At 31.5% G+C, this 56,617-nt stretch overlaps 1 protein-coding gene across 18 annotated transcripts; it reads left to right on the forward strand.

The window, feature by feature from the left end:
• Positions 1-3,799: 3,799 nt before the first annotated feature.
• Positions 3,800-50,831, forward strand: cac (calcium voltage-gated channel subunit cacophony). 18 transcript variants are annotated; one of them, XM_088034710.1, is made up of 38 exons: positions 3,800-3,816; positions 3,866-4,039; positions 4,114-4,219; positions 4,271-4,410; positions 8,496-8,596; positions 9,225-9,380; positions 9,434-9,657; positions 9,811-9,914; positions 12,443-12,558; positions 12,617-12,778; positions 12,998-13,030; positions 15,984-16,196; positions 16,244-16,671; positions 16,721-16,991; positions 20,055-20,208; positions 20,258-20,560; positions 20,618-20,878; positions 20,938-21,081; positions 21,135-21,336; positions 23,985-24,149; positions 28,274-28,384; positions 28,729-28,839; positions 35,379-35,462; positions 35,625-35,654; positions 35,847-35,903; positions 36,164-36,346; positions 36,395-36,486; positions 36,537-36,687; positions 36,741-36,868; positions 36,919-37,121; positions 37,169-37,380; positions 40,684-40,716; positions 41,316-41,497; positions 41,552-41,561; positions 42,032-42,147; positions 45,383-45,543; positions 45,587-46,023; positions 49,167-50,831. In XM_088034710.1, exons 2-38 carry the CDS (start codon positions 3,936-3,938, stop codon positions 49,443-49,445), a joined length of 5,967 nt encoding a protein of 1,988 aa, XP_087890836.1. In that variant the 5' UTR covers positions 3,800-3,816; positions 3,866-3,935; the 3' UTR covers positions 49,446-50,831. The 18 variants fall into 18 exon arrangements, 17 of the variants coding, with proteins under 17 accessions (XP_087890836.1, XP_087890827.1, XP_087890821.1 ...); XR_015770047.1 differs by lacking the exons at positions 3,800-3,816; positions 3,866-4,039; positions 4,114-4,219; positions 28,729-28,839 and having other exon boundaries at positions 4,290-4,410; positions 49,167-49,498; positions 49,555-50,831; XM_088034701.1 differs by lacking the exons at positions 3,800-3,816; positions 3,866-4,039; positions 4,114-4,219; positions 28,729-28,839 and having other exon boundaries at positions 4,290-4,410; positions 45,587-45,778; positions 45,833-46,023.
• Positions 50,832-56,617: the final 5,786 nt, after the last annotated feature.

The raw sequence follows: 56,617 nt of genomic DNA on the forward strand, positions 1-56,617 counted from the left end.
AAACCTGTTGGCAGCCCTGTGTGACGTCACTCAATGATGTTAAGTCAGGGACCTGTCAAACGGCCGCGCCAAATTTAAATATTTAATAATTTTGAATTAATTAACGCAGCAACGAACACAATCAGTCTTAGATTCCACGTCATCGCCAAGCATCGACTTACGTTGACGCCAGGCCGAGCTTTCTCGACTCAAGAATTTAATTAAATCTTGAACTAGCTGGGAGTATTTTTTAATTGGAATCATGAAATTGTGCGATTTATTCAAAACGATCTGATATGAACCCAATTAGCTCATCACGATATCCCGGTACTGCAGTTAGTTATCGATCTTAGGCGGCTGACGTCACGTGTTATCATGGCGGTGGTGACGTCACTTTGCAGCTTTCTGCTTCATCTGAGACACGTGTTTTTACGATTCGTTTGGGAATGTGCACCTGTGGAAATGTACAGTGTGTTCGAAAAAAGGGGATGCTAAGGGAGGATGAGTGATTGGATTTGAGGGAGATGAATGAGAGTTAAATATTGATTTTACATGGGGAGAAGGAGATTCGTGGATATTGGCGGAATTGGAAAGGAATTCGGGGAATATGGCGGGTTTGATGAGCTTTTCATAGGTGGAAATGTCAAAAAAAAGTAATTTAATTTTGTAATTTCGTGGAGTTGAGTTGCGACTCCTAACTTTATTGCTATTGTATTGAATTTATGTTGTGATTTTTTTGGAAATTTTGGTTAAATATAAAATTTTAATTTTTGGTTTTTGAGTTTTTTTAAATTTTATTTTTTGCGGAATTTTTTTGTATTCATGTATAGTCAATAAGGCAATCCAAAAAATGGTATTTTTAATTTTCGGAAATTTTAATTCCTATTTTTTTTAAATTTGGAGTGTCATAAAAAATAAAAAATTTGACTTTTTGTCGTACATTTTGGAAGAAGTGGTCAAGTTCGATTGTATTTTTATTAAAACAATAAACAGTTTGAGGTTTTATTGAAAAATTTTGAAGTTTTGTTTCGAAAATAAAGTGAAAATTAAAAAAAAAAATTCCAAAATGGTAACATTTAAAAATTTTGTTTAAATTAGCAGAATTACAATTTGTCTTTTTTTTAATTTTGGTTTTTTATAAAAATCCAAAATGTGTTTCATATGCTCTAAAATTGTTAAATCGTAATTAAAAATGTCAAGTTAGTTTGTAATTTTGCTAAAAGAACTAGAAATGGAGATTTGGAGTTCTTACTAAAATTTTTTCGAAATTTTGGATTATGATTAAGGCGATATTCGATTGCAATTCTGTTAAAATTACCAAAATTATACGTTCTGTTTTTTAGAAAATTTTGATGTCATAAAATATGTTCTGAATTTTAGTTTTTTTCTTCGAAAATTTAATTCTTTTATAAATGAATCTAAAATTTAGTTTTTTTTTTAATTTATAAGATAAGTAAAATTGTATGTTCGTTAAAATGATCTGATTTTGAGGTCTTATTACAGAATTTTGGAAATTTTTGATCGGAAAAAAATGAAAGTTCTAAAAATTTGTATTTTTTGTGTAATAATTTTGTAATTTAGTACAGCCAATAAGCAAGTCTACAGTATTATTTCAAAATTTTCTTACAATGCGGTCAAAATTACTATTTCAATTTATTTTTTAGAAATCTTTGTGAACTATAAAAAACTGAAATTTCATTCATAGGCTCTAAATCGAAAATTTTGAAATAAATAATCAAGTTTCATTGTAATTTTGTTAAAACAATCAAATTTGTAAATCTTATTAAAAAATTCTGGTGCCAAAATGTTGAAAATTGACTAAAATTCACTTTATTTTCTTTTTTCAAAAATTTTGGTTTTTATAAAAATTATTTATATTTATATTATTTTAATATTATTTTGTTTTTTAACCAAAATTTGACTTTTGCTCAAAATTGCTTAAAATATTATGAATATAGTCAAATTTAACCGTAATTTTGTTAAAACTATAAAAGTTTAAAAATTTTGGAAAAAAAACAAGCATTTTTTCAACAATTTTAATTTTTTGACTTAATAATTTTGTTATTATGTTCAGTCAGTCGGAGAGTCAAAGATGGTAATATCTCAAACCTTCATTGTAGTTTCGTTTAAATTAACAGAAATTACTATTTTTGTTATTTTTTTGAATTTTGGTTTTTCATAAAAAATCTAAAATGTGTTTCATATGCATTAAAATTGTAAAATTTGACGAAGAAATGTTAAGTTTAATTTAAATTTTAGTGTTTTATTAAAGCGATCAGATTTAGAGATCTTATTGCAAAAAATTTAAAATTTTGAATTCTGACAAAAATTTCGAATATTTGTATTTTTTTCGCAAAATTTTATAATTTACTACAGTCAGTAAGACCGCCCAGAATATTAATCCAAAATTTGTAATAAAATTCAGTTAAAATTATTTATTATAAAAAATCCAAAATTTGCCAACATTGATTGTAATTTTGTTAATACTATCACATTCAATTTTATTGGGAAATTTCTTAAAAAATAAAAATTTGAATTTTTTGCGCTATAAGTCAAAATTTAAGAAAATGACAGAATTTTAGTTTCCAAAATTCCAAAATTTGACTCTTTTGCTCAAAATTTTTAAAATTTGATGTGGAAAGTCAAGTTATTTAGCAATTTTTTAAAACGACAAAATTTCGACGTCGTCCAAAAACTGAAAATTTTGAAGATTTGTATTATCTGTCCAATTATTTTGTTTTGTATGGTCAGTCAATAAAGCACTTCAAGATATGGTAAAATTCAAAATCCAAATTTTTGATTCAATTTCTGTTTTTTTTTGAAAATTTGGTTTATCATAAAATTCCAAAATTTTATTTTCATGTTTTAAAAACGTAATTTTTATGAGTAGTCAAGTTTGATTGTATGGAAACAACCAGATTTAGCGGCCTAATTGAGAAAAAAATTGCAATTTTGAATAATCTAAAAACCAAAAATAATTTTAAAAATGTGTGTTTTTTTATAATTCAACACATCTAATAAGCAAATTTAAAATAAGAATCTCTCCAAATTTAATTGCGTTAAAATAAAAAAAAGTTGGAAAATTTAGGAGATCCAAGTATTCGAAAATTTGGAATTTTTAAAGATTATACTGAGAATACGTGGGATTTTAATTTTCTTTTAACGCACTTTTCTTTCTTTATTGATTTTCTTTCATGCCTCATTGCCCACAAGTTTTATATTTTCCTGTTTCTTATAGCGCCACGCCATGCGCCATTGCGCTAATAAAACAAAAATGAAAACAAACAACAAACTTTGTCTTTCTGATAAAATTGATTCCAATTTTATTAGTTATCGAAATTACCAAATTTTAATCCTTCATAATAAAACTCAGTTTGGTGGAGGCGCCGGTCCACTCTAATCCCACACTAATACAAACCCCAAAATGACAATTTTTTTAAATGTTATGACTCGCAGAAAAATTCCAAACTACCTCAATAAAAAAACTCACTTTTACTCACAAATTACTCGTAATAACTTAATTAATTAACAAATTAGCACCCAACCAATCGTAAAAACACGCGTAAAACCCCAATCACAACTTGATAGGCTCGTCTTGCAATTATCGATGTCAAGCAGCGGCCGCTTCGGTAACCCATATCCAGTCGGCGGCTCCGCGTTGGCGGCGACGTCTAAATAAACGGCGGGCGCCGTCTGGATCCTGATGATGATGCCAGTTTCACGTACTAGCCTAGCTATGGGCAGTCGAACCGGGATTTCCGAGCTGTGACAAATGTAAAACTCCAGATTTGTGCAACCGGAATTGTCCAATGAAACGATGCTGGCGGAGTCTCTTAGGTAAAGTTTTGGTATTTTTCAGTTTAGTACAGTTAGTTTTTGTTCGCAGGTTGGCTGCAGCGCAGGAGGCGGCGGCACAGGCGGTGCAGCAGCAGACGGGGGCGGGCGCAGCTGATACCATGGGAGGCGCCAGCGCGGCAGGAGGGCAGGGGCCCAGCTCTTTGTTCCTGTTCTCCGAGGAGAACATTATTCGTAGACACACGCGCTTCATCATCGAGTGGCCATATCCTTTTATTTTGGAAAATTTTGACTTTTTTTTCGAAAATTTCTGTTTTGTTTTCCTTAACCGCAGCTCACTCCGTTTGAATACGCCGTGCTTTTGACAATCATAGCCAACTGTGTGGTGCTGGCACTGGAGGAGCACCTGCCCAATCACGACAAGACTTTGTTAGCACAAAAACTAGTAAGTGGTTTTGAGTGGTTTTGTCCCCAAATTGCGGAATTTCTGTTTTAGGAGGCAACCGAAGTTTACTTTCTAGGAATCTTTTGTGTTGAGGCTTCGTTAAAGATTTTAGCGTTAGGTTTCGTTCTCCATAGAGGCTCGTACCTTAGGAACATCTGGAACATCATGGATTTTTTTGTGGTGCTTACGGGGTAAGTGGTTTAGTCTTCCCTTTTATAACGTAATTTCAGGCAACTCACTGTTATCGATGTGTTTTTATGTACTGTATGTGTAATCTTGTCAGGTCTATGACAGTTTTTGCCGAAGCGAACGTTGACGTTGATCTGCGGATGTTACGGTCATTCCGCGTGTTGCGACCACTCAAGTTGGTGTCCAGGATCCCAAGTAAGGGCCGAAACGTCATTAACCACCACTCTAACTGTCTAGTTCAGGCCCGCTTTAGACCAAACTAGACTAATTAGACGGTTTTAGATTATAGCAATTAGAGATACACCACCAATACACTACCTTATACTTTTACAGTTATTATTACGGTAGGATAGGAGTTTTGGGTACTGTCGATGTCTTCGTTTTTCAGCCATTACTCTACTGATTGCGCCGCGGTGTGCATGTCTGTATAACGTTTGTAGGTAGACAGTGCTCGATGCATATCAGTATCTATTTCAGTTTTATTATTTGTAGATATTTTTATAGCTAGTGGTATCACTGGATGCTTCATTTGAAAGAATGTCTTTAATGCGTCTGAAACGGGCGGGTTTAGGAGATGCACTGAGCGCCGCGTTTCGTGCTTCGTTTATATACCGGTTTTATCCCCACTCCGCGGCGGTGGGGGTAGAACAGCGCGCGGTGCTTTTAACGGGCTCGTTTAGAAGCAAACGTTTGGAAGACAAAAAAGAAATTTTAGGGAAACTGCTGCATCTTCAGACACTATTTTTTTAATTTTTAAATTGTTTAGATGCTGTGGATTTGTGAGATTCTATTAAAATCTTTGGGCTCTAGGAATCTTCAAAGTCCTTAGAAAGACTCTCTTTAAAAAAAATCCGGACTATCAAGATTTGTTCTAGATTTTTCTGTATTTTTCGGTTCTCTTTCAGACTGTCTAAATGTTTCTAATTTTCCAAATTCCATTAAATTTCTACAATTTTTTCGCCAAAGATTCGTTAATTTATCTAGATTTTTAAATTTATAATATTTTTTTTGAATTTCCTAGACTTTTTGGATTTGCCAGCTTTTTCAAATTTTTACGATTCTATGGATTTTGGTCTTAGCTAACTTTTTTAGGCCTATTAAGGTTTTTGTGTTTTTGGTATATTACTTGTCATCAAATCAAAAGTTTTTACATAATTTAGATCTCACAATTTTTTAGATGATCTAAGTGGTTTTAATTTTCCAAATGTCCTCCATTTTATACAAAGGTTTTAGAATTTTAGATATTTTACCTTAGATTTCTTCCATTTTGTTGATTCTCTAAGGTTAGAACTTTCAGATTTTTCACATGTTTCTAATTCATAAAATCGTTAAGATTCTTGAGATTTTTGCTATCTTTCAAATTCTTCAGATTCTTGAAATACTTGATATCTTTAAAATCCCCGAGATCTTTGAGATTTTTGAAATATGTACTTGAATCCTTTGAGATCCTTGAGATTTATGAGATCCTTGAAAATGTTGAAATCCGGTGGATTCTACAAATGCTCGGGACTCTCTGGATTTGTGTGATTTTAGTACTTTTTTTCTCCTTGAAATCTTTTGAAATTTTTACATTTTTTTGACATTTTAGATCTTTTTTTACATATTTTAAGTTCTGAAAAATTTATAGATTGTCTAAATGCTTTTAATTTTCTATTTTTTTTTGTTATACAGATTTTTTTAAATTATTACATTTTTTCTTCAAATTTTCTTTTCTTTTTTTTAACAATCTGTTTTAAACATTTAGGGGCCGGTGTACAGAAGCTATGTTCAATCTTAAATTTTAATTAAATACTTAACATCATGTTAAAGTGACATGTGATCGGTTTTCCGCAAATCTAAGGTCATTAATCGTCAAATTAGTTGCGAAATTAACTTAATTTTAATTAAATTATTGTATAAACCGGCCTTAAGTCTTTTAAATCCTTCAAATTCATAAAATTGTTAAGATTCTTGAAAGTTTTGGATACTTCGAGGTCCTTAAGATCCTCGCAATCCTTGATATCCTTGATGTCTTTGGTATCTTTGAAATCCCTGAAATCCTTGAGATCTATGAGATTCTTGAAACGATGTATTGAGATTCTTGAAATTTATGAGTTTCTTGAGATTTTTGAAATTTTTGAGATTCTTTAAATCTTTGATATTTTTAATATCATTGAGATCCTTGAAATTCATCGGATTTTTCAGATCCTTGAGATTTTTGAAATTCTTGATATTCTTAATATCTTTGCGATTTTTGAAATTCTTGAGATTCAGGAGATTCGATTTTTGAAAATTTTGAGATTCTTGATATCTTTGAGATCATTGAGATCTCTTATATCTTTAAAATTCTTGATATTCTTGAGATCTTTGAAAACCTTGAAATCAGCAAAATCTTTAAATGCCTCAGATTTTCTTTAGTTTTAGTATTTTTTATTCTTGAAATCTTTTAAAATATTTACATGATTTAGATCTTTTAGATATATTTTTTACATATTTTAAGTTCTCAAAAACTTCCAGATGCTTCTAGATTTTGACTTGAGATGTTCTTCATTTTGTTAATTCTTCAAATTTAAAACTTTCAGATCTTTCAAATTTTTCAAATTTATAAAATTCTAGAGACTCTTAAGAGCTTTAAAATCTTTGGGATGCTTGAAATTCTTGAGATCCTTAAGATACCTAAAAATACTTGAAATTTTTATGATCTTTAAGATTCTTGAGATTTTTGAGATCCTTGAGATCCTTGAGAACCTTGAAATGGGTGGATTTTTCAAATGTCTTTGATTCTCGGGAATTTTTGAAATGTTCCTTATTTTGTTGAATCTTTAAATTTAGAACTTTCAAATTATTTAAATCCTTGAGATTGTTGAGAGTCTTATGATTCGTGAGATTTTTGGGATTTATGAAATCTTTCCATATCTTCAGAATTTTCAGGTCTTTAAGATTTTAGAATTCTTTGATGTCCTTGAGATCTTTGAAATATTTGAGATACATGAAGTCTTTTGCGTTCCTTCACAATTTTCAGGTTCTTGAGATTATTAAAATTTATGATGTCTTTGAGATCTTTGAAATCCTTGAGATACTTGAAATTTTTGCGTTTCTTCACAATTCAGGTTCTTGATATTTTTCAAATTTTTGTTGTCTTTAAGATCTTTGTGACATTTGAGATCTTTAAGATTCTTGAGATCCGTGAGATACTTGAAATCCTTGCCTTTGTACACATATTTCTGGTCCTTGAGATTATTGAAGTCTTTGATGTATTTGAGATGTTTGTGATATTTGATATCCTCGAGTTCTTTGACATCCTAGATACTTAAAATTCTTGACATTTTTGAGATAATTTAGATCTTTCAGACCCTTCAGACTTTTGGGTAATTTTTAGGGTTTTCTACAATGTCCATATTCTTTGGGTTTTTCCGATAAACAGACAATATAGAGCGACTACAAGAAGAAAAGAAGCAGTGGTAGTAAAAAATTTCCGCAAAGACCGAAGAAGTGATAACAAATCGTGCATTAATAAATGTCAGCAGGTGTTATGAAAAAACCAACATGAAAATCATGCATTAAGGACAGTGTAGTAATGGAAAAACGCGTAAAATGCGACTAAACGAGCCCGTTAAATTAGTCCCCATATCATTATCTCCCGGCTTTCAAGTCCATCGTCATTGTTTTCGTCCCGTATTCAGCTGTCGTGTTGAAGTTCCGCTTATCACACATATCGATTTATCGGCCGTCTATAATAGCCCCGACCTTGAAGATCTGAAGAGTTCAATTCTTGCAAATGAAGTACACTATCGAAATTTCTACTATGAATGTTACTTAAATGTCTGTCCTACCTTTGGATGTTTAGTTTCGAGCATTGTTTATCGTTTGTAGCGGACTGGATTTTGATTACACACATCAGTACAATTACAAAAGTTCCACAACTACTAAAGCGGCCAGAGACGATGGTCAGTTATTATATATTTTTTTCTTTTGCTGTGTGTTGTTTTTATTTCAGGTCGCATCAGTTTTAGTACGTTTACATTTAGTGTATTCGTATTTAACACATAGTTATATAGCATAGTTGTATTTTGAAGTAGATGAATGGCTAGAGGCTAGTGTTTTGCAGGTGTCTGACGTTGTTCCTTCAGGATTTCGTAACAGTGGATCTGCGCACGTTGCGGGCTATTCGAGTGCTAAGACCTCTCAAGCTAGTCTCTGGCATCCCTAGTAAGTAGATGAAAAGTAGATGTCTTCGAGCTGACTCTTCTCGTCACGATGCTGCGGAAATCTTGCTTTTGTTGCACTCACGGGCGGTTTTGCGCTACGTATACCATGACGTACCGAACTTCATTGCGGGATGGATTTCGCTGTTCCGTTGGTCTTCTCTTTTTGTAAGGCTTCCATTTATCTCTCTTACGCGGAGTTGACCAACGGCATCCACAGACAGAGATCACGTGGTAAAATTAACCAATTAGATTGTTTCGTTGGGATAAACATCACACGTTTGATATCCACCTAGTGTGGTTTTTCGCCACGTTTACCATGACGTGTCTAAAATTATCAAGGGATGGAAAGTAAAATTCCTCGTGTGTGCGGCCAAAGCAAGACGCCTTCACCCTGAAACCGCAGCGAAACTCACCCTTTCGTTGTCGTTTCTTGAGCATCCGGTAGTAGACTGTCGCATTTAGGTCATGCAAAGTAGTCCTACGTATAGTCTAGAGCTTAAACTCTGGTGCTTTTTCTCTCTTCTTCCCTCTTTGTGTTGACACGACGACTTTCTGGTCGAACAAAAGACACTCTCAACACATCCAACCTTAGATTCCAAACAAGACACTGTTAATTTGTGGTAATCCAGGTCTGCAGGTTGTACTCAAGTCCATCATCAAGGCTATGGCACCTTTGCTTCAGATCGGTTTGTTGGTGTTGTTTGCGATCGTCATTTTCGCGATTATTGGACTGGAGTTTTACTCGGGGGCCCTTCACAGGACTTGCTACAGTCTCTACGATATAGGTAAGTCAAATTTTGACTTTTTTTTGGAAATTTTTGGATTTTGATGTTTTTAGATGAGATAGCCAAAGAAGGGGACTTGGAAGTACCGTGCAATACTGATAATGAGACGCAGGCCCGGGCTCAGGGGAGCAATTGGTGTCGAGACGGAAATTCCGTTTGTTTGGAACGGTGGCAAGGCCCCAATAATGGCATTACATCCTTTGATAATATAGGATTTGCTATGCTCACGGTATTCCAATGTATTACCATGGAGGGATGGACGTCGATTTTGTACTGGGTAAGACTTTTTTATTGAGTTGGCAACACTTTTACTCTCGCGTTGGTACACCTGACTAACATCTCAGCTTTACCACTGACAGTAAGTGTCACGTGACACTTCCAAAACGTCAAAACCAGTCAGCAGTGGTACCAACTAACTTTTTTTTTGCAGATGAATGATGCAGTAGGCAGCACGTTTAACTGGATGTATTTCGTTCCACTTATAGTCTTGGGTTCGTTTTTCATGTTGAATCTGGTTCTCGGTGTACTCAGCGGGTAAGTTTTTTTTATTTTTTTTTTAAATTTTAGTACATTTTCAAAATCCAGTGAATTTTCAAACGAGAGATTGCGCGTCGAGCGCAGAGCTCAATTTCACCGAACGAGGTCTAAAAACATGTTTGTTGAAAGTTTCGGTCGATATCTTCAATGGATAACTGATGCAGGTTTAAATTGTTGATGGCTAGTTGCGTTTAGCACAGGGGCGGATTTAGCTCGGTTGGGGAACAAGGCGTATATGTTTTCTATATTCTTTTCATTTTGTTTTGGATTTTTTTTAAGTTTTCTTTTGTATATTGTTTTAACTTTTAGATTCGATGTAAATTTTCCAATTGATAAAGAAAAATGAAAATGAAAAGAGACAGAATAAAGTAAGAAATGTGATAAGATTATAAATAAATGAAACTAAAATACAAATTTGGAGACAGAAAAGACTAGGAAGGAACAATTGATGAATAAAAACACAACGAAAAATATACAGAAAAAAAAACAAAAATTTTAACAGAAAGAGGAGAAATAAAAAAATGAGAAAGAATAAAATTCTAGAAATAGAAGTAGACAGAGGTAAAAAGAACAGAAAATGGAGATGGAGAAAATTAATCAAAGAAGATGAAAATCAACGGATAATATTTGAATGAAAAAGATCGAAAGATAGAAAAAGAAAACAAACTAAAATAACTGGAATAAATAGGAATATTTGAGGGATAAGGAAGAATGAGAATAAGAAAAAACAAAGTAAAAAAGGCAAAAAACACAAAATTAAATTTGGAGTCCAAAAAGGATTACCAAGTACAATATAGATAATTAAAATTGAAGAAGGCAAAGGCAGACTAAAATATAAAGATTCAAGGAGAAAAGGTTATAGAAGAATACAAAGAATAAAATGCTAGAAACAGAAGCAGAAAGAGGTAAAAAGAAGAAAATGTGAAGAAGGCAGAAGGACAGGAAACCAACAGAAAAACATCATAACGGCTACAGAAAAATACATAATTAATGAGAAAAAGGAAAAAGAACGAAACTAGAACATAGAATATAGAAAGAATATAAATGAAAAGAAGACGAATAAGTAGGTAATCAGAAGGTGAAAAATATTGGTAACAAAATTAATCGAACAAGAAGGAGGAAATTAAAATTAAATTTGTATGAAAAATACCGTAAATGAGAGAAGGAAATAAATTAAAATAAGTAGAAGAATTAGAAATATTTGAGGAAGACAAGATAACATAAAAAATGTGATACCATTGGAAAGAAGAGAAATTGAAAATAAAATTTGGAGCTCTAAAAAGACTAAGAAGAAAAGGTGATAGAAGTGTACAGATTGTACGAAAGAACAAAATGAGATCAGAAAAAAAATAACAATTTTGAATGTGGAGCTCTAAAAAGAAAGAAAAATGTAAAAGAAACTGCTATAATATAAATAAAACCAGGGAACAATGAAAATAGAAGTAAAAAGAGTTAAATGGAACAGAATGTGAAGAACGCAGAAGACAGGAGATCAACAGAAAGACACAAAAAAATACTACAGAAGAATAAATTAGAAAAAAAAATGAACGAAGAATATAAATTAAAAGAAAAAGAGTAAGTAGGTAATTAGAGGGTGGAAAATATTAATAAATATATACAAAAAGGGACAAGAAAATTAACCGGAGAAAAAAATAAAAGTAAAATGCTCAGAAACAGAAGTAGAATGAGCTAAAAACAAAAAGTGAAGATAACAGAAGATCAACAGAAAGACACAAAAAAGACCACAGAAAAATACAAAACGAATAAAAAAAAATGAAAGTAGAACATAAAAAATGAAAAATGAATATAAATTAAAAGAAGAAGAATAGCAAATGATTAGAGAGTCGAAAAAATCGTTGAAGATAATGAAGAAATTATGAAAAAGAGGGAAATTAACAGATACAATTTTTATGAAAAAGTGAACGGAATAAATAGGAATATTTGTGGGGTTAGAATGAGAATAAAAAAACACCAAATAAAATAAAGAATGTGATAAGATTAGAAAGAAGAGTAACTAAAAATTACAGTTGGAACCTAAAGTGACTACGAAGTAGGTAACAGTTAAAAAATAAAAATTGACAGACAAAAAGACAAAAATAAACAGAAAAAGAAAAAGCGATCGAATAACACAAAGAAGGTATGTAATAGATAGAATAAAAAATTGCAATAATCACATATAAATAAAATGAGAGAAAAAAAATGAGAAAGACAAAAGAATAAAATTAAAAATAAAACAGTGAACAAAATGGAATACATCATAAAAAATAGAGAAAATGAAAAGAGTTGTAAAGAACAGGAACAAAAGACAAGACAACATTTTAGAATCTGTTCCGTTTTTGTCTTTTCTCTCTCAAAATTGTCAAAATTTTGTTTTTTTTTATTAAATTTAAGCGCCCGATCCCTTTCGCGAAATCCGCCTCTGATTCAGAGTAAAATCGATTTAATGGTATTGACCGCTAGTGGCTATTTTAATCCCAAATAATAACTTATTTAAGCTAGAAATTAATGCTTGCTTTTTGGTGTAGTGAATTTGCCAAAGAACGAGAAAAAGTAGAAAATAGACAAGAATTTTTAAAGTTGCGGAGACAGGCGCAATTAGAAAGAGAACTCAACGGCTATGTACAGTGGATATGTAAAGCAGGTTAGTCGCTCGATTTTTGTTCTTCCCGAAGAAAAACTAACAAATTTTACTTTTCCAGAGGAAGTTATTCTAGCTGAAGAAAGAACGACGGAAGAAGAAAAGTTGCACATTATGGAGGCGCGGCGACGCGCCGCCAAGAAAAAGAAATTGAAGAAGATGGGGAAAAGCAAAAGTACCGACACGGAAGAAGAGGAACAGGAAGAAGAAGTGGGCGATGATGGTAAGAAACATTTAATTATTTATTATAATAGCTCAAATATAGTCACTCTATTTTTATACAGTTCAGATATAGAAAAATTCGATACTGGTAGGGGAGACTATTAGATCTTTTATTAGAGAATTACGTGCATGATTTTGAGGACGAGTTTTACCATTTGTTCATCCATTTTCATCAAATTTTTCTATTTACTTGTAACTGATATTCTGTTTTAATCCACAGTATTTCTTACAGAGTCTAAGAAAAACAGCAAAGGTATGCCAAACTGATGGAAAATATTCTGTAAAATACGATCGTTAGAATTGATTTGTTTAGCTGATACTAAATTCTCTGTAGTGCTTATACTGCGGGTTCTTTCTGATTTTCTGAAGGGTAAACATAAAAAAAATTGGAGCTTATCTACAAGATTAGTTGTATTTTCTTCGTAGTGTTTCTTTTGTTCTATTTGTGTCTTTTTGTTTTTTTTTTGCTTAATCATCGTTAGTTTTTTTATTATTATTAATTAATATGAGCTATTAAGTGGACCGTGGAACTAAAGTCAAAATGATTAAAATTGTATTCCTTTCTGATCGGCTCTTCTTCGAATTTCTCATTTCTGATTGTTCAATTTCTATTTCGATCAGTTTCTTCTTTGTTGCATACTTTTTTTCGTATGTAAGTATTATCGCTTTCTGATCAGAAGTAGGTTTACAACGTGTGAGTTTTCTTCTTCTGCTCACATGTGATCATGTTTCAGGTTGTGCTCGTTACATTCTGATTCTGATTTTCAACAAATCTATCGCCTTTACAACGAATTTTCTGATTTTTGATAATTCAATTTCTATTCTGATTACTATATCCATTGCTTTTTCGTTGTTGCAAACGTATTTTCAAATGTATGATTACTTTATGATCAGGTTGGTTAAAAAAGTCAATTCAATTTTGATCATTGTTCAGGTAGTGCTCGTTCTGATTTCTGATTCTGTTTTTTGATAATTTTTTTACTAGTGTTGTCTACTTTTTGATGAATAACTTTTTCGTCTATCTTATTCTTTTCTATCTAAGCATTTTGATCGCTATAACTGTTTTGATCAGAAGTTGGTTTCCAAATTGTGAAATTTTTCATGTTTCGGGTTGTTTGCGTTACATTTAAATTCTGATTTTGCAACAAATTTATCTATTTTCAATCAAATTTTCTGATTTCTGATAATTCTGTTTTTATTTTGATTACTATCTTCTTTGTTTCTTTGTTCTAGCTAACTTATTTTTGAATGCATGATCGTTTTCTGATCAGAAGTTGATTGACAAAGTGTGACTTTTTTTCTGATCTGATGCTAAAAATGCTAAAAAATTAAATAAGAAGAAGAAAAAAATGAAAATACGAAGACACAAGGTAATTTAAAACAATTTTCTAAGATTTGAAATAGGGAAACTTGAAATAAAAAATTAAAGCCTGTGCGAAGTAAAAATCTAAGAATAGATAGACAAAAAGGAATAAAGAAACTGCGAAAATAAAAAACTGAAAATGAAAAATACGAAATAATAACATTTTTACATGAAATGGAAGTTACAAGAAGAACAAAGAACATAAAAATAAAAAGACAAGATTGCAGACGAACACAAAAAGAATAAACCAAAAAAAAGAACAAATGGCGAATATTAACAACGAAGAAAGAAAATAAATTAAAAGAAAAAGAATAAGTAGATAAGCAATGGTCAAGAAAGTATACAAATAGAGACATGCAATTTAAATAAAAAAGAAGAGTAAAAGAAACTGACAAAGTTTATATAAAAAAGTTATAAAAACGAAAGATGGAAGAAAAAAATTAATCTGAACTGGTGTAATAGTGAGAAAATCGTTGTAAGATAAAAAATAAGCAGGAAGACAACAAAAAATTGCAACAGCACACAGAGAGAATAAAACTGAAAAAAACAAAAATAAAAATGAACAATGACAAAAATATAGAAATAAAAAGATGGAGAATAAGAAGATAAATTAAAGTGAGTGAAAAAAGTTGGACAAAGAAGAAAGGAAAAAGCAATAGATTAAGTTTATTTGAAAAAATATATAAAATATAGAAAATATAGAAAAGAAAAACAGGAAACTGACGACAAACGCTGAAATTTGGAAAATAAATAGAATTGAATAAAATAAGAAAATAGGAGAAAGTCGAAAATGCAAAAATGAAAGAAGATTGCGTATAAGAAAAAGAAAATTGTAAAAAATGAAAAGAATAAAGGAACAGGAAAATAAAAGATAAAACAACAAAAATCAAAACAAGTGATAAATAGAAAAACCTAAATCCAAAAGGTTGAAACAAAGAATTAACGAAAAAAAAACAAAGAACGCGCAAAACAGGAGTATAAAAAAAATAGAAAAAAAAAATAAAATACAAAGAAAGACAAAATAAAAACGAGAAAAGTTAGAAAAAAAGGAGGAAGAGAGAAAGAAGGTAATTGTAAAATCACAAAATAGAAAGGGCAACAAAGAGCGGGAAGATGACTGATAAAAGTACTAAAAAGAAAAGAAAAGAAAAGAAAATGAAATGGCTACAACATACAACAATGGGTAAAAACATCAAAAACAAAAATGGTCTAAAAATAGAAGAATACAAAAAGAAAAAAAATAGAAAACAAGTAAAAAAGAATTTTTTCGTAATGTGCTGAGTCATCGTCATGCAAAAATGCAGCGCTATAAAATCGTTGTTTTTGTTCAAATTTAGACATAGAGGCTGATCTTAAGTTGGCGACGCAAATTGCCGCAAGCCAACTTGAAATCAGCGCATTAGACTAAGAAAAATCTGTGAAATGTTTACCCTTCGTTAAAACTATTTCAGACCTGTGTTGCTTCTTCTTTACTCTAATCATTTGATTTCATTTCAATCATTTCATAATTATTCGTACTTTATCGTTCTAGGGTTACATGATCGATGCGTTACTTCTGCAATTTTGCCCGAGTAATTTTCTAATATTACAATCCCCAATTGTACGCCATTTTAGAAAATTGCTTTTTTCCAACAAGGAAAGCTTCACAGGTCAGCTTTTGGCTGAAGCTCCATTGTGCCAGAATTAGAAGACTTCAAACCTCGTTTGTAGTAAAGTTAGTTAGAATCGTGCTAAAAGCAGTAGCTAGAGTAGGAGTTTTGTCATGTGGTAGCATCCCAACAAAGGCTAATTTCACGACAATTTCCGCGAAATTTTCACATGTTGAAGTTAGTATTTTTAACAGGATTCGGTCGGACTTCGTATATGAAAACCCGCGCCCAAGGTCCAGGAGGTTGCGCCAGCTTCTGGAGAGCCGAGAAGCGTTTTCGTTTCGCCATCCGCCACATGGTCAAGACCCAATGGTTCTACTGGTCGGTCATCGTGTTGGTTTTTTTTAACACTCTTTGCGTCGCCGTCGAGTACCACGGACAACCACCGTGGCTGACGGACTTTTTATGTGAGTCTAAGAGGTGTTGGAGCCGAAGAACTTACCATTTTTTGCAGATATTGCCGAATATGTATTTTTGGGCCTTTTCATGTCTGAGATGTTCATCAAGATGTACGCATTGGGTCCCAGGATCTACTTCGAGTCGGCTTTTAACCGTTTCGACTGCGTGGTCATTACAGGCTCCATCTTTGAGGTCATCTGGTCGGAAGTTAAAGGAGGCTCCTTTGGGTTGTCCGTGCTTCGGGCCCTGAGACTCTTGCGTATTTTCAAAGTAACCAAATACTGGTCCTCACTAAGAAACCTCGTTATTTCTCTGCTCAATTCAATGAGGTCCATCATTTCCTTACTATTCCTCCTCTTCTTGTTCATTCTTATTTTCGCGCTGCTCGGCATGCAGCTCTTCGGTGGACAGTTCAACTTCGAGAATGAAACACCGCCGACTAATTTCAACACGTTTCCGATCGCACTCTTAACAGTATTTCAAGTACGTTCTTTTAGGTTCTTCTTCGGGAATTTAACATTTTTTCTTGTAGATATTAACCGGTGAAGACTGGAATGAAGTGATGTATTATGGAATTGTAGCCACTGGAGGTCATGATGATGGAGGGATGGTATACTCTTTGTATTTTATTATACTTATGCTCTTCGGAAATTACACTTTGCTCAACGTGTTCTTGGCTATCGCCGTAGATAACTTAGCTAATGCCCAAGAACTGACAGCTGCTGAGGAGGAACAAGCGGAGGAAAATAAGGAGAAACAAGCGCTGGAGTTGGAAAAGGAAATGGAGGCGCTGCAGATGGAAGGTTAGTGGTTTGTTTAAGTAACTGCTCAGGAGTGCCAACTTATAAAAAAAATATGAATATTTCTAACTCTTTTTATGTTCGTTTTTAGTAATTTTTTTTAATTCTATTTTTTGCTCTAAGGTTTTGTAATTTAGTAGACTTAATGGGCGTACTAGCCGTAAAAATGTCTCAAAGTTTAGCGTTAAAAATAATGAAGTTTAGCAATTTACTAAAACCAGTTTGAAATTTTTGGATTCCTCAAAAAATAAAAAATTTCAAAACTTTGTTCTAAAATTTTGTAATTTGGCGTACTTAATAATCGTTCTGAAAGTAATCATCGGTTCAAAAATTAACTATCATAGTGTCAAAATTAACAAATATAAAGTTACAAATTTTGGTTTCCCTGCAAACAAAAAAATTCCAAAAAGTCTATTTTTTGTTCTGAAATTTTGTAATTTGACATACTTAATAGGTGTTTTGAAAATAAACATATCTTAAAGATTCGCTATTGTGGCGCCAAAATTAACGAATTTATGCTACTTAATAAAAAAAGTTGGAAATTTTTGGTTTCTCTTTAAATAAAAAAATTCAAAAAATGTATTTTTTGTTTCAAAATATTGTAACTCGCTAGACTTAATAAATGTATTGTCTGTAAAAATTTCTCAAAGTCTCATTGATTTAGTGCTAAAAATAACAAAGTTAAGCGATTTACTAAAATCAGTTGGAACTTTTTGGTTTCTTCAAAAAAAATTCAAAAAAATCTATTCTTTCTTAAAAAAAAATGTATTATGGCGTACTTAACAACCATACTGAAAGTAATCATAGCACAAAAATCTACTATCATAGTGTCAAATTAACAAAAATATGAGACCTAACAAGAAAAAGTTGCAAATTTTTGGCTCCCAGGAAAATAAAAAATTCGGAAAAGTTTATTTTGTAACTTGGTAGACTTAATGTGCGTACTAGCTGTAATTACAATTCCAAGTCTCATTAAGTAATAACAAAGTTGTGCAATTTAATAAAAGTAGTAGGAAATTTTAGGTTTCCTCAATAAAAAAATCCAAAAATTTTACTGTTTGTTCTAAAATTTTGTATTTGACATACTTAATGACGTTTTAAAAGTAATAGCTTAAAGATCCATGCACTACCATAGCGTCTAAATTAACCAATTTATTCGACTTAATACGAGAAGATAGGAAATTTTTGATTTCTCCGTAAATGAAAGATCCAAAAAGTCAATTTCGTTTTTAAAAATTTAGTAACTTGGTGCATTTAATAAACAGACTGGCTGTAATAAACACTCCCAGTCTCATTGATTTAGTGTGAAAAATAATAAAGTTATGCGATTTAATAAAATCAGTTGGAAGTTTTTGGATCTCCCAAAAAATAAAAATTTACAAAAATTCTATGCCTTGTTCCAAAATTTTGTAATTTGACCTACTTAATAAGTATACTAAAAGTAATTCTGTCTCAAAGACCAACTACAATAGTGTCAAAAGTGACATACTTATGCGAGTAGATAATAAAAAGTTGAAACTTTTGATTGCTCCAAAAATAAAAAATTCGAAAACGTTTATTCCGTTTTCAAAAATTTTGAAACTTGCTAGAATTCATGGGCGTACTGGCTGTAATAACGCCTCCAAATGTCATTAATTAAGTGTTAAAAATAAAAAAGTTACGCGAGTTAATAAAACCAGCTGGACATTTTTGATTTCATCAAAAATAAAAATTTCCAAAAAATTTACTTCTTGATCTAAAATTTTTTAATTTGACCTACTTAATACTAGTACTAAAAGTATCGTAAGTCAAAATTCTACTATAATAGTGTCAAAAATTGACATATTTATGCGAGTTCATAAAAAAGTTGAAAATTTTTGGTCCCTCAAAAAATTAAAAATTTTAAAAAGTCTTTTTTTTTTTGAAAATTTTGTAACTTCGTGGATTTAATGTACGTTTTGGCTACAGCCAAAGTAAACACCCAAAGTCTCATTGGTTTCGAATTAAAATTGACAAAGTTATGCAATTTAATAAAACCAGTTGGAAATTTGACTTTCAAAAAAGAAAAATTTTCAAAAATTTTACTTCTTGTTCCAAAATTTTGTAATTTGACCTACTTAATAAGTATACTAAAAGTAATCAATTAATCATAATTGAAAGAGCCACTATAATAGTGCCAAAATTGAAAATTGTTGGTTTTTCAAAGACAAAAAATTCCAAAAAGTCTATTCCGTGTTTGAAAATTTTGTAAATTGGAGGATTTATTGAACGTATTGGCTGTAATAAACAATCAAAATTTCATTGGTTTAACGTTAAAACTAACAAAGTTATGCGATTTAATTAAACCAGTTGGAAATTTTTGACTTTCTTCTAAAAACAAGAATTTCCAAAAATTTCATTTCTTGTTCCAAACTTTTGTAATTTGACAAACTTAATAGGCGTACTGAAAGTAATTGTACCTGTAAGATCCACTATTATAGAGTGGATCACTATTAACAAATTTATGCGAGTTATTAAAAAGTTGAAAATTTTTGCTGTACCTGTAAATAAAAAATTCCAAAAAGTCTATTTTGTGTTAAAAAATTTGGTTACTTGGTAGACCTATTGGACCTACTGGTTGTAATAACGGCCAAAATATTTATTGATTTAGCGTTAAAAATTAAAAAGTTACACAACTTTATAAAAAGAGTTTTCCCAAAAATTAAAAAAATTAAAAATTAAATCCAAAATTTTGTAATTTGATATAAATATTTACTTAATTAGGCGTTTGGAAAATACTCAGCTTCAGGCTCAATTTTTATAGCGTTGAAATTAACAAATGTATACGATTTAATAAAAAAATGTAAATTTTTGGTTTTCTCGTTTTTAGAGAAACTTTTTAAAAATTTTTATAGATTCTTTAAAAACTAAGTTATAAAATCTTCGGACATACTAAAAGCTTCAAAACTGAGAAACAATTTATAGATCGAGAAGTTTTTTAAATAAAAAAAAGTGACGAGAAAGTTGTCAGGTTGTGCATTCCAAGCAGAAAAAATTCCTAAAAAAATTTCCCAAATCTTAGCACAGTTAGTATGTAATCCTCTTCAGCAGGTTCAAATCCAAGAGTAGAAGTGTGTCCGCCCAGTCCCGTCAAAAGCCGAAAAAAGAAAGAAGAGAAACCTCCCGATGAAGAGGAAGAAATCACCGGTCCCAAGCCTATGCTGCCATATTCTAGCATGTTTATATTATCTCCCACTAATCCGTAAGTCCTCCTCATCTCCAACTTCTTAATCTCACCTCCTTCTTTCCAGAGTAAGAAGATTTGCGCACGGAGTCGTAAATTTAAAATATTTTGATGTTTTTATAATGGTTGTAATCTGCCTCAGTTCGATGGCGTTAGCCGCCGAAGATCCAGTAAACGAAGACTCCAGCTGGAACTTAATCTTAGATAGATTAGATTACGCCTTCACTGGCGTCTTCGCCATCGAAATGCTACTTAAAATAGTCGACCTGGGGATCATTCTACATCCAGGGTCGTACTTAAGGGAGTTCTGGAACATCATGGATGCAGCTGTCGTGATCTGCGCCTTGGTGTCCATGGGCTTTGACTTCGCGTAAGTACAATCCTGCCTCCTCCACCACTTAACTCCAAGACGATTTTCTTCTTGCAGGCAGAACAAAGCGGGAGCTAATTTATCGACCATCAAGTCGTTGCGAGTTCTTCGAGTGTTAAGACCATTAAAAACAATTAAACGAGTGCCCAAATTAAAAGCAGTGTTCGACTGTTTAGTGAACTCGTTAAAAAATGTGATAAACATTCTTATAGTGTATATATTATTCCAGTTTATATTTGCTGTGATCGCCGTTCAGTTATTCAACGGAAAATTTCGGCATTGTACTGATGCGAGTAAATTTACAGAAGCCACGTGCCAGTACGTACCATGACTTCCAGACCCGGCTTTTGAAATTTTTACTCCCGATTTTTTTCCAGGGGTCAGTATTTTATTTTCGATGAAGACAGCGATGTGCCTCGAGTAGAAAAACGCGAATGGAAACTCCAAAGTTTCCATTATGATGATGTTATGATGGCTATGTTAACATTGTTTGCTGTACAAACTGGTGAAGGGTGGCCACAGTAAGTTTCTTTGTTTTTGGAATTTAGGGGTGTTTTAATGGTTTGGTTTTAAGGGTCCTTCAACATTCGATGTCTGCCACTTATGAAGATCAAGGCCCTATACAAAATTTTCGAATAGAAATGTCCATTTTCTACATTGTATATTTTGTAGTGTTTCCATTCTTCTTTGTAAATATATTCGTAGCCTTGATCATCATCACGTTTCAAGAACAGGGTGAAGCGGAGCTGCAAAGTGGTGAAATTGACAAAAATCAAGTAAGGAGTGATGCGGTTTTAGCAGTGCTCAGAAAAGCGAATTGCGGATTTAAATTTTAGTTTCTCAAATCTTAACAAATTCTCGGAGTTTTTTATTTCCTCGAAGTTTCAAATTAAAGACAATTTTGACTTTGAAGTTTTCGATTTTAACAGTATTTTTTTATTTTTTAGATTTCGACGTTTTAGAGTTGTGAGATTTAAAATCTTCAGGACCAATTTTTTGTTTAATTGAACATTCATTTATTTAGAGCGTTTTCAGTTATATTTAAATTCTTTCTTTTTTATGAATTGTAGTCTCAGAATGGAAAAATCTCAAAATTTAAGAATATAATTTTAGAACGTATCAGAGCCTAACAATTTTTTGAGAATTCTAGAAAGTTTTTAGAAATCCTTTATATTTTATACAGATTGTTTTTAAGAGATTTTTTGAAGATTCTTTAAAGATCTTTAATGGATGGTTTAGAAGATGATTCTTTGAAGATTGTTTTAGCGATTTTTTGGGCATGTTATAGCGATTTTTTGAAAATGTTTAGAGATTTTTGACAGAATTAAGGAGATTGTTTTTTAGATTATTTAAAGATTCCTTATGGTCGTTTTAAAAAAAGGTTGTACATGAAGAGTTTTTAGCGTTTTCTTGATGAATCTTTGAAGATTCTTTGAGGATTCTTTGGAAATTATTTAAAGATCTTTCATGGACAGTTTAGAAAACGATTTTTAGAGATTTTGTATACACTTCCAGCGATTCTATGGAGATTTTTTAGAGATTTTTTAAACATTCTTTAGATATTCTTCAAAGATTGATTTTTAGATGGAATTTTTTAAGACTTCTTAGGGACGCTTTAGGGAGTTTTTTCATAGAGAATTCCTGGCGGTTTCTTGGCAAATTTTAGAAGATTTTTTGACAATTTCTTGGAAATTCTGTAATGATCCTTTAAGGATGGTTTAGAAAAAGATTTTTAAAATATTTTTCATAGATTTTTTGGCAATGCTAAGGATTTTTTTTAGTGATTTTTGAAAGATTCCGAAGATATTATTTTATGATTGATTTTTAGATCATTTAAAGACGACTCTTTGGAGATTTTCCAATTTTTTTTAAAGATTCTTTATGGACGCTTTAGAGAAAGATTCTGATCAAGATTCCATATGAGATTTTTTAGCAGTTTCACGGCGAATTTTTTGGTATTCCTTTGACGACTCTTCAAATTTTTTTTAAAGGTCTTTTATAGACGTTTTACAGAAAGACTTTTTAACGATTTCTCGGTGAATTTTAGGAGCTTCTTTCATAATTTTTTGAAACTTCTTTAAAGATCTATGATTAAAAAAAATCCGATGCCTAAGAGAGTATTGGAAGATTTTTAGTTATCATCGGAAATTTTTGATATTTTTTTTGGGAATTTTGAGAGATTTTTTACAGAGCGTTTCTTAAGCAGATTTGCTAGATTTTTTAGAGATACATTAGATATTCTTCAAAGATTGTATTAGACATTATTTTAGGACCATGTGTTTGGAAATTCTTTAAAAGTTCTTTTTGGGCGCTTTAAAAAAAGATTTTCAGATAGATTCTACATGAAAATTACTTAACGGTTTCTCAGCAAATTTTTGAACAATCTTTCACGATTCATTAGAAATTTTTTAAAGATGCTTAATGGATGCTTCAGCGAAAAATTCTTCCAAGTTTCCTTAGCATTTTATCGGAAATTTTGGCAATGTTTTGGATATTTTAAGAGATTTTTTAAAACTATTTTAGAGAGCTTTTACAAAACAATTTGGACTTTCTGGAAATTTTTTGAAGAATCATTATAGACGCTCTACAGTAATATTGTATATAGAAATTTCTTAGCAGTTTGTCGGGGAATTTATAAAAAAATACTTTGACGATTCCTTAAAAATGCTTTTAAAATTCCTTATTGATGGTTAGGTAAGAGAAAAATTCTTGGAAGATTCTTTATCGATTTTTTGGAAATTTTTAGCGATTTTTTAGGAATTTTTAGAAATTTTTAAAGATTCTAAACAGAACGATTTTGAAGCAGACTTGTCTGAATTATCTAGGGATTCTTTAGATATTCTTTAAAGATTTATTTCTAGATTATTTATTGAGTTTTCAGAGATTCCTAGAAGATATATTGAACATTCTTTATGGACGCTTCAAAAATAGAATTTCCGAAAAATGCCACCCTAGCGGTTTCTCCTCAAATTTTTGGAATTTTTTGACGATTCTCTATAGATCTGTTTTACGGATGCTTTAAGGAAAGATTTTTTAAAGATTCCTTAGTTATTTTTCGAAGATTTTTAGCGATTCTTTGAGATTTTTTAATTTTTTTTAATGATTTTTTTTTTAAAACGATTCTTTAGCAGATTTGTTCGATTTAAAAAAAAAATTTAGATATTTTTAATTTGAAAATTCTTTAGATCTTTTATGAAAAATTGTTTTAAGATTTTTTGGAAAATTTTATCAATTTGTGGTGGTTTTTTTGAACGTTTTAAATGTTTTTTAAACGTTTGTTAAGATTTAGAACTTAAAATGACTAAAAAGCAGAAATTTCGAAAATCTTGAAGTGAAAATTGTGAAACTACCGCGTAATTTTTGCGCCAAAATTTGCGCTTCTGGTCACTGTACCCCCGAGCCTCTTCTAATCCTCTTCTTCCAGAAATCTTGCATAGATTTCACGATACAAGCTCGCCCATTGGAGCGCTACATGCCAAACAAGAGGAACAGCTTCAAATACAAGATCTGGAGGGTCGTGGTATCCACTCCTTTCGAGTATTTTATAATGATGTTGATTGTTTTTAACACATTATTATTGATGATGAAGGTACGTACATTTTTGTTTTGTAAAAAAAAAGAATCAAAAACTACACAATGGAAATGAAATTTTCGGCGCGATGACTTGAAAATTATGGAACTGAATGACCATAATTTTCCAGTGCTGCCATTTCAAACAAAAGTCGGCAGTGTAGGTTTAGAAAAAGAACCAACAACACACGAATCTCGCAATTTGCACACATTCAATGCATATGGATGGGCAAAAGCATTTTGTTTCGTAAGAACTCCGCAAAAGTCGAAATTAGAACAAAATTAGAACAAAAACTAGTGATAGTTTGGTGTCTCTTCCGAACATTGGCTAGCGTAAAAATCTCTTTTAGTGTCGTGCTAACGTAGCATGTTCTGTGTTACTTTTGCTTCAAGTGGGAAAAGAGGAGTTTTTACAAACTTGCTTAAAGTTGGTAATACTGCTAGTAACTTTCTGCAAGTTGTGTTCGTCATAATCATCTGAAGTTCTTCAAAAAACATTGCATAACACTTGAGCATGATTTGTGTGTAAATGTTGAAACCTGAGTTACAAAGATTCGGATGGCACTATTGTGAATGTATTTGGAATCTCGGCTGTATTCATCCTAGAATTATAACGAATTCAAAGATTGTCTTGCATTGCTCTGGCTGCAGTGCACAACACGATTCCTTGTAGTTCTTTCTAGAGTAACATCCACAATTTTACCTTTTCCCGTCACTCGATGTGTTGTTTAGTTGTTCTAAACCAAAAGTCAAAAAGTGAACTTTTGACGATCCATTTTCCATATTCAGTGTTTTTGTATATATTTGATGTTGTTTGATGTTTCACATGTACAGGAAATTTTATCGTGTTCGAAACCAGCAAGTCAAGCAATTGGGACGAAATTACTAAATTGTGGTCAGGTGATGGCTTGAGTGTATAAAGTTTTGAGTTTTCGTCGAAGAATATTACAATAAAAATAAACTAAAACGTAATCGTGTTTAAGAAAAATGTTAATTTTATGGTAACTAAAAGCGTAAAGTTATTGACCGAATTTATTTTTTCAGTGGCTTGAATGTGAGCATTGCGATGCTAAACATTTGGGCAAATTTTCTTATTAAAATATCAAAATAAATTTAGAAGAGACAAATACAAGATTAAACTACAAGTTTTTTTAAATGATTTCTTATTTTTTGGGTTATTTTATTTACATTCTCTAGATTTTTGAGGAAGCTCAGAATTACTGGTATATTGACAACCTACAAATAACAAAATCTAAAATTCTTAATTTTTGTTCAAAAATTTAGAAATTTAGTTTGCTTAATAAATACTTCAAAAGTAACAAATTTACCAAATTTGGTTGCTTCAGTGTTAAAAACGACGGATATACAATGTTAATTGAAAATTTTGAGTTGTGTTTGTTCTGGAAAGTAATAACAGGTCTAAAATTGTTATTTTTGGTCCAAAAATTTTGAAATTTAGCTTACTATTTAAACACTTGCAAAGTAATAAATTTACCAAATTTGATTGATTTACTGTTACGAATAAACTTACAAAGATTTATAAAAAAAATTAAGTTTTGGACTCGTCAAGCAAATGAAAAAATTCTAAAATTATTAATTTTTGTTTTAAAATTTTGAAATTTAGTACATTTAATGAACAGTTTTAAGGAATTAAATCTACAAAATTTAGTTATTTTAATGTTAAAACTGACTGCCTGACTAACTTACAAGGTTTAACAGAAAATTTTGAGTTTACAGCTTGTCTTGTCAATTAATAAAAATTCTAAATTTATTAATTTATGTTCTAAAATTTTGAAATTAAGCATAGTTAGTTAATAAACGAATCTAAAGTGAAAAATTGATCAAATTTGGTTTAATTACTGTTAAAACTAACAGCCTTCTAAAGAATAATAGAAATCTTTAAGTTTTAATTAAACTCGTCTTGCAAATAAACAAAATTTAAAATTATTTATTTTTGTTCTAAAGTTTTGAATTTTAGTACGTTTAATGAACAATTTTAAGGTAATGCATCTACAAAATTTGATTGCTTTAATGTTAAAACTGACAAACTAACAAAGGTTAACAAAAAATTTTAAGTTTAGAGCTCTCGTGTCAATTATTAAGAATTCTAAAATTATTAATTTTTGTTGTAAAATTTTGAAATTTTGCATAATTGATAAACGCTTCTTAAGTAAAAAAATCATCAAATTTGGGTGATTCACTGGTAAAACTAACGGGCTTCCTACGAATAATAGACAACTTTAAGTTTTAAACTCGTCTTGCAAATAAAAAAAAAATAAAATTATTAATTTTTGTTCTGAAATTTTTAAATTTAGTACATTTATTGAGCAATTTTAAGTTAATAAATCTACAAAATTTGGTTGCTGTAATGTTAAAACTGGCAGACTTACAAGATTCAACAGAAAATTTTGAGATTAGAGCTTGTTTTGTCAATTCAAAAAAATTCTAAAATTGTAAATTTTTGTTCTAAAATTTAAACCCTTAGTATAATTAATAAACATTTCTAAAATAAAAATTTATCAAATTTGTTTTTCTGCTGTTAAAGCTGAGGTAGTTGCTGACTTAAACAGGAAATTTCGAGTTTTAAACTCGTTCTAAAAAATAAACGATTCTAAAATTCTATAACTTTATTCTGAATTTTTGAAATTTAGTACACATTTTTAACACTTTTAAAGTAATAAATTAACTAAATTTGATTGCTTTGCTGTTAAAACCAAAGAAATTATATAGATACTATAATTTTATAGAAACTTAAATTTCGGGCCCGTTCTGTAAATAAAAAACTATAAAATTCTAATTTTTTGTTCTAAAATTTTGTAATTAAGCACAACTAATAAATATTTCTAAAGTAATAAATTCACCCAATTTGTTTTTTTTTAAGTTAAAATTGACGGATTTACAGACTTTAATAGAAAATTTTCAGTTTTGAACTCGCTCTAAAAAATAAACGATTCTAAAATTCTTAAATTCTATTTTAAATTTTTTGAATTACATAAGTAGACGTATTAAACTCACCGATTTAGTTTGCTGTGAAAACCAACAAACTTTCACAATTTAGAGTTAGAAAATTTTGAGTTTCGCGTCCTTTCTGCAAATAAAAAATTCTTAATTTGAATTCTAAAATATTGAAATTCAGTGCCTTTAATAAATATTAAGTAACAAATGCAACAAATTTCATCGCTTTACTGTTAAAACTTACGGATTTACAATGTTTAAAAAAACAGAGTTATGTATTCGTCCTGCATGTTAATAAAAATTATAAAATTCTAAATTTTTGTTCTAAAATTTTTAAATTTAATACACTTAAGAAACACTTCTAAAGTAATAAATCCACCAATTTTGGTTGGTTTGCAGTTAAAACCGACAGACTTTCAGTGTTTAATAGAAAATTTTGAGTTTTAAAGCTCTTCCTGCAAATGAAAAAAATCTGAAATTTCTGATTCTTGTTATAATATTTTGAAATTTAGTGCTCTTAATAAACATTTCTAAAGTAATAAATTCACCAAATTTGGATTCTTGACTGTTTAAACTGACGAAATTACAATCTATAGTAGAAAATTTTGACTTTCAAGCGCGTCCTAGAAAAAAAAATTCTTAAAATTTAAATTTAAAAATACACTTAATAGACTCTTATAAAGTAATACATGCTCCAAATTTGGATGTTTTGCTGTTAAAACCGACAAACTCACAATGTCTAATAGAAAATTTTGAGTTTTGGCGACGTTCTGCAAATGAAAAAAATCCGAAATTATTTGAGATTCTCTGGATAGATTTTCATCCAGTTGCGTTTTTTTGGGTAAAATTTTGTTTGTTTCCACAGAAAATGATAAGTTAAGCCGAATTGAATAATCAGTGGCTTCAAGGTGATCACCGCGTCCATAATTTAGAAAATGAAAATCGCTTGACTTGCCGCACCATCGTGGAATGATTTGATGTTATTCGTTGTTAAAATCATACTTTTAGCGCTTTAGATCAAATATACGACAACTAGATGTATGTGATTGGATCAATACAAACCCAATTAGAAAGTTTTACTGTAAGAAAGTCAGTAAAACTTTGTAATTTAGTTAAAATTAGATAATACCAGTAGCTGTAGCGTACTATTCTAAAAAGTCTGGCCACGTGTTGTGTGTGTTTCAACAGTTTGACAAGCAAACCGATATCTACACCAAAACGCTTAAGTACCTCAACTGGGGCTTTACGGGCATGTTCACGGTGGAGTGCATCCTCAAGATCCTTGCCTTCGGCGTTAGGGTAAGACCATGTAGAACTTCTTCAGCCGTCTTTGAATTTCCGACGGCTTTTTCTATCTCTCTACTAAACAACGCGAAAAAACGAACCAAATCCTTTCCTCCTGTCCTCTTCCACAGCTGCTGTCACTGTTCTCGTGCTTGCGTTTCGTCTGCATGTTAGTTGCAAAAGCATGTTGGTCACACTGACACTTAAACACCACAAGAGCGAAGATTGGAGCGGCGATTATCATGTTTAAATGTACTTTTTCTTATAGAAGATAAAAATTGCTCTGCCGACTTTTAACGTGTGAAAGAGGTAGGCGTTTCGCTTGTAGAGTAGTTGCTACATTTTGTAAGTTGTTGTAGTACCACGAGTCACCGCCCTTGTTGTCCGACATCCTGGCAGCAATGAATATTCTATTTACCTTCCTCTTCCTTTGTGAGACTGTTCTCAAGCTCATCGCTTTCGGCATTAAGGTAAATTTATTCACGGGGTTTTATCATCACACTTTTAGGGACTTTACCTGAGTACTTCCCTGGTAGCACGTAGTAGTAGAAATTACCAAGATTTGTGCACTTTTATTTCGTAGTTTTGAGGCAAAAGTAGTTAGACTTGTAGAGATTTGACACTGTTTCCCATAGACGAGAAATCAGCTATTTCTGCTTCGAACAGACGCATGGTCCTTTCCTTGGTCCTTCACTAACTCAACTTCAGTTTTTCACGAATATAGCAAGGATAGATTAGATATTTGCACTAGATTGGATTTATAAGTAAAGCAGCTTTCACTCTTCCAGAAGCAGAAGGTGGGGTAAATGAGAGAACATTTTGGACAAACTAAAATGAATTTTTAACTTTCATTCTTTGTCTTTTAATTATTATTTATTCCATTCTTGGGACATTTTGTTTTTTGAACAAGATTATTTGGAGCTTTTGTGTTCGAAAAATTAAATTTTTAAGTTTATTTATCAAATTTTTTCAATTTTCTAAAGTTTTTAGAATTACTTTTTCTAGAATTTTCTAGGACCCTAAAACCGTTGTTTCAAAATTTCTATCAATATTTTAAGTTTCCTGAATGGCTAGAAATTTTAGATGTATTTAGGATTTTAAAAATTTTAGTGCCATTTCTTTACTTTAGGACTTTGTAGATTGATTATATTTTCCAAATTTTTGACTTTCTACTCAATTTTCTCAAATCTTAAGATTTTTTAATTTTTTTTAGTGTTTTTTATAGACTTTAGAAACTTTAGAGCTCTTATATTTCTTAGATTTAGAACCACGTCAATTTTTCAGAATCTTTTCGATTTTTCTACTTTCTAGGTTCTCCAGATTTCCGAAAATTTTCAGATTTTATGGATTTGCTGGTCTTCTGGGATTATTTCCGATGTTGAGAATATTTTCTCTTATTTTAGATCACATATTTTTTTAATTAAGATTTATTAGATTCCTTAAATTCTCAGATTTGCTATATTCTTAGTTTTTCTCAAATTTTTTGAATAATTTTTTGCAGATTTTTACAGTCGTCACAAATTTAAATTTTTTAAGATTCTGTGAGCTTCTCATATACTTGGTTACACACTAATTTCTAGTTGTTTTGATCTTTACTTTAAAATTTCTAATTTTTTGTCTAAAACTTTTTTTGAATACTTTAAATCCTTCGAGTCTTTTAGATCTTTAAACTTGTATATAAATCTTTATTTTTTTTTTAAATTTTTAAATGCCAAAGAGGTTTTAGAAGTTTCCTAGATTCTTTTATTTCTCTAGACTTTTGATTTTCTTAAATGTTTGATTTGTTTACTAATTTTTTAAATATTTTCTAGATCTTGGAGGTTTTTTAAATTCGCGAATTTTCTGAACAAGCGAAATTTCTAAAACTTTTTTACTTTCAGAATGCTCCAAACTTATTTTTAGTTATTTATTTTTGACTTTTTGTAAGCCACAAGCTTTTGAACTTCTCGCAAACTTTCGACAACAATTTTCAATTTTTTTCTGTATTTTTTGGTTTTTGAGTACTTTCAATACCTCAATTTAGAATTTTAAAACTTTTTAGATCTTCTTTTATATTTTATTTAATTTTTTTTATTTCATCAAATTTCCTATAAATCAAAAATTCTAAAATTCTTAATTTTTGCTTTAAATTTTTTTAATTAGCACACTTAATAAACGCTTCTAAAGTAATAAATTTTCCAAATTTGGTTGCTTTGCTGCTAAAAATTGACGAATTTATACAATTTAATAGAAAATTTTGAGTTTTGAGCTCGTTGTACAAATAAAAAATTCTGAAATTCTTAATCTGTGCTCTAAAATGTTTTAATTTAGCACGTTTTATAAACGCTTCAAAAGTAATAAATTCTCCAAGTTTGGTTGCTTGGCTGCTAAAATTGACAAATTTACACAATTAATTAGAGAATTTTGAGTTTGGAGCTTTACGGGCAAATAACAAAATCTGAAATTCTTAATTCTTGTTTTAAAATTTTTAAATTTAGTACTCTTAATAAACCCTTTTAACGTAATAAACTCACCAAATTTGGTTACTTTACTATTAAAACTAACGGACTTACAAACTTTAATAAAAATTTTTGAATTTAGAGCTCGTGTAAATAAAAAATTCAAAAAACTCCAAATTTTTGCTCTAATTTTTTTTAATTAGCACACTTAATAAACGCTTCTAAAGTAATAAATTTTCCAAATTTGGTTGCTTTGCTGCTAAAAATTGACGAATTCATACAATTTAATAGAAAATTTTGAGTTTTGAGCTCGTTGTACAAATAAAAAATTCTGAAATTCTTAATCTGTGCTCTAAAATATTTTAATTTAGCACGTTTTATAAACGCTTCAAAAGTAATAAATTCTCCAAGTTTGGTTGCTTGGCTGCTAAAATTGACAAATTTACACAATTAATTAGAGAATTTTGAGTTTGGAGCTTTACGGGCAAATAACAAAATCTGAAATTCTTAATTCTTGTTTTAAAATTTTTAGATTTAGTACTCTTAATAAACCCTTTTAACGTAATAAACTCACCAAATTTGGTTACTTTACTATTAAAACTAACGGACTTACAAACTTTAATAAAAATTTTTGAATTTAGAGCTCGTGTAAATAAAAAATTCAAAAAACTCCAAATTTTTGCTCTAATTTTTTTTAATTAGCGCACTTAATAAACGCTTCTAAAGTAATAAATTTTCCAAATTTGGTTGCTTTGCTGCTAAAAATTGACGAATTTATACAATTTAATAGAAAATTTTGAGTTTTGAGCTCGTTGTACAAATAAAAAATTCTGAAATTCTTAATCTGTGCTCTAAAATATTTTAATTTAGCACGTTTTATAAACGCTTCAAAAGTAATAAATTCTCCAAGTTTGGTTGCTTTGCTGCTAAAATTGACGAATTTACACAATTAATTAGAGAATTTTGAGTTTGGAGCTTTACGGGCAAATAACAAAATCTGAAATTCTTAATTCTTGTTTTAAAATTTTTAGATTTAGTACTCTTAATAAACCCTTTTAACGTAATAAACTCACCAAATTTGGTTACTTTACTATTAAAACTAACGGACTTACAAACTTTAATAAAAATTTTTGAATTTAGAGCTCGTGTAAATAAAAAATTCAAAAAACTCCAAATTTTTGCTCTAATTTTTTTTAATTAGCACACTTAATAAACGCTTCTAAAGTAATAAATTTTCCAAATTTGGTTGCTTTGCTGCTAAAAATTGACGAATTTATACAATTTAATAGAAAATTTTGAGTTTTGAGCTCGTTGTACAAATAAAAAATTCTGAAATTCTTAATCTGTGCTCTAAAATATTTTAATTTAGCACGTTTTATAAACGCTTCAAAAGTAATAAATTCTCCAAGTTTGGTTGCTTTGCTGCTAAAATTGACGAATTTACACAATTAATTAGAGAATTTTGAGTTTGGAGCTTTACGGGCAAATAACAAAATCTGAAATTCTTAATTCTTGTTTTAAAATTTTTAGATTTAGTACTCTTAATAAACCCTTTTAACGTAATAAACTCACCAAATTTGGTTACTTTACTATTAAAACTAACGGACTTACAAACTTTAATAAAAATTTTTGAATTTAGAGCTCGTGTAAATAAAAAATTCAAAAAACTCCAAATTTTTGCTCTAATTTTTTTTAATTAGCACACTTAATAAACGCTTCTAAAGTAATAAATTTTCCAAATTTGGTTGCTTTGCTGCTAAAAATTGACGAATTTATACAATTTAATAGAAAATTTTGAGTTTTGAGCTCGTTGTACAAATAAAAAATTCTGAAATTCTTAATCTGTGCTCTAAAATATTTTAATTTAGCACGTTTTATAAACGCTTCAAAAGTAATAAATTCTCCAAGTTTGGTTGCTTTGCTGCTAAAATTGACGAATTTACACAATTAATTAGAGAATTTTGAGTTTGGAGCTTTACGGGCAAATAACAAAATCTGAAATTCTTAATTCTTGTTTTAAAATTTTTAGATTTAGTACTCTTAATAAACCCTTTTAACGTAATAAACTCACCAAATTTGGTTACTTTACTATTAAAACTAACGGACTTACAAACTTTAATAAAAATTTTTGAATTTAGAGCTCGTGTAAATAAAAAATTCAAAAAACTCCAAATTTTTGCTCTAATTTTTTTTAATTAGCACACTTAATAAACGCTTCTAAAGTAATAAATTTTCCAAATTTGGTTGCTTTGCTGCTAAAAATTGACGAATTTATACAATTTAATAGAAAATTTTGAGTTTTGAGCTCGTTGTACAAATAAAAAATTCTGAAATTCTTAATCTGTGCTCTAAAATATTTTAATTTAGCACGTTTTATAAACGCTTCAAAAGTAATAAATTCTCCAAGTTTGGTTGCTTTGCTGCTAAAATTGACGAATTTACACAATTAATTAGAGAATTTTGAGTTTGGAGCTTTACGGGCAAATAACAAAATCTGAAATTCTTAATTCTTGTTTTAAAATTTTTAGATTTAGTACTCTTAATAAACCCTTTTAACGTAATAAACTCACCAAATTTGGTTACTTTACTATTAAAACTAACGGACTTACAAACTTTAATAAAAATTTTTGAATTTAGAGCTCGTGTAAATAAAAAATTCAAAAAACTCCAAATTTTTGCTCTAATTTTTTTTAATTAGCACACTTAATAAACGCTTCTAAAGTAATAAATTTTCCAAATTTGGTTGCTTTGCTGCTAAAAATTGACGAATTTATACAATTTAATAGAAAATTTTGAGTTTTGAGCTCGTTGTACAAATAAAAAATTCTGAAATTCTTAATCTGTGCTCTAAAATATTTTAATTTAGCACGTTTTATAAACGCTTCAAAAGTAATAAATTCTCCAAGTTTGGTTGCTTTGCTGCTAAAATTGACGAATTTACACAATTAATTAGAGAATTTTGAGTTTGGAGCTTTACGGGCAAATAACAAAATCTGAAATTCTTAATTCTTGTTTTAAAATTTTTAAATTTAGTACACTTAATAAACCCTTTTAACGTAATAAACCCACCAAATTTGGGGACTTTACTATTAAAACTAACGGACCTACAAACTCTAATAAAAAATTTTGAATTTAGAGCTCGTGTAAATAAAAAATTCAAAAAACTCCTAATTTTTGCTCTAATTTTTTTTAATTTAGCACACTTTATAAACGCTTTTAAAGAAATAAGTCCACCAAATTTGGTTGCTTTACTGTTCAAACTAACGTTTAATAAAAGAATTTCAGTTTTGTGTTGGTCCAGCAAATTAATAAAAATTCAAAAATTGTTGATTTTTGTTCTAAAATTTTCAAAATCAGTACACTTAATTAACACTTCTAAGGTAATAAATCTACCCAATTTGGTTAGTTTGCTGTAGAAACCGACGAGCTTACAATATTAAATGGAAAATTTTGAGTTTTGAGATTCTCCTGCAAATGAAGAATTTTAAAATTCTAATTTTTGTTTTACAATTTTTAAAATTAGTACACTTAATATACACTTCTAACGTAATAAATTCTCCAAATTTGGTCTGCTGTTAATCTGCTAGACCTTGATTTTTAAATTTTTCAATGCAAAAAATTCTAGTTTTTTTCTAGAAAAACTTTTGAATTTTTCAAATTTCTGTACTTTTCAATTTTTTTTAATTCGTTGATTCTTTAGATGAATTTTGGAATTTTAAAATTCCTTAGATCTTCCTAATTTTTTGTACATTTTTAGTTTCCCTAATCTACTTTTATTAATCTTTCGGGTTTTTTCGATTCCTTTAGATCTCATATTTTTGACTTAAAGAATTCTTTTTTGACTTTTTAGATTCTTCAAACAATTCAGTTTCCTTGAATTTTTTGGACTTTTCGATTTTCCAAACCCGCTTAGCTTAAAAAAATATATTGTTTCGTTTTCTCGACGATTTTCTGAATAAGTTCCAGATCTTTTGTACTTCAAAAAATTTGGAAATTTTACATCTTCTCGGTTTTCCGATTTTCGGGATTCTTCAAAACTCTTCAAATTTTCTAGATTTTCGTCTTATTCCACTTTTCCAATTCTCTCACAATCTCACCGTGCCGTCAGAAACTCAGCTCGCTTCGCTCGCCTGAGGAAGTTCCTGGGCCATCGCTTCGCTTCGTCTCTAAAAAAAAACTGTAACAGTTCCACCCTCTCTCATTTATCTCACCCCCGTAAAACAAAGTACCAACCTTGACTCTTAGGTAGCTCTCCCTCCTCATCCCTCCTCGACAGTGTAGAGAGAAAACCTGACAATTTAGACTTAAAAGTGCTTGGTAATTTATTTTTCCTACGTTGTTACTACAAAACTTGTACTGACAACACTCTACAGAGAGATTTGTAAATTTAGCCGCGCCTTATAACAGTAGAGTCGTACCTAGAAGCAAATCAGTTTTGAAAGCATGCTTTTCCTTTTTTATTTCCTTCGTTTCGAAGAACCCAACCGATGGTGAGTCGTTCTTTTGCTGAGCTAGATAAGACTCTGCTGCTCCTCAAAAAATGACGATCTGACTAAATTTTCTGCCCTTAGAACTTCTTCAAGGATCCTTGGAACACCTTCGACTTCATCACAGTGATTGGCAGCATCGTGGACGCTATGGTCGTCGAGTTTGGAGTAAGTCTTTCGGTTAAAATCTTGCGGTTTTGAACATACCTTACATACTAATACTACACAGATTACACAGATCTTCGTCAAAGGTACTGGTCAGCACTTGAATGTCTTGTTCTTGCACAATTTTGATTGATTTTTACTAAAATGTTTTTTCTTCACTTCAAGGAAAGAGCTGCGAAAATTGCGAAAGAGAGGGTACGTTTGGTTTGATTTTCAGACTGTTTAGAGTGTCTAGGTACTACCTGAAGGTTTTAGATTAGTACCAAAGGAGCTCGTTTTGGTAAAACGGGCTGCTTTGGTTAAATCCTTGTTTTATTACGAAGGTTAGATTAAATGCAATATGTTAGACTTTTTGCTAGATACTGCTTAACCTATTCCTTTTTGTAGTCTCGAAAACGTGGAGCAAAATTAGGTACCTTTGATAGCATCGTTAAGTGGATACAGGTATACATTTGAAGATTTGAATAAGATCTTTTCTTATTGAAATCTGGATCACTAGTCACAAAATTTCGCATGTCTCATCACGCATGTTCTTGTAAAGTAGTTTGAAGCTTCTTAGATCGTGGTAAGTATGAGACACAGGACGTAGACACTAACAAACTACATTACATTACATACATCGTAGCCTAGAACTAGAACTAGATTCTTGTCTTAAAGTAGAACCCAAACTTAGATGAACTAAACTAAACTTTGATGATTTACAGGAGAACTTCATCAATGTTGGTTTTCTGAGACTATTTCGCGCCGCTCGTCTCATCAAGCTCTTGCGACAGGGATACACCATACGTATTCTTCTTTGGACGTTCGTCCAGAGTTTTAAAGCTCTTCCTTACGTCTGTCTTCTTATAGCTATGTTGTTTTTTATCTACGCCATCATTGGCATGCAGGTAAGATTAAGATTAGTCGCACCAAAACAGTTTTCATGGCGGTTTAAGGTGTTTGGAAACATAGCGGAAGTACCCAGCGCTGCCATCACCCGTCACAACAACTTCCGGACGTTTATACAGGGACTCATGCTGCTGTTCAGGTAAAAATGGTAATTCTTCTTGTTTGTCGGTTTTTGACACGCTCCTCCAGGTGTGCGACGGGGGAAGCCTGGCCCAACATCATGCTCTCCTGTATCAAGGGCCAACCCTGCGACCCTGAAGCGAAGAAGCCGGCCAACAGCTGCGGCTCCAACATCGCGTACGCCTATTTCGTCTCCTTCATCTTCTTCTGTTCTTTCTTGGTACGTTTCCTCTTCATTCTTCTTTCATTGACTTTTGACTTCCACTCTTCCAGATGCTGAACTTGTTCGTCGCCGTCATCATGGACAATTTCGACTATTTAACCAGAGACTCTTCGATTCTGGGCGCGCATCACTTGGACGAGTTCGTGCGGATTTGGGCAGAATACGATCCCAACGCCACGTAATTCTTCGACTTCTTCGCCTCCACTTGGTCTAACTCTTTGATTGTAGAGGGAAAATCCACTACGTGGAGATGTACGACATGTTGAAGAACATGGACCCTCCTCTTGGTTTCGGTAATAAGTGCCCAAACCGCCTAGCTTACAAGAAGTTGATCCGGATGAACATGCCCGTGGACGACGAAGGCAAAGTCAACTTCACTTCAACACTATTTGCTCTGATCCGGGAGAACCTCAACATCAAAATGCGATCAGGTAGTCATTTCCGCCTCTAATCTCAAAAAACTAATTTTTCCACCCAGCGGATGAGATGGACCAAGCCGACGACGAGTTGAAGGAGACAATCAAAAATATCTGGCCTCTACAGGCGAAGAATATGGTCGATTTGTTGGTACCGCCGAGCGACCATTTGAATAATGGGAAGATGACAGTTGGTAAAATATATGCGGGCTTTTTGATCTTGGAAAGTTGGAGGAGTACGAGGTTTGGGCAAGTGGAACCAACTGGAATTCCGGTGAGTTTTTTTTGTCTTTTTTTCACGAATTTTGGTAATAGGTGTTACGTTCATTGTGGCCATACTGTAAAATTTTAAAGGTTTAGGCGAAACGTGAAAGCAACGCAACGCAAAGTTAGGGATAATTACAATGAGATGAGTTAGATTGATTGTGGAGGTGGTGGGAAATGGGCGAAATAGAGCATGGGCGAGTTGTAATGGGTCGATTTACAAAAGTCCAACAAAACAGGTCCAGATCTTATACTCTTTAACTCCTTTATTTATTAGCTGGTTTTGTTTTTCCAAATTTTCTATATTCTTTGGTTTAGATTTTTTTAAAGTTATGTAGATTTGCTGAAATCGCTCAGATTCTCTTTATTGTTAGTATTATGGATTTTGGATTAGCTTTTGATCTTCTTCTTCGTCGTCTTTTTAGATTTTATAGATTTAAATCTTATAATTCTCTACAAAATATTCGGACTTTTTAAATTTTATAGACTTTTTTCAATTACATATGTAGATTTACTTTGATTTTTCGGATTTTTAAAAGTTTGTTGATCTCTGAAATGTAAATTTCTGAAAAATTCGAATCTTTTACTTTTTTCTTAATTTTAAATTCTAAAAATTCTAAATTAGATCGTCCCTCTAATGTAGTAGATATTCAATTTTTTTCAAATTTTGTACCTATTATGGACTTTTTGGATTATTAGATGTTCAGGTTTTTTGGACTTTTTAGATTTTTTTAGATTTTCTATGTATGTATTAGGATTTTTTTGATAAACTATAAGTAAATCAATTTTTTAGGAATTTTTTTTTGGGTTCTTTGGACTTTTTTGGATTTCCTAAATTTTCTGCATTCTTTGGATTTATTATGTTCTTGGATTTTATGTAATTAAATTTTTGCATTATTTAAATTATTTGGTTTCTGAGGATTCTCTTGGTGAGATTTTCAGTATTTTTCAATTTCTCAAAATTTTTTGCTTATTTTTACATTTTTTGTTTATATTGCCTGGATTCTCTGGATCTTTGGGCTTTTCTAAGAAATTTTAAATTTCGTGTACTTTCTCAAAGTTTTTTGCCGATTTTTTTAAACATCGAAGATTTTTTTTATTCTTGAAATTTTTAGATTCAATAGAACATTAAATATGCTAAATTCTTTTAGAGCTCTTTGGATTACTTCGATTTTTTTGGTTTTAAAGAATCATTTAGATTTTTTGGGTCTTCTAAATGGGATTCTCAGGATTTTTGGGATTCTGTCTACATATGTGTCGATCATTTAATTTTTCAGTTTTTCTAAATTTTCTGAATGTTTTTTACTATTTTATTTGTTCAGATTTTCTGAATTTACTAGATTTTTTGGGCTTTCCCAGATTCCCTGAATATCTCTTAGTCAAGAGATTTGAGATTTCGTGTAAATTTCTTAGATTCTTTGTCAACTTTTGGTTTATTTTTTTGGATTTCGGAGATCTTACATTTTATAGATTTAGTAGAAAATTAAATATTGTAAATTCTCCAAATTGCGGATTTTTGGACTTTTTTGAGTTTGTGATTTGTGAAATTTTTTAAAATTGTTTGGATCCTCTACATCGGGTTTTCAGGATTTTTGAAATCTTGTCTTTCTATAGATCACCTAATTTTTAAATTTATCTGAATTTCCTGGATGTTTTAACATTTTTTTGTTTCGCTTTTCTGGATTTGCCGAATGATGTCTAGAGATTTTAGATTTTGTGTATTTATTTTAAATTAATTGTCGTCTTTCTCTTCTCATCACTATTAGAATTTGTAAAAAATTAAATAAATATTATAAATTCTCTGACTTTTGGATTATTTAGACTCTGGTTTCTGAAGATCATTAATAATTTCTGGATTCATTAAATGGAATTCTCAGGATTTTTTGATCCTGTCTTTGCATTGATCATCAAATTTTTCAATATTTCTGAATTTTATGGACTTTTTTAATTTTTTTTTATTTCTTAGATTATTGGGCTTCTCCGAATTCTCTGAATTCCTTTGATTTTAAATTTCAGATTTTGTGTAATTTTTCCAAATTCTTCGCCGATTTTTTGTTTTCTTTCTTGATTTCGAAGATTTTTTTAGATTTTTCGGTTTCTGAGAATTTTTTAGATTTTATGATCATCTAGATGAGACTCTTAAAATTTTTGAGATATAATTTTTGTTTCAATCGTCTAATTTTTCAGTTTTTTCAATTTTCTAGATATTTTTGATCCAGATTAGATCTTTAGAATGCTGTTTTCCAAATTATGGACATTTTAGTTTTCTTAAATTTCGCAGTATTTTTCCTTTTTTAATTTCCTGGATTATCTGGATCTAAATAAATTGAAGAGATATTCTTCGTTTTTTAGATGCATTTCCTAAATTCTTGGGTTTCTAAGGACTTCTGAATTCTGTAGTTTCATAATTTGGATCTATATGATTAATTAATTGCTGTAGATTTTTCTTTTTTTATAGAAATTTGTTATATTTTTTGGAATACTCCAGATAATTTAGATTTTCAAGTTTTCTCTAAAATCATAAAATATCTTAAAAATCTGGGAAACCTGATAAAAAATAGAAAGAATATGAACAATTTCAAAAATCAAAATGAGTTCAAAGACAAAGAAAAGCAATGAAAAATCTAATTTTTGGAAATTTAAAAAAAACAAAAATATACCGCAGCCTGAAAGAGGTAAATCCAAAAAAAACAACAAGACAAATATTAGTATAGTATGAAGAATTCGGGCAATGTTTGAAAACCGATCTGACCAAAAAACGAAGCACAGAATTAGAAATCAATTTTTTCGAGAATTCAGAAAATGAAAATATTTAAAATATCAGAGATTCAGGATATTTAAATTTAACCTAAAAAGGATGAAAAGGATATTTCAGAACCTAAAAAATCAGAAAAATCTGTAAGAATCAATCTATTTCAACCGCCACACCTCCATTTCGACCATTCGCACCCTCCCAACCCCCAAAAATTGGAATGAGAAAAGGTACGACTAAAAACTTGCAAAAAGGCAAACTTCAAGTTAGGAACTTCTATCAAAACCAACCCCTCAGTCATACTTATAATTTTATTTCCGGAGTTAGAATGTCGAGGACCTAGTTTAGGTGTTTAGTCTGTGTTAAAACTGAGAGACTTGTAGGCACATTGGTTGTAACTAGTAGTAAATGGACCCCGAAACACCGACAAGTAGAACTCCCTCGTTTTATTTATAATACATTTTTAATTTTTGTATTATAAATGAGAAATTACAACACACATCATTAAAAAAAACAATTTAGATCAGTAGTAGCCCTATAATTGTTGTATATTTATTTCAGGGTTTTGGAAATAGTCCCTCAGCAAATCACGCGGTAGTATATTAATTCTCCCTTTTTTCATTTTTCTATATTTTTCTTAGATTTTGTACAATACGAATTCTCATTCATAGTACAGTCCTGTAGTAGTAATTTGGTACATTTTTCCATATTCTCGTTAGCATATTGTGCCTGTTTATTGCACTTTGGTTGCGTTCTAATGAAGTGCATTTCTCTGTCCTGCAAGTTTTAATATCTGTCTGTATTTTGTCTATTCGTAGAAACTAACATTTTTGCATGTTTTACTACTATTCTCACGTTTTTACGGGATTCAGACCGTTTTAGCATGTTCCCACGTTGAATTCAAACTGTAAAAAAAACTTTGTAAGTATGCTAGAATCGAACTAGTTCGACTAGTTTTAGCTTCGATTTAACTAGTGTTGCTTTACGTCTGTATCATATCTGTCACTGATAGAGTCGAAGATCGATGCATGTTTTAGTGTTTTTTGAACACATCGAACACGTTCGATGTCTTTGGGCCACATTTAAATTAGCACTAGTATCGTAGCGTTCAGGAGATTAAAGACTAATAAATAAAGGAAAATGTTGCGAGTGTTAGAATAGACTGGTCAAAACTAAAGTTTGTTGAATGACAGAAAGCGTCGTTTTTTGACTGCCTTTTGGATATGGCCGGGCACTTGGGCGGGAGTCGCACCGGCTCTATGAGTCTAGAAGGCGCCCCATTGATGGGGAGCCAAGAACCCCCCGATACGCATCACGAGGAAAGTTCTTTGGCCACCCTGGCGAGAAGAAACACCAAAAGAAATCGATCCATGAGGTGAGTTCTTCTATTAGTGGTGGTTTTGTAATCTTACCCCCGTTTTTGTTGCAGGAATAAAAAGGTGAAAATCAGAAAATTGGCGATAAATTAGTGTTAGGTCAAACATGTTTAGGTTAAAATGTTAGTGACAATCAGCAGTTATAGGTAATTGTTGGATGTTCGTTACAGCTGCAGATAACGATGTTATTGTTGTAAGTTAGACGAGACTTTAGAAGGTATTCTAGAAGTTTAGACTACAATCCAACGAATTTTAATTATTAGACTTTAGCATGACCGCAGCTGCTGAAGAAGACTTTAGTCAAATTTCGTAGATTAGTCAGTACCTTCACTTAGTCACTCATCTGATGGAATTTTTTTTGTTTGTTAAGAAGGTAGACAGTTTCTATGTCGATTTTTGCATGATTCTTTGCATGAACTTGTGTTGTTCTTCTTGGGACAGGACCTGGTATGAATGGGACAATTTTTAGCTTTTCAAATCGACAGCGCGGGATCTGTTTTCGTACGAAATGTTGATGGGTCTTTCGTGCTTAGGTGATGGAACTTCAAGAGGGCATGGGCTCAAGACGGCCTTCCTGTGATAGCATCGTCGACCAGCACTTGCATCCGGCGAATTTCGGAAATACGCATCGGAGATCGCCCAGTCTTCGGTATGAAACTTTCGAAAAAAGCGCCTTTTGACGAAGAATTTACCATTAAATTCGAGCTTTTTAGGAAACTTTTCGCAATTTTAGTTGTACAGATTTGGTCCGTCAAGCCGGATCTAAAAAAATGCGGAATTTGTTGGAAGAAACAGTACTCGCTGCGCTCGCACTTAATAGATTTTTTATGAATTTAATGTGGAACTTTACGTTAAAATTCTTTTGAATCTTAAATACGTTAAACCGGATTCTGACCGACAAAAGTGCGAGAAAAACGATAGTGAAAACCGCGTCCTTCTATCTATCGTAGATCAGAATATATTGAGAACGAAAATTCCGAAGCCACAAAATTTTCCCCGTTTGGCGTTTTTTTTTTAATTTGGTTATTTTTTGAGGTACAAAAAAATTTGGATAGTTTTGGATTCTGCGTAAAATTCTGCGTTAATTGGATTTTCAAAGGATCTTTCCGAAATCATTTTTTAAAGAGCTTTTTCGAAGCGAAAATGACGTTTAGTATCTTTGAGTTATAAATAAATCGAAAGAACAGCTCGAGATCTATTAACTGGCCAAATCTCACATTGGTAGATCAAATAGTTTAAGAGTGGCGATCAAAAAAACAAGATCTCAAAATTTTTTACTGTTTTAGCCAATTTTTTTTCAAATTGTCTATTAAATTTTGAATATCTTAGGGTGGATCGAAAGCAACAAAAACGCGAGAAAAACGATGGTAAAACCGCATCTTTGTATTTGTCGCAGTTTCGAAAATATAGAGTTCTAGTCTAGAGCTTCAAAATTTTTGCTTTTAGGCGACAACCCAAATTTTTCGGTCATAACTCAGTTATTTGTTGACTTACGAAAAAAATTAATACAGTTTTAGAATCTGCAGAAAATTCTGCGTAAAATGAGCAGCAATAATTTATGTTTGCTTGAAAAATAAACTAGATATCGACCGAAATAGATCTTCAAGGAGTGTTTTTTGGAATGATTGTCAAGTAAGTTTTTCCGGGTGAAAACAACGTTTAATACCTTTGAGTTATAAATAAATCGAAAGAGCAGCTCGAGATCTATCAACCGGTCAAAACTCAGATCGGTGGATCAAATGGTTTACGAGGGGTGGTCAAAAAACCAAAACTACATCCTTTTACTATCATGGTTTCGGAGATATTGAGCATTAAAAATTTTAAAAATAAGATCTACATATCCTTAGATATAATTTCTCATAACTCAGTTTCTTGTTGGCGTTTGGGAAAAACGAACACAGTTTTGGATTCTTCGTGAAATTCCGCGTTAAATGAGTACCAATAACTTAAGTTTTGCTATTCAAATAAACGAAATATTTATCGAAATAGGTTTTTCTGCAACCATTTCGCAAAGAGCTTTTTCAAACCAAAAACGACGTTTAACACCTTTGGATCAGACATCAATTGAAAGAGCAGCTTATAATTTATCATTTGACCAAATCTCAAACTGCTAGGGCAAATAGCCCACAAATGGCGGTCAAAAATACCAAAATTAAAATTAAATTAAATAGTTGGTTACAATTTTTTTATTCTTTATTTTAATTTTTAAATCTTTAAAAATAAAAGAGTAGATTCTTAGTATAAAAAATGCGAGAAAAACGGTGGCAAAAACCGTATCTCTGTATCTATATTAATTTCCGATATTTCCGGACCATCAAAATCTTAGTTCTCTGGCGACAATCGGAAGTTTTAATCGGCTATAATTCAGTTATTTGTTGATATACGCAAACAATTAACACAGTTTTGGATCCTACGGGAAACTCTGCGTCAAATGAGAACCAACAGCTTAAGTTAGCTTCACAAATAAACAAAACATTGATTGAAATATGTTGTCCGAGAATCTTCCTAGAACCATTTTGTAAAGAGCTTTTTCAAAGCAAAAACAACGTTTATTACATTTGAATTATACATTAATCGAAAGAGCAGCTCGTGATCTATCAACTGGCTAAATCTCAAATTTTTAGGTCAAATAGTCCACGAGTGAGGGCCCAAAAACCAAAAATTGCAAAATTAAATTAAATAGTTTTGGTCATTTTTTTTTCGAAAAAAATGAATTTTTAAATTTTCGGAAAATGTAAGAGTAGATTCTTGGTAAACAAAATGCGGGAAAAACGGTGGTGAAAACCGTATCACTGTGTCTATCTTAGTTTCCGAGCTATGGAGCATCGATATTTCTGAACTTTCAAAATCTTAGCCCTCTGGCGACAATCCGAACTTTTTATCGGCCATAACTCAGTTATTTGTTGATGTACGCAAATAATTAACACAGTTTGGGATTCTACGTGAAATTCTGCGTTAAATGAGCACAAACAACTAAAGTTGGCTTCACAAATAAGCAAGATATTGACCAAAATAAAATTGAATAGGCTGTTTTTGGAATAATTTTTAAAAAAAAATTTTCTGGGCGAAAACGACGTGTAATAACTCTGAATTATACCTCAATTAAAAAAGCAGTTTGACATATATTATCTGGTCAAATTCCAGATCGGTAACTCAAGGAAAAGAGATCAAAAAAACAAAAATTGCAAATTTTTCATACTCGTTTTTTCAAAAAAAAAATTATTGAATTTTGGATATCTGAGAACAAATTCTAAGCAGCAAAAACGCGAGAAAAACGATGGTGAAAATCGCATCTTTCTATCTGTAGTATATTCGAAGATAATGAGCATTGACAATTTTAAAAATAAAAGTCAAGCATTTGAAATTTTAGTCGGCCCTAACACAGTCATTTGTTGGGGTACAAAAAAAATTATTACAGATTTGGATTCAGGGCGAAATTCTGCGTTAAATGAGCCTCAATAACTTAAGTTTGCGCCACAAATAATCGAGATAATGACCAAACAAGGTATACAGGGGGGATTTTTTAAGAACTTGTTTTAAGGCAAAAACGACTTTAAAAGTTTTTGAGTTATACATCAATCGAGAGAACGGTTCAAAATCTATCAACTGGCCAAATTTCAGATTGGTAGAAGAAGTAGTTTACAAGAGGCAGGGAAAAAACGGAAGAAACAGTGCTCGCTTCGCTCGCACTTGAACACAATTTCTGTTCGGTGATTAATATTAATGGTAAATTCTTCTAAAAAAATCTGAGATGTTTTTTATACTCACAATTTTTGTTTCTTCTTTTTTTGTTAATCCTTCATCTCTTGATCTTCACCTTCATCTCTTGATCCTTCCTTTCTTCGTTTCGTTCTTATTCCTTTGCTGACCCTCGTTGGTTGCAGACGCGGCAACTCGCCCTCGATGCAGCGCAGCCCCTCCCCCCGCCGCAAGTACCCCCCGCACCTCCACCACGACATCGGTTTCTCCGACACAGTCTCGAACGTGGTGGAGATCGTCAAACACGAGCACCAGAGATCGCACTCTCACCGCAGATTCGTCAGAGGTACTCCCACCGACTCAGCCCTTTCTCTTTCTACTGATTTCAGCATTTTCAGGTTCTTGGTCAGCGTCTACGAGTCCGGCTCGGTCGCCTTCACCTTCTGGAGTCCGCCACAACACCAGTTACGGTCCGTTACGTTCTTCTCGCCGCGGTTACGGTACGACAAGTCTATGTCAACGTTCCCGTTCGCCTAGTCCCACACATCCTATCCCTCATCCTCAAGGTCCTCCCATCATCGGTAAGTCTAAGTGTTGCCGAACGTTGCAACTAAAAGAGTTGGACGATTTCACAGCTGGTGCTGTGGTAGGTATTCCGATGCAACAGTCAGCGGCGCATCAAGCTAGTGTGCAACATAGTCATCCGATGTTGGGGGGGAGAAGGGGGCAAGGGAGGAGACTGCCGCCGACGCCTTCGAAACCTTCCACGCTGCAGTTGAGGCCAGGACCTATCAACTTTCCGAAGCTGAATGCTTCGCCCACGCATGTGAGTATTGTTGTTGTCTTTTACCTTTTTGGTTTTTTATGTTATGGTTTCTTCTTGTTCTTTCTTTTGGATTTTAAATATTTTGGATATCCGAGGCTAAATTTTCTCTCACTAATTTGAGATTTTCTCTTGATTTTACTGACAAAGTTTAGAATTCTTTGGATTTTAGGTAGCTTCTAGGCCATTTAAACCCTTTTGGATGTTCCTCTTCAGATTCTTTTTTACATCCTTTAGATTCATTTGAATACGCTTGAAGATTTCAGTTTTTTTTAATTCCTCTTCTGATTTATTCTTTTAGTACTGTTTTTTATATTTCTCCTAATCCTTTCTCTGTTTTTTTTTAATTCATCTCTGATTACATTGTTTAGATTCGTTCTTATAAATCACAGTTTGGATTCTTCTCAGATTATTTTCTAGGTTCCTTTTAAGTAACTCCAGCTTAGTTTTTTCTTTATATTCTCCTTTCTTAAAAACGCCTTTCATTCTTTTTCAGATGCATCTTTTAGATTCTCTAGTATCTTCTTAGATTATGCTGCAATTTTTTTTTTTAAATCTTGAAATTTGTAGTAGATTCTTTCATAGTTTTGCAACTCTCTAGTTTGAGTTCTTTATATTCTTTAAATTCTTTAGATTTTTATATCTTTTGAATCCTTTAGATTCTTTAGATTCTTTAGATTCTTTAGATTCTTTAGATTCTTTAGATTCTTTAGATTCTTTAGATTCTTTAGATTCTTTAGATTCTTTAGATTCTTTAGATTCTTTAGATTCTTTAGATTCTTTAGATTCTTTAGATTCTTTAGATATTTTAGATTCTTTAGATATTTTAGATTCTTTAGATATTTTAGATTCTTTAGATTCTTTAGATTCTTTAGATATTTTAGATTCTTTAGATTCTTTAGATTCTTTAGATTCTTTAGATTCTTTAGATTCTTTAGATTCTTTAGATTCTTTAGATATTTTAGATTCTTTAGATTCTTTAGATATTTTAGATTCTTTAGATTCTTTAGATTCTTTAGATTCTTTAGATTCTTTAGATTCTTTAGATTCTTTAATCTTTTTGATCCTTTTGAACTTTTTCTCTTCTTCTTTTAATTCTGCAATTCATTGGATTTGATAAATACTTAAAATTCTTTAGTTTTTTTAGATTTTTTGCATTTTTTTGATTCTTTGGATTTCTTGGATTCCTTGTGGAATTGTTTGGTTTTATTGGATTCTAAAATTTTTTTTGATTCTTTATTGTATTCTTCAGATTTTCTGGACTCCTCATTAGATTCACTGATCTTTCTGGATTATTTTGATTTTTGGAATTTTCTGGATTTAATGTTTTCTTTTGATTTTTTGATTTTATTGGACTGTCTGGAATCTTATTGAATTTCTTCAATTTATTATTAAACTTTTAGGATTTTATAAATTTTGAAATATTCTGGTTTCTATAATAAATTTTTTGGAATTTTTAGATTTTCTGGATTCTCTTTATTTATGGGATTTTTGCATTCTTAGGTTCTGTGGGTTCTCTATATTCTCTGGATTTATTGAATTCTCTGAGCTTTCAGACTTTTATGGATTCTTTGAATTTTTTGGATTTATTAGATTCTTTGGTTTTATTAGATTCTAAGGACTTTCTGGAATCTTCATTAGATTTCATAGCTTTTTTTAACTTTTTGGATTCATAGACTTTATTGGATTAATTGGATTCTCTAGATTCATAGGATTTGATGGATTCTTTTGATTCTTCAGAAATTTTATAACTTTTACAATTTCAATTGCAAGACAGTGACATTTAGAGATTTGACTACATTTGACTTGATTATTGACTGTCCTAAATTACAAAATTTTAGAACAAAAAATAGAGTTTTAAGAAATTTTCATTTTGAAGGCGAACTAAAATTTCCATCTCTTTTTATTAAAATCTGTAACACTGGCAATTTCGATCGTAAATTAGTAAAATTTAGAGATTTAATTACATTTGATTTGATTATTGTCAGTACTAAATTACAAAATTTAGAACAATAAATCGAGTTTTTAGAAATTTTCATTTTGAAAACAAACCAAAATTTCCACCTCCTTTTATTAAATTTCGTAACTTTGGCAATTTCAATCGTAGATCAGTAAAATTTAAAAATTTGACTACTTTTGACTTTATTATCAACTGTGCAAAATTACAAAATAAAAAAAATAGATTTTGTAGAAGATTTTTCATTTTGAGGACGAACCAAAATTTCCACCTCTTTCTATTAAATTCCGTAACTTTGGCAATTTCAATCATAAAACAGTAAAATTTGGAGAGTTGACTACTTTTAACTCGATTATTAACTGTGCCAAATTACAAAATTTTAGAACAAAAATTAGAATTTTTATTATGAGGACAGACCAAAAGTTTCCACCACTTTCTATTAAATTCCGTAACTTTGGGAATTTCAATCGTAATACAGTAAAATTAGGAGATTTGACTACTTTTGACTTGATTATCGATTGTGCTAAATTCCAAAATTTTAGAACAAAAAATAGTTTTTAGAAAGTTACATTTAGAAGACGAATCCAAATTTCCACCTATTTTATTAAATTCCATAACATTGGCAATTTAAATCGTAATTCAGTAGAGTTTTGAGATTTAACTACTTTTGACTTGATTCTCTTGATCCTTTACAAAATTCTATAAATTTTTTTATTGGACTTTTTAGATTCTTGATTTAGATTTTTGAATTTTTTGGATTCTTTGAATGGATTTTTTAGAGTTTCTGGATTTTCTTGATTCTTTATATTTTTATGATTTTTAAGATCCTCTAAAAAACCTTTAGAACAGTTAGATTTTTTTGTTCTTTTAAATTCATTAAATTCTTTAGACCTTTTAGATCCTTTAGGTCCTTTAGATTCTTCAGATCTTAGGTTCTTTGGACCCCTCAAATTCTTGTTTAGATTTGTAAATTTCTTCTTTTTTGTATTGCTGCAGGTAGCTACATTTTTTGATTCTTTTCTAGGTTCTAAATACTCATTTTGTGCTTTTTTTTTCTAGATATTTGAAGACCTTCAATTCTCAAAAATGTGGAAAATTTTGAACTCGCTTGTACTTTTGTAGAAAACTTCATATTTCAGGATTTCTTTAAAGAATCTCTCGGAATTGTTCTAATAAATTTTCGTTTCAGATGCAGTCCCATTCGGCCCACGCCACCCCCCACGCCATCCCCCACAACTACCAACAGCACCGCGAGCCCCCCATCCGAGAGATGCTCCCCACAACCATCAACAGCAGCGGCGTCTCGGCGCACCGCGACGCCCCCGTCAACGCCGCCCCTTTAAGTTTCGAACAAGCCGTAGCTTTAGGTCGTGGCGGCAGAATGTTACCTAGTCCGGTGCCTAACGGTTACAAACCAAAACCGACACGATCACGTCATTCGGACTCTGACGACGATGATTGGTGCTAACACATGGAGAACACTCAGTAAATGAGTTTAGAAGTTAAAAAAGTGGACGATCAGTAAATATAAACACTAGGTATAACACTGTTATTCACAATAAATCTTGGCCTTTCAGGAATTGAATAACATGTTGATGTTGTGTTGGTGTCATTCTGCAGTGGTGATGGTCATCACGGAACTATTTTTGAATTTTGTAACTACTGCCAATTTTTGAACTTTGCCCTTTGTAATTTGAACGTTGCTGAAGACTTGGGGAGGAGAATTTCGGTGGGTTTGTGGTGTTGAAAGTCTTCAGCAACTCTGCTAGTGATGTACGAGTTAGAGTTTCGTATTGTACATAAGTAATAATGATTGGTAGTTCAGATTTACATAAATGTAATTTATACCAACCATTTTATTCTGATAAAATAATTATAATTCTTCCCTAAAGTGCTTTAAACACTAAATTTACGAAACATACTTGTTACATCAATAAGGGGGTTATTTAAAAAAAATCGTTTATTTGAGTTAAAATTATTTCTGTGATATGAGCACTCGTGGTGTGTTAGTTTCAGTGCTCCGAAAGTAAAACACTTTTAGTTGGACCTACCCAAAACCTGCAAATTTCTACTAGTGTTAAAAAACTTTCGATAGGGCATTTCGCCCGCTTAGTTTATTAAAAACGATGCCTTAATACTATTAACCAAAGTCGCGGAGAAATTTCGTTGAGTTTTCACGGCCAAAGAACTAAAACAGTCAGAACCAAATGTGTGCTGGTCCACACATAAAAAAGTCCATGATTTGTCATCCGCGTTGGGGTTCCATTCTGCCTGTTTTTTATCATTACGATTAATTATAATATCTCTGCCAATTCAACAAGATGCGGGTCTCGTAATTTGTTTAAAAAAAATTCTTTAGGATAAGTAGCTTAGACGAGGCGAATGCGAGTGCGAGTTTTGTGTCTGTTCGTGTGGCTTTGCATTCACAGACATTTCCGAGATGCTGTTGTTCGTCTGTTTTATTACAAAAAGTCCAAGTTTTATATCCAGCATCTGTACATAAATATAGTATATTAAAAAGTCTATAATTCTAGAAATATCTGTTAATACATGCTAATCTGTTAAACATTTCAAAAATGATGCTGTACGATCTGTTAAGGAATTTAAAGTAAAGTATTATCTTGTTATACACATACTTAGGTGAATAATTATTTATCTCTAGATTAAGCCGAATAGCAGCAGCATTTTTGAAGTCCGTTCGAGTATGTATAAATAAATTTATATCTTTTTCGTAATTATGTTATTAATATTTATGTATTTATCCATCAGTGAAAATTTGCATTAGTGTTAATTATATTAACATCGCTTAAAGCCCATTTTTTAATGAAAATTGTGAATAAATAATAATATACTTGTTCTATTCTTTATTTACACTCCTAAATTTCCATCTTTTCCAAATTTAAAAACCAATTTTGGAAATTTTTATACTTTGGATCAACTCAAAATTTACATCAGCACCTGTAATTCTCATCATTTTAATGCTACAGCAATGAAATTTGGTGAGATTGCGACTTGTAAGTCCTTTATTAACTGTCCCAAATAACATAATTGTGGAGCAAGACAAACCAATTTTGGAAATTTTTATATTTAGGACCAACTTAAAATTTCAACAACTTTTTATCAATACCTGTAATTTTGACAATTTTAACGCTATAACATTAAAATTTGGAGAGATTGCTTTGATTAACTCGTTTATATTGACTATGCTAAATGACGTAATTGTAAACTAAGAAAGAGCAGTTTTGGAAATTTTTATATTTAGAACCAACTCAAAATTTTAACAAGTTTATATCAGCACCAGTAATTCTCATAATTTAATTGCTACAGCAATGAAATTTGGTGAGATTACTACTTGTAATTCCTTTATTAATTGTCTCAAACTCCATAATTATGGAGCAAGGAAAACCAATTTTGGAAACTTTTATATTTAGAACCAACTCAAAATTTTAACAATATCATATCAGCAGCTGTAATTTTTACAATTTTAGCGCTACCACAATGGAATTTAGGGTGGTTTCTATCTTTAACTTGTGAATTGACTGTGCGAAATGACAAATGTATATATAAAAAAACAATTTTGGAAATTTTCAAATTTAGAACCATCACAAAGTTCCCACAACTTTATATCCGCGCCTGTACTTCTGATAATTTTGATGCTGCAGCAATGAAATTCGGGAAAATTACTTATCTTAACTTCTCTATTAACAGTGCCAAATGACATAATTATAGAGCTAAAAAAACTAAGTATAGAAATTTTTATATTTAGGACCAACTTAAAATTTCAACAATTTCATATCTGCACCTGTAATTTTTATAATTTCAACGCTACCACTATGGAATTTGGGGTGGATTCTACTCTTAACTAATTTATTAAGTGTGCGAAATGACATAATTATAGAACAAAAGAAGCCATTTTTTTTAATTTTCACAGTTAGAACCAACTCAAAATTCCTACAACATTGTATCACCATCTATTATTAATAATAATAATAAATGTTTATTGACGCAGAACTTATACATGAAATAAAATACAAATAGAACACAAACAGATTAAGAATAATACAACAAGAAAATACAAGTACAATACAAATACAATACAAGTACAACTAGATTAGGACAACAGAAGCGGTTTTTTTAAATTTACCCTTTGACATACCAAAAAATTCGATTTTATCATGCCATGCGTTAACATTGTTTAACATTCGAATTAAAGGACTATTTTCATAGTAATCAGTTCTAGCGTAGTTGACCATTATCAAACGATTCATTCTTACTTGATACGCAGGTACCAAAAATTTTAGATCTGCCAAAATATTTGGACAATCCGAAAACCCGTTTACTAACTTAAAGAAAAAGTGAAGAGACTGATAAATCCTTCTATTTTGGAGGGTCATTATCCCCAAATACTTCCTTACATCGTCGGTCGTCTCCAGAAGTACATCGTTACTGGTAAGCAATTTGTATCGAACCAGACGCAAAAATCTCTTTTGTACATTCTCTAATCGGTTTATGTGACACTGATATAATGGAGACCACACAATACTACAGTAATCAAGATGAGATCTTACAAGGGAAGTATAAAGTAAAGTCAAAGTTCTAATATTCTTAAACTCAGTGCAATGACGGAAAACAAATCCAAGCATTCGATTTGCTTTAGACACGATGTAATCGAATTGTTCGAAAAAGGTAAGCTTCGAATCCAGTAAAACACCAAGATCCCGTATAGAATTGACGACCTCAAGAGCTGTATTTGACAAAAAGTAAGCTGGACGAGATGGTAGAGTTTTCCTTGAGAAACAAATTACTTTACATTTCTTGATATTCAGGTGCAAATCGTTGTCCACACACCATTCAGATAATCTATCAAGATCCTGTTGAAGACAAACAATGTCTGATTCAGATGAAATACTTCTATAAATTTTAAGATCGTCGGCCAGAAGAAGAAAATTGGAACTTAATCTGGCAGAAACATCGTTAATGAAAGCAAGGAATAAATGAGGACCAAAATGAGATCCCTGGGGGACACCTGAAGTAATTTTGATTGTGCGAGAGACCGAACCTCTAACAACTACTTGAGCCTCACGATCACTTAAATAACTGTGAAACCAATCAGTGACAGAATTACCAACTCCATACTGCTTTAACTTCGAAATTAAAATTCCATGGTCCACTCTGTCAAATGCCTTTGAAAAATCGGTATAGACACAGTGAACATCAGTTCCCTGAACCAAGGAAGAAAAAACAGAAGACACAAATTCAAACAAGTTGGTTTCAACCGATCTACCACTAAAAAATCCATGTTGCTCTGGGCGGATAATATTTCTGAAAGCTGACGCAAACTGGGGAGCCAAAATATCTTCAAACAGTTTAGGTAAAGAAGAGATTATACTGATTGGCCGATAATTGAATAATTCACTTTTATGTGAACTCTTGTGCACTGGTACGATATTTGACAATTTCCACTTAGTTGGAAAGACCGAAGTCTGCAAAGATATGTTAAATATTAGAAATATTGGTAGGTACAAACTACTAGCACACGATTTAAAAAACAAGTTAGGAATTTGGTCTGGGCCAGTACTCCCAGGTATGTCAAGATTCGATAACTTATCAAAAACATCTGTTGGTGTCAAAGTAAATCGGCTTAAGTTTACCGATTGATGTTGACCTGGTATGGCGTTTGATACAGAATGGTGATTGTTTGAGGTTACAAAGTTATTCATAAACTGTGAAGCAAAAGCATTGGCGATTTGAAAATCATCATTTAAAACAACGTCATCTTTAATGATAATAGATGGCAGAGGAGACGTACGATTTTTTAATTTATAGAAATCCCAAAATTTTCTAGGATTATTATTGATATTGTATTCTGCGTCAGATAAAAAAATTTCGTAACATTCTTTAGATAGCCGTTTACATTCCGTACGTAAATTTTTAAAACTGGTATAATCTACTTCTAGTCCTGAAAGTTTGAACTTTTTATGAGCAACTTTCTTTTCTTTAATTAAATACTTAAGGTTAGCAGAGTACCAATGTGGGTGAGTATCCCTGTAACATTTTAAAGTAGGAACATATAACTCGATGACACTGTACAAAATATTATAAAATTTTACGACACACTGATTGACATCACAATTGTTAAATATAACGGACCAGGGAAGACTAAAAAAGTAGTTATTTATAAAATCATACGGGGCCGCTTTAAAATTAGGTTTTAAAAACTGAGTGTTAAAATTATGCACATTAAAGTCGGAAATAGAAACTAATAAAGGTGGATGATAGTTATCCACATTGACTAAATTAAAATCACATTTTGAAACATCAACATGGCGAGTGGCGAATATTAGGTCTAAAATGTTGCTATTTATATTGTTAGACATATTATTAAATTGACTGAACCCTGCTGAAAATAACCTATCGAAGACATATTCAGCAACGTGATTATTATTACAAAAGGGGACTAAACCTCATCAAAACTCCACAAAATATTAGGTAAATTAAAGTCGCCCAGTAATATGATGCTACTAGATGAAAATTTGTTCGAAATGTACTCTGCTGTTTTTATATAATCGTCATATCTTGATAAAACAGAACTTGGAGGCAGATAGACACATCCTAAAACGACAGATTCGTTCTTAGTCAGCTGCACGTGCACCCATACTTCCTCGATGTTCGATGAAGGAGTGGAAATTTTGAAACACTGAAACTTATTACACACTGCCACGAGAACTCCACCACCTCGCGTTTTATCACTTGTATCGTTGCTTCTGTCCTTTCTGAAGATGTTATAGCGATTGTCAAGGATTTCAGAATCTTGAATATTTTCAGAAAGCCAAGTCTCCGTCAGGACAATGACGGGATAGTCCATCAATGCAGAAGAGGCGAAAATATCGTCTAGTTTTGTTCTTAATCCCCTAACATTTTGATAGTAAATATTTATGTTTCCATCTGTGGAAACCCCAGATTCTCCCCACTTGTCGTTGGAAGTCCAGGTTCAGTCAAAGAGGCAGATGGTCGAGCCTTGTTAGTTCTCGGATAGTTAAAAAATTCTCGAATTGTTACGAACTGTGGCCACAACGAAGCATCCATGAGTTTATCAAAGAAAGTCTCTGAAACTCCCAGCTTAAAAGAAGAGAAATCCTCATTTTGCTTCAGCAAGAAACACTTGACGTCAGAAACATTGCCATATTTTTCGACGTATTTCAAAACATTGCTTGTACTAGTGTTAGGGCTACACCTACCAACGTAAATCCACTTTCTGCGCGCAACCCCAGAAATTAACGAATCGCTGCTCTCGCTGGCTTCGAACTGCTTTGAACCGACAGTTACTGGTCTATGTTTCCTCCTTCTGGTTTTTACAACCTGGAATTCTTCATCGGTTGGATTGGGGCTATTCAACGACTTCAATGCATAAGATACCGCCTTATTTATTTGTTTAAACGAGAATCCAGAGTTCCCTTTTCCAGGTTTGTTTGTAGTGTTTTGAACCTCAGCATTTCATTTGATCACGGGTGTAAGAGTAACAGATTTAGTTGCATTGAGGTCAGCAACCTTCCCCAGCTGATTATGAAAAACAACCGTCGAAGGCGACTCTTCTTGCACAGCACTTTTTGTTAATTTCAACGACGATAACTCATTTCTTAGGGCGATGTTTTCATTTGTTAGGACTTGAAGTTGTTTCTTAATGTCAATAGACGAGAATTGCAAATCGACGAAATTGGACTGCAAAGTACTTATCATTTGATACATCTCCAACAACAAATCGCGATCGACTTCCACGATTCGGCCACTGCCAGATCTTAGTCTTTTACGACCTCCTTCATCTTCGGCTGGAAACACCGTTGCACATTTACCACATTTCCAGGACTTTTTCATGTGAAAACCTCTTAGATCACCAAGACCTTCACATTTTGGGTGAAAATACAAAAAACACTCAGTACACTGAATAACTGCTTTTAGATCATCGAAATTGTCAGAGCACGACGCGCACACGTCTTTCCCCAACGACATCTCGACTGACAATTTTGATGCTACAGCAATGAAATTTGGTGAAATTGCTACTCGTAACTTCTTTATTAACTGTACCAAATTACATAATTATATAGCTAGAAAAACCAATGTTGAAAATTTTTATATTCAGAGTTAATTCAAAATTTCATATTAGCACCTGTAATTCTGACAATTTTGAGGCTGTTACGTTAAAACTTGGAGTGGTTACTACCCTTAACGCATTTATTGACTGTGTCAAAAGCCATAATTCTCGGCCAAGAGAGACTGATTGTAGAAAATTTTATATTTAAGATTATTAATGTTTTTTTGCATTTTTTAGTTTTTCAATATGTTAAAATTAAAATTCTAAAATTGTCTTTCTTAGTCTAAAATTTTGAATTTTAATACAAATAAGGACTAGGCGTAAAGAAGTAACGGCTTCAAATTGCAGAATTTATTTTTAACTCTATTCAATTTATTGGAGTTACAAAACATTTGGCAGTCTTTGAATTTCACCTAAATTTTGAAAATTCTTAACTTCTTTCTTTTTTGTTCTAAAATCTTCTAAATTCGCACAGTTAGTAAGCGTATAATAATTACTAAATTCTCCAAATGCTATAGTCGTACGACTAAAACTTGTAAAGTTACGTAACT

The sequence above is a fragment of the Gnatocerus cornutus genome, chromosome 4 (genome assembly GCF_029298725.1).
Source record: "Gnatocerus cornutus isolate USDA-ARS CGAHR chromosome 4, icGnaCorn1.1, whole genome shotgun sequence".
NCBI lineage: Eukaryota > Metazoa > Arthropoda > Insecta > Coleoptera > Tenebrionidae > Gnatocerus > Gnatocerus cornutus.

Bases quoted from the DNA above. Each gene is read 5' to 3' on its own strand.
- cac (XM_088034710.1), top strand. From the start codon at position 3,936: ATGGGAGGCGCCAGCGCGGCAGGAGGGCAGGGGCCCAGCTCTTTGTTC. The intron at 24,150-28,273 runs GTACGTACATTT...GTGTTTCAACAG, and splicing joins CATTATTATTGATGATGAAG to TTTGACAAGCAAACCGATAT. The intron at 28,385-28,728 runs GTAAGACCATGT...AAGTTGTTGTAG, and splicing joins TCCTTGCCTTCGGCGTTAGG to TACCACGAGTCACCGCCCTT.